Source organism: Syngnathus acus, chromosome 20, assembly GCF_901709675.1.
Source record: "Syngnathus acus chromosome 20, fSynAcu1.2, whole genome shotgun sequence".
NCBI classification, from domain to species: Eukaryota; Metazoa; Chordata; class Actinopteri; order Syngnathiformes; family Syngnathidae; genus Syngnathus; species Syngnathus acus.
Window position 1 is genome coordinate 3,022,355 of NC_051104.1, and position 60,948 is coordinate 3,083,302.

General features: G+C 43.9%; 1 protein-coding gene and 1 long non-coding RNA gene across 3 annotated transcripts; both read left to right on the plus strand.

Moving 5' to 3' along the window:
• The first annotated feature begins 13,433 nt into the window (after window positions 1-13,433).
• Window positions 13,434-24,097, plus strand: LOC119139230. Its single transcript, XR_005101330.1, has 3 exons — window positions 13,434-13,445; window positions 20,196-20,201; window positions 24,006-24,097. It is a non-coding gene; the product is annotated as an uncharacterized LOC119139230 (long non-coding RNA).
• A 9,219-nt stretch (window positions 24,098-33,316) lies between these two features.
• Window positions 33,317-51,628, plus strand: LOC119139310 (cadherin-10-like). 2 transcript variants are annotated; one of them, XM_037279875.1, is made up of 12 exons: window positions 33,317-33,504; window positions 38,774-39,121; window positions 43,742-44,036; window positions 45,715-45,834; window positions 46,089-46,256; window positions 46,488-46,669; window positions 47,464-47,717; window positions 48,088-48,224; window positions 48,307-48,428; window positions 48,816-48,924; window positions 49,017-49,268; window positions 50,448-50,938. In XM_037279875.1, the coding sequence occupies exons 2-12, from the start codon at window positions 38,918-38,920 to the stop codon at window positions 50,936-50,938; spliced, it is 2,334 nt and encodes a 777-aa protein (XP_037135770.1). In that variant the 5' UTR covers window positions 33,317-33,504; window positions 38,774-38,917. The 2 variants fall into 2 exon arrangements, with proteins under 2 accessions (XP_037135770.1, XP_037135769.1); XM_037279874.1 differs by lacking the exon at window positions 33,317-33,504 and having other exon boundaries at window positions 38,918-39,121; window positions 50,448-51,628.
• The last annotated feature ends 9,320 nt before the right edge of the window (window positions 51,629-60,948 follow it).

The window sequence follows — 60,948 nt, forward strand, 5'->3', positions numbered from 1 at the left end:
CTTCAGAAGAAGCTGCAAGAAAAAACATTTCAGATTATTATTATTTTTTAATCAGGAGATGAAAAAAGGAAATGGAAAACTTTACAAGTACTCTTTTCCTCAGGCCAGTTATTTTTAGAGAGAGAGATTTTTTTTGTCAGGGGCAACCGAGCACCGGCGGACAGAGGTTTCCAATTATGCCGCAGTGGAGGATGAAACAGGTGGCGTATTTTATTGCTTTGTGTTAGCCCACCAACGCTAGCCTTAGCCGGGCGACAAGAGACGCTTGCCGGCAAACAGCGGCATGTGGAATTAGCCCTGAAAATGTCCGTTGGCCAATCAAAGAGGGTCTTTGCATCAAAGACACGAAAAAGCACGCAAATAACAACTCATGAATTAGCTCGACGTCCTTTAGAAAATTGCGTTACGGCGGAAACGGCAAAAAGAAGCGTTTCATCTCCAAGGCTTGGCCGGACTTGTGGGATTGGCTTTTTGAATATGAAGGAGACGCAATTTGCTGCGCTGTGCTGGCATCCAAGGCTGACCTGCCCGGGATGAATATTCAAACACTTGATGAAAATTGATTCGAACAGCACTTTACACAACCTTAACAATTCCTCATCAGCCGCAGCAAAAGCACATTCTGCATGACAATTTCTATCAGCCGGGATATGTGTGTGTGTGTGTGTGTGTGTGTGTGTGTCTTTGCACCTAACTTTTTGGGCCAGGGCAGTCTTGACACGTATCTGATTGACGAGATCGGCTCAGCAGATATTTTATGCTCTTGATCAATTACATCATTCATTGAATTGTTTTTTTCTCAATCCCTTCCATTGGGCGTCACTTCTATGCAAATTTAATCATGGGTCTAACGAATCCCAATCCTCAGAACAGCGATTGGGCTAAAATTGTGTGTGTGTCCATATTTGTTAGACTGCCGGCAGTGCTTGCCCCTTGTCCCGTTTGGCCAGTGGCTAATCACAAGAGTCCACCCGCTAATCCTCACTATCGCCTGGCCATCAGGAAGCCGCGGGGAGCTCATTTCCTCCAAGAGCCTGGCAAAGTGGAAACTTCAGCACGGCCGCAATCCAATTGTTGGCCCGGTGGCAGCAAAGCGGATCAGGTGTCGTGGAGGTGGATGCAGGACGGGGGAGAAACGTTAGTATAGCCGTTCCTCTTCATCTCCACCTCCCTTTTCTATCTTCACCTCCTGAATGTTTTTATGGCAAGGACTGAAAGTCACCAAGAAGGTTGGCGATGTTGGACGGCGCTTATGTAAGTGTTCCAGCTGGTGTGGCTATAAAACGGTGATCATGAGTTGGGTTGGAACGGAAACTCAACGGGGAAGGAGGGCTGGACAAGCTTCTCTCATGCGTGCTGAGACGTTGACTCACCAAGCACATACGGGCAAGCTGCCGGATGCTCTGAGAAGGTCTTCAGTGGCCAAACCCTAATCTTGTCTTCCTTGAAACCTTAATTTGAAACCCTAACCGTGTGTCTGTTCATTTAAAACCTTGTCTTTCAAGTGACTCATTTAAGAAAGTCAGTTGTGACATCACAGCCTCCGAAGCGAGCCAGTTGCTATCTGCAGTCGATTTGCAGACGATCACGGCGCAGAATCGTCTCGCGTCGCCAACAAGTGCGCGGCGTTCGGTGCAGACGCCCCGCTGGGCCAGCTGCTGGCACTGCCGTGCGCTGCGGCGACACGTCTCATGCCAGCTTGCGGACCTTTAATGGTGGTCCAGCTTGTATATTTAGAGTCAGGCCGCTCAGGGAGGTGTGGGTAAAGTCTGCGTCTATTCTTTCTACCCAACTGACGAGCACTTTAAATTTTTTTTTTTGGTCACTGTTAAATGAAATTTCATTTGTCAAAAAAAACTCAAAATATTGGTGGGGCTGGAAACTAACCCTAACCCGCCTTCCCTAATGAGATGTCCTGACTTGAGCGGTTCGACGCGTTCAATGATTGAGGGAAGGTGACGCGTCGGGCATGTTGCTCGCGCGGTGCACATCTGCTTGGGCCGAACGCTCGCCATCTTTTATTCATTCGTCTTTTCCATTTTTTATAAGATCTTGGTGGGCAAGCGATCAGCGGCGTCCCCCCTTGGGTCCGCCTGGTGGTTTCAAAGCTTAGCGTCCGCGCGACCTTTGCGGACTGGCTGCCCGTCAGCTGCACTCGCTTGTCTTTTGTCCTCTTCATTTTTCATGAGGCTGCGTCATTTTCTCAAGCCAAATTGTTGCCATGGCCTGATTTTCCTGAAACCTGACTCGAGCTTGAAAGTCTAATTTGAAACCCTTCGTCCCGCTTAAGACCCTAACTTGAAAGGCTAACCTTGTCTGAAACGGCTCCAACTCAACGCTGCGGTTCAACCTGCTGCATGGCTAACCCACAAAATAAAATCAAGTGACGGGAGTCAATAAAAAGCAATTGTTGCCAGCACCAAAGCAAAAAAATTCAGCCGTCTCTCTGGGGAACTCAATGTTCTTGAGTTACGCCCGTCCAGTTGTGATCAGTCAGACTTCCAGTGGAGCTCATTGCTTCTCGTTGCCATGGCGATGATTCCAGGACCTCACTTTGAAAGACTAGGGCCAATCGTTTTGCTTTTCATTTCAAATCGGAATTTCAAACCCGAAGCTTCGATTGAATCGCTAATATGAAGCCCAAAACCACATTGGTGACCCCTCCTGTCATTTTCTTTTTTTTTTTTGTGTTTATTGAGGCGCTGGAATATATTAATGGCATTTTAATTCATTTTGATGGTCGAAAAAAGAAACAAAATCTCTTTGTGTTTGTGTAACGAATGTCTACTGCGTGAAAGTCGTGTAACCTTTGTGTGTTATGTTGATGTTCATTGCGTGACGTGATTGTGTTTGTGTGACTTGCCTTGTCGTTAATGAAAAGAGGCAGCAAAGCTTTTCAAGTGAGCCTTCGCTACTCGCAGCTCACCACGCGCATTTAAGTCCAATCAAACCGTTTTCGGAGCGCATCGGGTGTAATAAGAGCCTCGCCGTGTGCGACTTCTATGAGTCACAAGCGGTGCTTTTCCAGAGTGTCACAAAACAGCTTGAATAATGACGCCGGTTCGGGCTCATGGCTTATTCATACCTGATGGCCCCGGCTAACCACGCACAAACAGGACATAGGGCCATATTCCACGTGAGGTTGTTTGGATGGTGATATATATACATATAACAGGTGTCAAAGTCAAGGCCCAGGGGCCAGATACGACCCGCCACATTCTTTTCTGTGGCCCGAGAAGACAAATTGTGCATCAAATTTGTGTCATTTACTAACATTGCAAATTATCTTCACTTAAAAAAAACATCTCTTTAAAATATTTGAAAATAATTTTTTTTTAAATTATTTTATTATTTTCTGTGGCCCCGGAAGACAAATTTGTGTCATTTACTAACATTGAAAATTATTTTCACTTTAAAAAATCATCTTTTTAAAATATTTTAAACTTATTTTCAATTTTTTTTAAAAATTATTATTTTATTATTTTCTGTGGCCCCGGAAGACAAATTGTGCATCAAATTTGTGTCATTTACTAACATTGCAAATCATCTTCACTTTAAAAAAAATCATCTTTTTAAAATATTTGAAAAGTATCCACTAGTCTGATTTGAAAACTAATTATTTGTCAGTTTTTGAGGCGTTCATACATTTATTTGGGTTGACAGTCATAAGGAAAATGTGACTACAATGCGGCCCGTGACAAAAATGAGCTTGACACCCCGTATGTATATGTGTACTTATGTGTATACATATCTGTATGTATACATATAAGTTTACGCACATGTATATGTATAGTGATATAAAGATACTATATAGACATATATTTCCCATCGTAACTTTTTTCATGTACTGTAAAAGTTCGACAAATTGACGAGAAATGTTGAAGGCCTTTGCAACTCCGAAGAGTACATGAGGATGCCCTTCCTGCATAGCGAGTCGTCCTCATGTCAAGTGCGCAGAGGCTGGATCTAAAGATACGCTGGCTTTGTGTTGGGATTTGAGCCAGGATTGAGCAGTAATGGTTTGCAGTCCCGGAGGATTCCTCTGATGAGGCGCAATTGGACTCATCTGCTCCTTCCATCGATTTGTTTTTCGCCGCGTTTCACTTTTCTCATTTTTAACGACTTGTGAAGACCATAATTCTATCGAACAGCGCCGGGCCGCGTCTCATCCTGGCTTTGTTTTGATCGCAGCCTGAAAGTCGTTTGGGTCTTGCTTGCGGAGAGAACAAGAGAGAAAGCGGCGCTGATGGAATTCAACCCTTTTCAGGCGGCAAAAGCGTCCGTGTGGATCGTTGGACTAATTGATTTTCATGCTGTCCCTCTGTTGATGAACCGTACGGGTCCGTCGCGTTTATTGAAATCGTTTTGTGGATTGTTGCACAAACACAAATGTATTCACTGAGGGGCATTTTCTTGCATTGTGCAATGTCATGAGATCAATCCAGAAAAACAGCAGCATTGTGACATCAAAACGGAACTCAATTATATTTTGGAAACACATCTTGCATTTCAAAACGTACCTAATGAAGGAGACATGTAAGAATGAGCTAAGAGCTCGCTTACTTCTTTGGTTCGATCCACAAGTTTAAAACACCAGAAGGTGACAAGATTTAATATCACAAAAAGTAAAGCTGAAAAAGTAAAGCGGTTGACTTTTTCCGATTCGGATGACTCTCCAAAGGACTCCGACGGTTGAAGTTCATTAAGGCGACATTAAGTCACTGAGGAAAAGAGCAGCACAAGCGGGATTCATTGACATTTTGCGCTGACGATAAATCCTTTAGGAGGGAATCAAATCGGGTCTACATACCAGACCGAATGGACTTCTTCCCCCGCGGAAGAAAGCGTGTGACCATTGATTGCCGTTAACGCTTGGCCACTTATTGTCGGAAGCCGAGCTAGCGCCTCATTTCCATCCCTGTCGCCGCTCTTTGATAAACAGTCTAACAAGGCCAAAGGGACGTTGAGCTGCAGTAACACGAATCTACGGACAACCAAGACGGCAAACCTTCCCTCGAAAACACGGAATATTTTCTTTATCTGGGGGAAAACGGGGACTCAAATGCTAATCGCGCAGATACCCACTTGAAATAAAAATTTTGGGCTTTTGAATTAATAACATCGTTTTTTTTTTTTTTTGCTTTAAGATGACTTTGCCACAAATTTGCATGCGTATCAGATTTGATTTGCATTCCTGTGATCCGGAGAATGTATTATCTGCCCGCGATTCAGCATCTCTTATCTGGAGCGCTCCCAATCAATGGAGAGCGCCGCTGAATATGGATTAAGGATGGATATCTGAGGGAGCTCAACTTACATGAACTGCTTTACCCCGCCAACTCTTTTCTTCATATTTGCCTTTGTTAGAGAGCGCCCGGCCTCACGCAGTCGGCTTTTCTTCTGTAGCAGCCTTTCCTAAACTAGCTACATTTTAAATTTGGAACGTCTCGCCAAACAAAACTGTCAAAAAAAAGTTGAAATAATGTTTTGTTTGCTTCTCAGCAGTGTTTTAGCTGCGTTTCAGAAATATTCCAGTTATGATCCAGCACTGCTTTCAACAGTGTTTCTGAATTTTTTTCAGTTTTTAATTACGGTGAGGATCCCGCATTTTTTGCAAATGTGGGTGGACCTGAACGATTATACAAGCTCCACACAGCTGGGTCGAGATCGAAGCTCCGAACCTTATGTGCTAACTACTATCGATTTATAGACTCTTAATGTTCCCCACAGTTGAGCAAGGAAATGTCAAATCAACAATGAAAAGCACCCTCAAGTTTGCAAAAACACGAGTGGAAAAATACTGGGCCTTTTTAAGCCATTTTCTTGAATTAACTGAGTTATCTGTTTGTTTTCCTCTGAGAAATCATGTACAGTAATCCCTCGTTTATCACGGATAATTCGTTCCAAAACCACTCCGCGATAAATGAAATCTGCGAAGTAGGGTCACCCTCTCATCTGTAAATTTTTTTGGTGTCAATAAATGTATATGAATGTATATTTAAGTGCATATGTTATTATTAGAACATTAAATCATAGTTTATATATAGTAGTTTATTAGAACATTAAATAATATATAATGCAATATATATATATATATATATATATAATTAATTAATAGTATAAATAACATACAGAAAATATTATATAAATATTGAAAATATAAATATTATACGTGTGTGTGTGTTGTGTAACATATAGATGTGACGTTCTGGGACCTCTAGTGGTCACAAGTTACCATAGCAGCGTTATGCACATTTTGTAGATGTATATGTAGATGTAGCTAAAGTATGCATACTGTAAATATGATTTTAGGACTCTTTTATTATTATAACAACTTTTTATAACAAGGTACAATACTGTAAATATGTTTTCAGAAGTCTTTTATTATAACAACTTTTTTTATAACAACTGCAAATATGTTTTTAGAACTCATATTACAACAACTTTTGTTTTGGCTGGAAAAAATCCACGATGCAGTGAAGCCACGATAAACGAACCGCGAAGTACCGAGGGATACCGGCAATTGGTGTATTTCGACCCACAACAACTCGCAACATTAATATTCCACATTGCACGTCGACTTCCAAATGTACCCCGGGCGATAAACGGCTCCGTCACCGTGAGGACAAAATGCCGACTTGATGCAAAAATATGGCGTTTCTCTGACAAAAGGCAGAGGGGATATCTTGCCGCCTGATAAATGATCCACAAGTCAGGAGGATCTCCGACGAGATAGCTTCCATTCTGCGGGCCGGCAAAGGCGGGAGTGTCAGCCTTTTGGCACGCTGAGTGATTTGGACTGCCAGCACAGAGAAGCGATGAGGACCTTGCAGATTTATGATGCTTTTTTGCCACCACGTTAAATATAGACTTTGAAACATGGCGTTCAGAAAGAAGCACTTTGAAAGCCTTATCGGGTGCAAAGGATTCATGGAGGATGCACACCAAAGTCCCTACTTGCTCATTTATTCTTATGGGAACCCACACACACCTCTAAAAACGAAGCGAGATTGCGAAAAATCTTGCACTGCTGCCCAAATACTGCTCAAACACAAATAGAACAGGGCTGCAAATCTAAATATTTGTGAAACTCTTCTAAAACACTGTGGGAAGCACACCTGCTGAAAACGTCATTGTTGACTTAGCTTGTTAGCTTAGGGATGAGTCCCAGTGACTTTCTGCTGAGTCAGCCCGGTCCAAGACGCAATGTCGCCAATTATGCCGAAGCCCGCCAATGTTGGAACGCACTGGATCCCCCTGAGCCTGCAATATTTCTTGGATTCAGATCACACTTTGATACTTGGATCTCTGCAGTGTATTATTTATCAGGTCTGAGGCATGCAAGTGGAGTCTGCACGCATACTGAACCTCAATTCTGTCCAAATCTATTCAATCCTTTTCTCCCTCTACCAACTCGTCATCGACAGACAGGCGAGGAAAAGCTTCCGCAGGAATTGATCATCAAATCCGTCAAAAATTAGGCTTTATTTCACAAACTACTACTAGCATATTAGAACATTTCTTTCCGAGATTGTTTTTCAGGACAAGACTGTCCTGTCGGCGAAACTTTTCTCTCGATTGTTACGGATGTCCTCTTTCGTCCCTGGCCGGATAAGGGGAAACTAATCTATTCCCACGTCCGGTTAACCTGGAGATGAGGAGACGAATGGGCTCGTTGAAGGTGGACTGCAAGAGGTGATTATACCCTCGAATCTCCCTCAAAGGCGGGTCCGCGTGCTTGACTTTGATCTTCAAAGCTGACCTCGCCTCCTGGCCGCTGATTGATGGATGGGCGCACCATTGGCGCCGGCTTATCCGCCAGGCGGGGCGGGCGAGATGAATGAAAATGTCCTTTATCACGCGCGCATCAGCCTTGTGAGCAATTGTCCTCTTGTGGCCAACGCATTTATCCCCACGCCAACGCTATTGATTAAGCCCCGGCTGATTTCGTCAGCAATTATGACCTCATCGCTAATCAATCTCGTCCCTGGAGACATTGCACAAACGCAAGTGTGTGTGAGTTATCAACCAGGCTGAGGGATCATGGGAATGTTTGGAGGTGCGCTAATGGTGTCATCGGGGACAGACGGTATTGGCGTCTCGTGATGTGTCCCGGCTGTGATCGGACAGATTAACACGACAATGATTGAAGGTGGACAAAGACCAGGTCCGCCCTCCTTGATGACTTTTTTATCGGCCCGCCGTGATTTAAATATTTCTCTCAACTCGGCTTTCTGTTGGGATTCATTCTCATCTTGTGGTCCACATTCCCTGTATGGATGACTTCCCTAATTTTTGTAGCAGTTTTACAAATGGAGATTTTGGTTCCTAAATTGTGTGTAGTGAAAGGAAGCTAGCAGTTTGGCCTATGTTGGACCTAACTAGTCCTTGCTCAAGTAGCTTTCATAAACCACATAATCCGGGGAGAATTTATTTGGCCTGCCAATCCATGTAGAAGAAAATCAGAGCAAATGTGGGCTACAAAAATCTTTTCCAACGGGGCCTTAGCTCAGTGCCACTCTCCATGAAAACAAAGGCTTGAAGGCTAGATCCAAAGTCTGTGCAAATCTGGACACCGGCGTGCGGTCGAGTCATGTGGCCTCCAAATTCGGCCTTCAAATATGGACGAAAATGTGACCGAGTATGACGAAAACACCTAAAGTCTCTACTTTTAGTCTTGTAAATCAGGGGTGTCAAACTTATTTTTTTCGCGGGCCGCATTGAAGTCATAGCTTCTTTCGGAGGGCTATTATGACTGTCAACCCAAATAAATGTATGAGCACCTCATTTTATATACAGTAAAAGCTACAAAACAAACTGACAAATAACTCGTTTTCAAATCAGACGAGTTAAAACTGGTCAAATATTTAAAAAAAGAGATATTATTTAAAAGTGAAGACAATTTGCAATTCTAGTAATGACACACAAATTTGATACACAATTTGTCTTCGCGGGCCACATAAAATGATGCGGCGGGCCAAATCTGGCCCCCGGGCCTTGAGTTTGACACCTGTGTTGTAAATAGTTACCTTCAAAATTCAGTTCGTCAAATCTCAATCTGAGACAAGCCTGTGACTAAAAACCCGCTAACTTGTTTTTTCTACGTGAGCAGGTGTGAGATGATCGTTTTTCAAGGTTTTTTTTTGTTCAGGTCGATTGTTGTTCATGGTGATTATTTTTCTCACACCTAATCAGGATCCATTGATTGCACCTGGCTTCATCTACCACACCTGGTGACAATTCCACTGGCTTATATAAGAAGGAGTTTTGCTTCTGCTTCTGCTTCTCACACTCGCTTGCTGGTTTCACAGTGTCAACATTAGCAGTTGCTTTTGTTTTTTTTGTGTAGTTAGTTTTGTTCCTAGGTCCTTCACTGTTGTCCACCTTTTTGTAGCAATACCTAGCATTCATTTCAAATTGGTCTGAGGTCCAATTTTTGTTCCTCTGTAATTTGGCTTTTTGGGGTGAAATTTACCTGACTTTTCAGAAAACACGGCAAGACAATTTCTTCAGTGTTTCCATCAATGATACCATAAACAAATATTGTGTCATAACCATGGCAGAGTGTTCCAACATGAAGGTGACACTCTATTTTTTTCAAAAGGTTTTTTTCTATGTGTACTGTTTGACTACGTCCTTGGGGGACGTGAATTGGCACGGTCGCAAATCCGGGGTAGGGTCCTGCTGTCAGGCTACTTTCAAGTGCCAGGGCTCCTTATGAATATACATTTCAACAAACCTACAAAATAAATAAATAAATCAAGATGCAACCTTCATAACAATGAACTTGTGTATCATCATCACTTTAATAAACACCTTGCGGACGCGCGCCCACTCGCAATGCTTGGCCTTGTTAGCGCAGCTAACACATTATTATTAATACATGCTAATTCATGCTTTGTTTATTTGACTTGGGAACTCTTCTAAGTGCTTTTCGTCACATTAGCCATGAAGTCAGGCGTTCCAAAAATACCAAGAGTCCCTCAATCCCTCAACTAACTTGTACTCAGTGTGTGTGTGTGTGTGTGTGGTAATGAAGTTCAAGCACTCTATTACTGTACCTGAATGGATTTCTCCAAATTTCAGGTTCTTGCACAGTGATCCAAGGCCTTATTCACAAATGCTTTTCTGTTTGCTTCGAGAAAGATCCATTGAGTGGATATGTGGGCTTGTCGTATAAATCGCAAGTCGTTCTTGGTGTCAAGGAATTCTCCCTGTAATCTGAAAAAGCTGAGTTTTCTTTTTCATTTTTTGTCAGTTCACATTAGCTCGGGCAACACGTCAAATGCATGTATTTTTATTTCAGTCGGTAATTTATCACTATTTAATCAGTATTTTGTACTAGTCTTTTTTTTTTTGTCCACAAGTATCAGTACAGTACTTATAAATGTACCGACATTGAGTACTTTAGCTACCTCTGCCCTTGCCCACTCCCACTGGGATTCCCGCCAACAACCCCTGGGGGATAGGAAATCAATACGGCGCTCGGGAATAAGAGTTGGAGCAAAGCGGTTGAAGTTAATGAAGGCGCTGAGATGTCCGGAATGTTTACTCGCTGCGTTTCCCCAAAAGACACTTTGAGGGATTTGTGCGCGATCGCGGGTGTAAATGAGCGCGCTATTTCGACGGGGCAGCTGATGTATCACTGAGCTCAGCCAAAGTGACACACTCACCTCGCCTCGCTCGGCTCTCTCAACACTTTTAATAAATTGGCTCGCTCGCACGGCATGTTATTGATGGATGGTGCCGGGTCGGGATCTTTATCGGAGCGCGTTAACTCGACGGGACGGACGAGCGAATGTGGACGCGAAGCCAACAGTGGTCAGCGAACAGTATTTATGATGGTGAGGGAGGAAGATTCTGTGTTTTGTTGCGTACAAGTCTACGGAACGTATTTCGAAGTATCTTTTTAGGATTTTATTTGGTGCAGTGTTCTGGATCAAATCCTGTTTTGACTACTTGATGAGCTTATTGAGGTGATTTGGCCGTCGGTGGTGTTGTGAAGGTCACTTCCGAGCAGCGGTGGCATTACTAATTGGGCGTAAATCAAATTTAAATATGAGGTGGAACCTTAAGCGTCTGGTTTGATCGGACCTCTGGCGTACGTGGCAGATGATTTTTGTCAGCCGTCATCTGCCGCGTGGCAGATGTCACAGCACGGCCTGTCACGGCGATGCATTGCTTTTTCCGATGGCCGTCGGCTGCGGGCAGTGCAACTTGTCCGAGTGCCTCAAAGGTCTCGCGGCGCTGGTCCTGTTTCCCTTTGGTGGTTTTGCGTTGTCCTTTGTTTGTCTTAGAGCAGGGGTGTCAAACTCGTTTTTTTCGCGGGCCGCATTGTAGTCATAGCTTCTTTCAGAAGGCCATTATGACTGTCAACCCAAATAAATGTGTGAGCACCTCATATTATATACAGTAAAATCGACAAAACAAACTGACAAATAACTCGTTTTCAAATCAGATGAGTAAAAACTGGTCAAATATTTAAAAAAAAAGATATTAAAAGTGAAGACAACATGCAATTCGAGTAATGACACACGAATTTGATGCAAAGTTTGTCTTCGCTGGCCACATAAAATGATGTGGCGGGCCGTATCTGGTCCCCGGGCCTTGAGTTTGACACCTGTGTCTTAGCGGTATGCGCTACTATTGACATCAAAGCACTTGCACTGAAATATTAAATATGATTGCAGCATGGCTTATTGAGCAACGACTGAATTATCAGTCATATCTCGGGTGCGCTTTCATATACACCAAAGTGAAGAAAGCGTTGCTATATCCGAATCGCCGGGGATTTCTCATTTCCATAAAACGAGCATGGAAATAATTCAGGTGAATGATAATTGACGGCACCAAAGGCCTCTGCGCCGCGTCTCGGTGAGTGATGGCGACGGCGGCTCGCTACCCAGTTTCACCTTCAAGACTGACCTTGTGATGTCGATTCGTCGCAGGTAAAAGCTATGAGCCCCTCTCAACGCCCTGCCAAGGCGCAATGTTATGCTTTCACTGACCTTTGCTCATTATGCGAGGCTTGGGAGGCAGCTAGCGTCTCCCGAGAACGCCTGCACACAAAACGTGACGTCAACAATACTTATTGTTAGCGCTAATGATGATGACTTATTGATTTAGTGGAAAAAGCTCATATCAAACCTCGGGCTCTGCTGTCGTCAAGACGAATTAAAAAAAAAAAAAAAGAGAGAGAGAGAGAGAGCATGTTCTCTGAAAAACGGGACAGTCAGAGTGTCATTAATCATTAGACAACAAGAATGCTGATATCCATTTCCAGCCATCAGGAGTCTGTTGCCGATCCCCCAAGATGCTTTGCGATTTTATCCCTTGGATAATGTTCAGTTCAGGAAAGTATTGTTTGGAAATAATTGATGCTTGCAGTAAAAATTATGAAAAGTGTTTATTCCTGTAGAATAAAGGCTAGCAACGCCCTGAGAATATCATCCCAAATAATTGACTTTCCTTTCTAGTTTACCGACCATGACAAAGGAAAGGAAGCGTGACCACGAACCTAATCAAACTCTCATTTGCCAAAATACTCTCAATCATAGAAACGTCCAAACAATCAATACTTTTTCTATCTGTGCAATAATTTGCAAATTATCAACAATCACAAATCGACACTACTAAACTGAAGAGGCGAGAAAAAAAAATGGAGAGAGAGAGATAAGCCCGAGACGTACGCCTCGGTGTCAGGGGAGGATGCGGTGTCGTCGGGGTCGTGGTGCTGCGTGGGTGCAGTGGTGTGCTATTGCTGCAAAGATGCGCTCAATGCTTGAAATTCATTAGATATCAGCGGGGGACAAAGCACTGACAGGTGTTTATGCAAATCGCCCGCCAATAGATTCATCTGGCTAATGGTGGGAAGCTGCGCCTCAGAATGATGCGGGCGAGGACACGTCGGTCCACTTGTGTAGTCGCGAGTACATTGTGCGAGCGTACACAGTGTAATTGTTGAAGGCTAGCTGTTGTTGTGCTACTCTGGAAACATATGGCACATCTTTTAAAATTCAATCATATGCATATTTTCTTCTTGTTTGGACACTTTAATGCATTTTAATGGCAGGTGGCATCCATTTGCATATTGTCACTTGCCTGAAGTGGATGTGGCATTTGTAAGCATTTCAATTAGATGACACCCCCCCCCCCCCCCCCCCTCTCCCCCATATTAAATATTAACGTTATGTAAGATCACTAGCTGGGATTGTGTCATTCATCATTCATATCAGATCAGACTGAAAATAAACAAAAGGTCAATCCAAGACACCATTTGCTATTCACAAAAATCACACTTGAAAAGAAAATGGAGCACGGTGTGTACATGAAGGGATAGAGACGGAACACGTTGAGCGCTAGGTCGGAAACCGGCAAAACGGAGATCATGGTGCTCCGCTGTGTAGGAGGAGTTCATTGAACAAATTGTTTGTTATAAATACTGAGTCTATATTTCTTGCACTTTAGAATCCACTTTAGTGTTTACACGTTACGTTTGGGGTTTGGGATTAGGTCCAGGTGAAGTTGAGGGTTAGGGTTAAGGTTAGGGTTAGGGCTAGGGCCCCCGGACCTTGATTTTGACACCTATGGATTAGGGGGTCACGGTTTAGGATACACAGTAGTGTATGCAATACAGGGTTAGGGGTTAGGGCTAGGGCCCCCAGGCCTTGACTTTGACACCTATGGATTCAGGGGTCACGGTTTAGGATTCACAGTAGTGTATGCAGTACAGGGTTAGGACTAGTGGTTAGAATCAAGGATTAGTTGTGAGTTTAGGAATTGGCAGACGGATTAAGAGGGTTCACAAGGTCTACAGAGAAACTCGTAACTCGGTCCTCGGCTGGGTGAACGATAGAAGGAAGGGCCCTGGACGGCAGGGGGTCACGGTTTAGGATTCACAGTAGTGTATGCAGTACAGGGTTAGGACTCGTGGTTAGAATCAAGGATTAGTTGTGAGTTTAGGAATTGGCAGACGGATTAAAATGAGGGTTCACAAGGTCTACAGAGAAACTCGTAACTTGGTCCTCGGCTGGGTGAACGATAGAAGTAAGGGCCCTGGACGGCAGTCGGTCCCGTGTTGTCTCATCCCTTTGTTGAGTTATTCATCAAAGGATCCTTGCGGATGAATTGAATCGAGAATATGGACATGGTCTACGAAAAATACAACATTAAAAGGTGGCCACACTTAATGAAAAATCAGAGACAAGGTGGCAGAGTTTGAGAAGTTCCTCTGTCACGGTGACATCAATTAACAGCAGGAGCCTGATGAATATTCAAGCGCTTTCATTTCCTGTCACATGGGAGTAAAGTGGCGGCCGTGCACGCCTCTTCCATCTTATTAATGACTCCTTGACTTTGATCTTCCAGCAACTCTATTTGTTGCTTTTTTATTTTTCATTTTCACAAAACAAGTGCAACGGGAAAGTAGTCAGTCAGGGGGGGTTGCAGCCTTGTTGCAACGTACGAGCATCAAACTACTGCGTATCTGTTCTTAATTAGAAATGTCAACGTCAGCTCCAATGAGTCTGCGTTCCCTTGAGGGAATCTTTGCTGGAAGTCATTTGTCAGAGAATAAACCGTTTATTCATCAGCGTTGAACTGAAGGTGGGAGAGACTTCATATTTCACGCTTAAATCGTCTTCCTGTCGCAGAGCCTGCAAGATGAACGCAAAGGAATCACTCAATAAGAATCTCGCCCATTGTTTTGAAAGTTCCGCCCCTGAAGCCAGTTTCGTTTAGTAACGTGACATTTGGTAGGCTTGGCTTCCTGAAAAAAATTATATTACTGGCAGCTCTTGACGGGTTTTAGGAGCAACTTCCATAATGAGCCACATTGTCGCAATGGCAGTTCAAATTGATTCCGTCCATGACGAGTCATATGAAAGCACTTTTCATAACGTGGCTCGGAGTTACCGTATTTTCCGGACTATAAGGCGCACCGGACTATAAGGCGCACCTTCAATGAATGGCCCATTTTAAAACTTTGTCCTTATATAAGGCGCACCGGGCTATAAGGCGCACCATTAATGCATCATGTCAGATTTGTAATCCAAATCAAATCATTCTCCATTTTATCTTTTTTATTTCAACTTCAGACGCAACAAATTACTTTATAATCACAAAATAATGATCCATAGTCTTTTTGATTCATGATTCATAGTCTTCAGCGGGCCACTTCTGATTGATTTCATGACACAATGCTTCGGGCCAGTTTAAATTTAGGAATTTGGTCCCTATATAAGGCGCACCGGACTATAAGGCGCACTGTCGGCTTTTGAGAAAATTTTAGGTTTTTAGGTGCGCCTTATAGTCCGGAAAATACGGTAGTTGAAGACAACCACCTCCCAATGGAAAAACGTCGTCATGACTTGCCTATCATGTGATCTTTGCTTTTTTGACATGAATATTTCTATACAGAGTGGATCGTAATCAGAGGACTTTTAGGAGCTTGATCCCTACTCTGAGCAACGTCCCGCACCCCCCCCCCCCCCCGCGATGTAGCGCTAACGAGCTTCACGCTGCAATCGCGCGTCAGGCGTTGAACCGAGAGCAATGGCGGGAAGGCGGCAGAAAGGCAGCTTGGCATCTGAAGGGTTAAGGCACCAATGGCGAAGTTAAGGAGGAGCACATGGCTGCCAGTTGACTCGAGTCTGACCCGCCATCGATTGGCCGTCGGCCAGTTAGCCAGTCGGGGCGAGGCCATGCGAGAAGAGACGCAAGCACAATGTTCTGAAGAGTGACAATTCCGGAAAGCCTTAACGGATGAGGAACACCTGATTGTTTGGATTTCTTTGATAAGGCTCCATTCCCAAGAGCTTTTCAATTTACATCCGCTTACGTCTACTATCGTTTAAAACGGAAATACTAAAAGACATATAAAAGACTGTTTTGAGCTCATACCTTTAGTAAACAAAACCAATCAAAGACACAGAAGAATTCTGTCACAATGGTAAATAAACCACTGACGCGCCAGTGACGCTGGCCTTCAAAGGTTTCTTTACGTCCGACAGCGTGCGCTCCAGCTCAAAGGAGACACGTCGGCGTGGCGCTGACAACCGATGAAAGCGGCAAAAGCGACATGTTGGATGGCCACGTCGCATAAAAATAATTACGACAATGAATAAATATAGCGGCGCTTGTCACTGACGGGGGGGGGGTCATTGCGTTTGTCAGCAGGAGAAGACATCATTCAACCGTTTCTCTCGTCAACAAAAGGGCTGTCACGTCAAAGTAGAAATCAACACTTCCTATGTCCCATGGGTGACAAAAGTTTACTCCCAGGCGGTCGCCTCACGCTGCTCTTCGTGTGGCTTGAAAGGAGAGACATGAAGGCAAACAGCAGGACTTTCAGACCTTCAAAATAAAGCACAGTCATGTACTTTGTTTTGGCAGATAGTCGAGCTACCACGTCGTTAGCGTAGCGGGTGCTCTCCGCTGGCGAGACGCAAACCCAATATTTGTGTCAAACTTTGGGGAGAAATTCAGTTTGTCAAAAGTGAATTGTTCTCACGTCTTGCGGGATTTGACTGACTCTTGCGCTAGCTAGAACGAGTATAGCCCGGACGGGACAGGTGGCGTCAATTGTTTGGCTAGCTAATATCTGGCGCTAACTAAACAGGAGGTAGACCCACTCCTGTCAAAAACCGTCTCCAATCGCAGCGGGGGTTTCAGCGCTGGGAGGCGTCAACGAGTAAAATGTTGCAACCGACCAACAACGTGGAGAAGATGCCAGTGAAACCATCTGTCCAAACAGCAGCATCGGGAGTTTGGGGATTTCAAGACCGGATTAGGGGTTCACGTGAAATGTAAAGATGGGGTTCGAGTTTGAAATGAGGGTTAGGGTTGTCTTTTTCGAATTAGGATTTCACACCATGGTTTTTGACATAAGAGTAAAGTTTTCATGTCTAATTTGGGTTTCAAGTTTCCATTTCATGGCTTGACATCAGAACACTCGAATTGTATCTCACCTCTGCAATCAATTACGAGCTTGCTGCCGCTAAAAAATCGGAAATCTAACAGCCAGCGAAGAAAGCCCCCGAGCCTCGTGGCTCACAATTAGCATCAGGAACAACAATGGCTGTTATCTGGCGTAATGTTTGCTTCCTGGAGGCCGTCCGCTAATGAAGCCGCGCTCGTGTTTTTCGCCGCCGGTTTCTTACCACAAAGAAGAATCCTGAAGGAAAGCGGGCGCGCTGATGCTAATCATGTTAAGCTTCTGTTAGCCATCTGTTCTCTCATCTTTTCAAGCGGTATTCTCGCAGTTGATGGACCATCTTGGTGCCGTCCGCCAGGCTACGGGCAGAACGGCTGTCTCCCTAACGGTGCCGTAAGGTTTCAATCCTGTTGGAGGGTTTCAAACACAGGTTAAAGTTTTAAATGCCAGGATTTGGTTTTAAGAGTTAAGGTTTCAGAACTGATTTGATCTTTTCAACAGCCTTAAATTTCCTATCAAACAATTCTTCATCTGCATAAGAGATTTTGTAATATTGGATTTGAATCATTCATCTGTTTCACTGGAGTGTTAATTAGTTCTTATGTATTCAGAAGAACAAAAAGGTATCATGATGAAGCACAAGTTCAATAGGTGTGTTTTCTTATCCAAAGTTCAATCACATTTCCATATAGCTCCGTGTCATTTAATTAGCTTATTATGCTTATTAATAACATCACCTTTCAACTCATCATTCTTTATGGACACATTCATCACACTCTATTACTACAAGCCCATGTTGGATTTAGAATACAAAACAGTGAACACAATCATTCAAATGTTCTGTAAATTCAAAGTTGAATGCGCCATGCATTTATATGCACCACTTAGGCGAGATGAAAAGAATATCGAAAGGCAATACAGCAGATGTGGCCGAGCCCACGTGTCGCTCGTTTCCTCTCACACGCCACTCGGGAATGAAAAATCATAGCATCTTCGCGTCGAACCATCGAGTGCACATAATGAGAGTAAATATGTATTTTGCGAAATTCATCACGTTCAAAAAAGAAACTGGACTCTCAAAGATGAAACTGCATTTCAACAACCACCAAAATAATCATTTCCAAATTCAAACATATTTTGTTTCATATGTTTTTTGAAGCTTGATGAAAACACCGATAACCTTAGATTTCTAAAATTACGCTAATATCCATCCTTCCTCAACAAGCCAATAAAGATGAGCCAGAGAATATCGAATTGAATGAAGGCTACTCGCGGCAGGCTAGTAGACTGGATTGATATTGTCAGATTTCCAGCTAACGTTGGGCTAATACGCGGCTCGCAAATGAGACCATACTTAAAACTTTCCGTAAAAAAGTTGTAAACAAATAATGGCTGGCCTTCACCTCATTGCCACTCGAAATAGTCGCGAGACGGCCGAGGTTGAAGGTGGCTTCGGCGCGTGGGCGTCGTCTGACAGCCTTTGACAGCTGCCACTCTTTGTCAGTCTTTGGCGGGTTTCCACGCCGGCGAGCCTCAGCTGCTCAGCCGGCGTTTTTATTTTCACCGGCAAATTGATGGCTTCGCGCCTCACCTGTTCCCTCACCTCTCCTGGTTAGCGCCTTAATGTGATTGGCTGCCTGCAATGATGCACTGTGACGACTTTGTTAGCCGCTCATTCGCGTCAACCGGCGTTTAGTGTTGTTACTGTTTGAGCCTTACAGGGGAGAAATATTTTCACCTTAAATACTGAATTTAAAGCACAAAAGATGAATAAATGAAATGATGTTTGAAAATGCCATAAGTTGACGACTTAAAAAAACAGTGCAAAGGTTCTGTCCTGATGGCCTCTTTGCAGTAGCAAAAATATTGACATTTGAACAAGAACAACTTCTGACATTTCTGTCATTCTTCTCGCAAGCTAACCTTTTCTTGTGTGGTTCCTCACATTAGTGGGTTTCTTAGCCAGCTTGCTAACCTTAAAGCCGCTTTCACGGCGGGCAAACCATGAAAGAAATGCGCTTGCAAATTCCCCAAAAAGCACAGCAGCAATACAAAGTATTCTTTCATTCCACATTTTGTTAGGTCACAGCCTTATTTCAAAATGGGATGTTTCGAAAGTACAATTCCACATAGAGCTTGATGGTGTGATCATTTTGCACCAGACTTCGCACCTAAATAGTCATAGCCTTTATTGTACAAGCTTAAATCTTAAATCAATTACCTCTTAAATCAAAGTACCATTACTAATAAGATATATGTACAATATCGGGCGCTAACAACGTCATCGCCGGGTAGATTTGCCTTCTCCTCTTAGCGGATCCATTCATGTTGGCATGTTTATCCGCCGCCCGTCCGTCAAACTAATCTGCATGCTGACCTTTACTTCTGACGCTTGTCGTGCGAGTCCAGCTCATATCAGATATGAGAACTCGAGCTCTATATTCTCTTTTCCTCTCATATGATATTACAATTCATTGGCAATGTTGCAATGCATTTCCGCAGATATCATCTTTGGTTATTGGGATGTTCCGCCATCGATTATTTGTCAGCTTGTCTAGGGATGCAAAGCTTGAAAGGCAATTTGATTAGCCTTTAGCTCTCTGTGCAGAAACAAGACGTGTCAGGGAGCTAAGAAAACGTCCAACTATTCCGCAATTTAATTCCGCGTTCTGTTGCCTGTAATATGTGCAAATACAATCGATAAAGTTAAAAACCAAAAACAACATTAAGAGTAGCATTTAGCGAAGCTAACGCCAGACCGACATGAAGCTCATACCTATTAGACTTGGGACCACTTTAAATTGAGACGAGATAATCCATTATTCCATTTTCTGACATTTGTTTGGTGGTGTGCCAAGAGATTTTTTTTCTCGCGTAAAATGTGTCGTTCCTGTCATGGGATTCCGCATTGGGAAATTGTTTAGAAATCCAGGAAAGCTGGAATAGTGATTATGATATTGAGTGTGAGCCAATACCCACTTTGGCAATGACAATCCTATTATACGTCCTCGAGTGTGTGTGTGTTTGTGTGTGTTTGTGCATCAGGTACTCTCTGACATTGATTGAGCACATGTCAAAAAGTGCGCCTGACACGTGCTCGTTTTTCGGTCGCTAACCGGCTTCCTTCATTAGTGACGTGACGGCGTCGCCGCTCGCTTTCCTAAATTGCATTTTAAATAAATGTCAACTTGACGTGGAAAAATATAAGTTTGCCGTCAGGTTAGGTTTCCTTCCGTGCGGGTGTGACACATTATTTTATTAGATTTATGTTTTTATAACACCTTCTCCGTCGCCTCGACCGTCCGCCGTGATGTCAAATAAATTTCGACGTGCATCTCGACATTCGTAACCGCGGTTGACATTTCGGGAAAATACAGATTGGTAAAAAAAAAAAAAAAAGGTCAAAGTCGCCCGTCAAAGTGATTGGAGGTGTGCGGATTGTGTCTTAATGAGAAAGCAAAAGCGACGGGGATGCTTCAGCGTTGTGTGAAAAGTCCACTATGTGAAACTTTTTTCCCGTTTTAGGCCAGAGAGTGTCAACGGCCTCTTTCAGGATCTTGATCTTCAGCTGCCATCACTTGCTTCCCCATTTTGGTGGATATTCAGTCCTACCTTGGTTTGGTGTTTTTTGTCACGGTCATATAAAAAAAAAAAAAGTTTCATGTACTCTTTTACTTCTATTCATGGTATTTTCTTGCACCATTCCGGTGAACACCAATTAAGGAAAACGCACGTACGCCTGGACATGCCTGCCCGCGTTGGGATAATTAGGCCGGCAAGACCGGGCTCGTTCGCACGTTGTAGCGCCGGCCGGGAGGAATTGGCGGCGACCTTTTACGGAGGAATAAGAAGCAGGTGTGGGATTGGCAAAAGGGAGAAAGAGGAGAGAGAGAAGGGGGAAAAAAAAAAAAAAAAGCTCCCCACAGGGCAAAATAGCCACGGGCATCAGACGCCCGTGGCAAGATGCTTTTAAGAAGAAATGGTAATACCGCTACTCTAAAAGCCCATCGGCCCCCTGGAAGAATCTCTTACAGTAAATGGAATCGCTGCTGGAGCTTACATTGACATTTGCTATAGCGGGACGCTCGGAAAAAGTCAAAGTACGAGCTGGGTGACGAGTAAAATCATGAAAAAAAAAAGTCGGACAGATGGAGAAGCTGTGTCGGGGACAAACGAAGAACAAAAGTCGAGACGTTCCAGCAGTGAGGTGCCCATACGGATTCCCGCACGTAGATAATGAGATGGTCTAGGAAATTTGGACTTTGACCCCTTGGAACTTAAATGTGCCAGGTGGGAAAAAGGGAAAACTGGGAAACTCTGACAGGAGGTTTAGAATCGGCGCAACACGATGGTAGTCGACTTTTCCTTCGGGATCCGTCGCCGGCCGCCCCCCCTCCCCTCCTTTGTGGTCAGCACTCAACGTGAGGGTCCGAAGGGGCGGGCCCTGCTGCTGTCAGATAAGCGCGGCGGCGGGCAGACAGGCCTCTGGGACTAGCAAGATGGCGGCGGCTGTTATTGTTCGTGTTGTTGTGGCTCCAAACGAGGTTGCAGGCTACTTGATTGCCTTTTTTTTTTTTTTTTCAAAAGAAAAAAAGATTAGGACTTGTTTGCTTGGAAAAAGGGCAATTTATTCTTGGCAGATGGCATTTTTTTACATGGAAATAAAGACTAAGATTAAAAAAAGTATTCAACTCGTCAATCACTTCTTTTTATTGATTAACAAGACAATACAGAGTGTTTTATTTTGCAGTTTTTACTGACTTTTTACCTCCACAAATTGGCTTTATGCTTAATTTTCCACTCTCAAATACTATTCTGGTAACTACAAAAAAACAACTTTAAAGATTGATGTAAAAATACAGCCTTACTGTTGTAAGATTACTACTTTTAACATGTGAAAAAAAAAAAAAACACTCTTAAGAAAATATATTTTTGCAGTCCACTGGTTCTGTCAGATAAGTGTGGCGTGGGGACCCGAGCGAGATGTCGAGTGTTATTGTTATTGCGTGAATGAGTGTCAACTGGATGAGAAACAGGCAGCTTGATTAAACAGCAATAGTCTTCGTTTTTTTAAAAGCTGACTAATTGGCAGTGTGATGTTCTTCACAGGCGACACGGCGACCAGTCTTGCACGGCATTATCGAGTCGCCCAGGCGCACGACGGCAAACATCGTCCGCGTCATCAAAGGCCGAGCGGCCGGAGCGGAGAAGGTCCCCGCGGCCGCCTTATCTCCCGCAGCCACTCGGAGACGGCGGCAGCAGGCTGCAGCCGCTGGCCAAACTCTGATGTGAAGACAAGCCAGCTGCCTGCCAAGGTGGGCAGCACAAGAAAGTCAAGCCACTCAGAAAAGGGGGTCACAAGAGGGAAAAAAACGGGGGGGGGTCGCTCGCTGACTGTGTGGACGAGTGCGTCTTTGGCGAATTAGCACCGCTTGCTCCTTTTGCGTGTCGCCACGGCAACAAGGGTGAAGGCAAGATGCTGCAGAGAAAGGAGGAGGCGGTTGAGAAAAGTGGCACTGATTGACCTCACGCTATTACTCGGGGTGACACTTCATTACATTTCCATCCAATACATGTTTTTCACATCATGTTTTTTTTTTTTTTTAACTATCCTGCGTTGTTAGCTGGGCTTGCTGGACATTTGTTTTCCAGCCTCCTGTTCTGTTGTGACAAAGCTTCTCTGAGCAAGACTGGTTGCTGATTATTTTTATTTAGTGTCTGCTGTGGCTTCCTCCTCACCACCATCATCATCATCATCATCATCCTCCCTACTGCGTGCAGTTATTTTTGCAAACGTATTTGCTCGACTATGCAGCGTGGGAACCCTTGAGAGTCGGCTGATTAAAAGGGGAGATGTGGGGAAAAGTCGACTGAAAGAGAAGAGGAGGTCTGACACGAGAGAAAATGTACTCACACAATCGCTTTCCATCATGCTAACAGCACTAGCTCCAATATGAACGGGGTTCAGCTAATTATGCTTGCCGTTGAGCCAACGCGGGACCTTTTTTTAATTTTAGCCTCATTAATCGACAACATAAATGTCAAAAGTGCCATGTTCTTATCAGACTTTTCTCATCAGCCGTCAATTAGTATTTGCGCGGTATGCTAATGAGCGCGCACATTCTGCAAGCACGCAACGGTGAGGCCTGGTTTAAGCCACCGTTTGACTTGAAACTGAACAAAACGTGCTTGCGAGGCGCTCCCTTTTCCTTTCCTTATTATGCACGGCTAAGAATATCTCGCAGCGTCAAGGCCAAACAAACACAATTTGTAAAATGGTTTGATTCATGTACACAACGTCCTGCTTATGTAAGGTGACCAGAGTTGGGTTTCTGAAAAAGAGGACGCCTTTTTTTTGGGGGGGGGGGGCATTATTTTGGGGGGGGGGTATTTTTTGGGGCTGGTCATTTATGTCATATGTTATGACACAAATGACATGGTGTCTGTATAGCAATTGCATTTATTGGCCCGAATAACACAAAACAACATATATAGTACCGTATTTTCCGGACTATAAGGCGCACCGGACTATAATGAATGGCCCATTTTAAAATTTTGTCCTTATATAAGGCGCACCATTAATGCATCATTTCAGATCCAAATCAAATCATTCTCCATTTTATCTTTTTTATTTCAACTTCAGACTCAACAAGTTACTTTATAATCGCAAAATAATGATCCATAGTCTTTTTGATTCATGATTCATAGTCTTCAGCGGGCCACTTATGATTGATTTCATGACACGATGCTTCGGGCCAGTTTAAATTTAGGAATTTGGTCCATATATAAGGCGCACCGGACTATAAGGCGCACTGTCGGCTTTTGAGAAAATTTTAGGTTTTTAGGTGCGCCTTATAGTCCGGAAAATACGGTACAATAACAAAACCATATGTGTACACTCACATTTTCGAGTTTTATAGTGGTAAAAAAAGACAAAAGAAATGCGGCCATCGATGCAGCATTTGAAGAAAAATAAAAAATGGCTCCTCTTCAGTCCTCCTCTTGCGGGGTGCGTTGGCACCTTTATTTGCCACAGACACATAAGTGCCTGCCTTGCATGTCAAGCACTCAGCTTCATAAGGATCACGACCCTGGCGAAAGCACGGGAATTTTTTTATTCAATTCCTCCGTGAACGTGCATTTTCATTTCGGCATAGCTTGTAAACACTCGGACTCGATTTGAGGAGAAGGGCGTGACTTATTTGTGAATGATACAGAAAAACCTGGAATTGAGTGAAATGGAACGGAATGACAATGTACATGTATTATGTTTGAGGCAGTCCAACAAAATCCCGGACGATTTTGAAATTCCCCCCGGACATTATTTTAGGGCTCAAAAGTAGGACACGTCTGGGAAAAAAAGAACGTCTGGTCACCCTAGCTCATGTCATGATTTATTTGCGCAGAGCATTAGGAAAATCCCAAAACAAATGGTACGAATATAAAAATAAAAATGTTACAATGCGGAAAGATTGATCGAATTGTTTTGTTCCATCGAGCTATCTCACTCGCTTCACTTTTTCCCAGCAGCCATAAAGGTAAAGGAAAAGCTACATTTGTGCCGCAGGAGAAGAAAAATACACTTCTTTTTGTCTTGTTTCTTTTGTAAAGGACAAAAAGTGCATTCTTGCCTTTTTTCATTTATTTTTTATAATAGCACAAAAATACACACGGCAGTTTCTGTTGCATTTTTTCACTCTCTTTGGAGGAGCCGCTGTTAGTTATTAGCAGCAGTCAGGGCCGCGACCCCCACTGAGTGACTCGTTGGCGTTCGCGTGTTCCTCACAATGCCGGAGGTCAATGCAGTCATGGAGGCGGCATCAAGAGGCTAAGCTGGAGAGCAACGCCGACTCCATCCGACTTTGTTAAAACATTAGACAGGTGTAAGCATTTCCAAACACGCCTCGATCATGATGTAAATTTTATTAGGCGACATAAGTGTGATGTCGTGAATCCAAATGTTTATTGATTAGTTTCATACAACAGCGAGATTAAAGTAAAGACGCGGTCGCTGTCAGATTTTGATGATTTTTTTGAATGTCATTATTTCTTGCGCACAGGCGCCGTGTCATCACAAGTCGTTTCCTGACTTCAAAAGGATTTTGACCATATTTGATCGCCGTGTTTTTAACGAGCGCCGCGGGTGGCGGGTAAATCTTTTTCCGTTTTCTAATGACGAGCCTTCTCAGAAGCGCGAGTGTAATCCCGCAAGATGAGCCTGGCGCTGGACTTCTTCATTTTGTAATCCGTCGGAGCAGGTTCATCACGCGTGACCTTGGATGGGCTAATCCGCGGGCGGGCGCGTTGCCACGGCAACCAATTGGGAATAACTGAAAACGTGCTCCTCACCTGTGCGCGGGACGAAACAGGTGTGCGGGAGTCGCATCGAAAGCGGATTACTAATACGACGGCGGCTTGGTCTGGATAAACACAATGTTGATGTCAGCATTTTTATTCAGTTTAATATAGGACAATATATTCATTGCTATTCTCTGAAAATGGGTCAGTCAAAAAATAGATGAGCCGCACAAACAAAACAGAATAAAGGCCATCGAGCAGATCAGACAATGTTCACTGGCCAAATAACTTTTTTGGAGCCAATGTTGAATCTTAAAATCCAATTCTATCCCTTTTTTCCACATGAGCCATGGACAATGCCTTATTTAAAGGAGCGATAAAGTATTTGATTTCATGGAAGCCGACCTTGAAAGTGTTACTTGGACATTTTTGAATGACTTTAGTCACCATTGAAAGTAAAAAGCTTCGACCTTGCGGGGAGAAATAACACTCAGACCCCAGGAAATTGTAAAATCGATGCAAAATTGTTAAGACGCTTCAATTCGGGTGTAGCTTCTTGTGACTTTTGTGTTTCAACTCTTATCTGACATGCCTACCAAATGTCCCGTTGCTAAGGGAAACCTTTGCTCTGTCACACCAAAATCTTCCTGCATCTTTCTGGTCATGGCTTCTTGAGACTTTTGAGGGTTTAGTACCGTATTTTCTGGACTATAAGGCGCACCTAAAAACCTCAATTTGTCTCAAAAGCCGACAGTGCGCCTTATAGTCCGGTGCGCCTTATATATGGACCAAATTCCTAAATTTAAACTGGCCCGAAGCATTGTGTCATGAAATCAATCATAAGTCGCCCGCTGAAGACTATGAATCATGAATCAAAAAGACTATGGATCATTATTTTGCGATTATAAAGTAATTTGTTGCGTCTGAAGTTGAAATAAAAAGGATAAAATGGAGAATGATTTGATTTGGATTAAAAATCTGACATGATGCATTAATGGTGCGCCTTATAGTCCGGTGCGCCTTATAGTCCGGAAAATACGGTAATCAGATACCTGCCGAGCAAATGACATGTTGCAAAGTCCAACTGGCTTCGGGGGCACGATTTGCGATACATTGGACCCAGCATGACCCTAAAATGCCCCCCTTCAAACCAAAATGAGACGACTCAGCCTTGAATATGATCATTTTCTCGGCCTGAATGATAAGAAAAGATAAATGAAATGAAAATGCTCAAAAAGGTGCGACTAAATGGCAGTTGTTTGAATACGCCGAGCTGTATCGACCAATCAGCTGCGTGGTGTTCAATCTTTGGGCTCTGCCGCATCGTACTGCGACGACTAACATTAAAAGAGGGATTCAAACGCAGCGCTAGCAAAGTGAAGGCGTGTTCCCCTTGCCAACTTCAAAGTCACATCATCAAGACGATAAAACGCTCGCATCCAATCTTTGTCATTACGTCCGAGAGCATCCGGCGCGGAAAGTTTCCAATGATCCATTTATAGATTGATTCAACTTGCCAAGGCCTTTGTTATCAAAGTCTAATGGACTCATTAGAACATTAATTGCATAAATTAATGGTGTGGAGATAGTCGTTAAATGGCGAGCCGGAGTTTAAACAAAGAGATTCATTTGGAGTGCGCGTTGAAGACAACAACCGCAGTCTGCCGGAACCTTATTGGCGCAGGCGCTCATTTCCATACAAACAACGTTACACCCTTTGACACGTTTCAATGTTTCATAAATTGACGGTGCCGATGAGCCGGCGTCAAAACAAACGAGTGCCCGCCAACAGGAAATACAAGTGAGCCACTCTTCAAAAAAAATGGAGCGTAACGTTCAAAACCCGAGGGAGCCGGCTCACTGATGACGACCATTAGCTAACCCCGCCCCTCCCCGGCCGAAAAATAACCGAGTCAGCATTTCTGCAGACATAACCGCCATTCTCTGGGATGGATGACTCCCTCGCCTTCTTTGTGCTCATACATTAAAATAGGCGAGCTATTCAACAACAAGGCGGCAAGTCCGATGTCCTGTTTAATAAACATCGCATAAGTGGCTTCAATAGTGTGTATAAAATTACGGTAAGAACATAAGAAATAATTACCGGGAGCTCTAAGCCCTTTCGAAATCACAAGCAAATAAATTGCATCCATGGTCAATTTAGGGTTTAACTCTCCGTAGTATTGCTTTTCGAAACGTGTCGTGGATAAAGCCAACGAGTGAACACACTGCTTGAGCTTATTAGAGCTGTCATTTACTCGTCTCTGTTCCAAGTTAATAGGCTTACACAATAGGGCCCGTTATTGACATAAAATAGGCTGCCGCCAATGAATGGATGCCGACTAACAAATTATTTTAATTTATTCCATTGGCAAAGAAACAGCATTTGCATACGAGCTTCCAGTGACGCCAAATTCAAATGCGTTTATTTGATGACAATATTTCGTTCAAATTGTCGTTCATTGTAATGTCAATATAGTGTCGTTATTTCATTGTTAGGATGGACGGAAACAGCCGCCGGTGCCCTTTCGATGGCTTCATTGACCAAACAGTAACAAAACACGAAGATTGAAAATTTATATAAAGTATTAAAATGCCGATTAGGCGGGCCATAAATGTGCAGCAGATGAATAGTGGCTGAACATTCGATATATAGCAGATGGGAAGGAGATGACAAAGTGTAGCCATCGTGAATAGGCCAATATAAATAAAGTCATCTGGCTTCAGCTCTGATTGACGACGATGATGATGATGGTGATGAAGAAGGTTTATTCCCAGACTCCTCCCCTGCCATCGTGCGGGTCTAAATCTCAACGTGCCTTAGATCACCGCGGGCTTGGCAATAATTGATATGCAAATGAGATGCCATCCATTAGCCTGTGGCGGCCGACGTTTAGATTATTGGAGAAAACACAAGCGCTCTTCGCACCTGCTCTTCCTGGAAAGGTTTCCCCTCAAAGACGTCTGCCTGTGGCCGTAAATCCTGGCTTTTATGGGCCACCTGGAAATGTTTTCGCAGATTCATTCGCACATGGGAAGCAACCTGACGCTGCGCTGTTAGCGCTTACGTTTCATTAGCAAAGAGTCAAAACAAGCTTAAGGTTGCCTCTAGGGGGCGCACGCATGACTTCAACGATGACAGATACAGTTGCCGAATCATTTTGGTCACGTTTCATCAATGTGAGCACTTTAATTTGCCTTCTTTTAGGCAGCAAAGATTTACTGACTCGGGCATCAAATCTTCTTGTCGCTTTTGACGAATCTTCGATCGACTCAGGAGCGGATCAATGCTCAACGATCATCTCTGGTATTGATCCAACAGAAAACTCATCCACTTGTACCTTTCAAAAAGATTCAGAGCTCAATGACGTCATCCATCAACTCTAGCATCATCACCACCAAGGATCTCATTTCATTGATTTGGCAAATACTATCTATCTATCTATCTATCTATCTATCTATCTATCTATCTATCTATCTATCTATCTATCTATCTATCTATCTATCTATCTATCTATCTATCTAATCCAGGGGTGTCAAACTCATTTTTTTTGGCGGGCCGCATGGTGGTCATAGCTTCTTTCTGAGGGCCATTATGACTGTCAACCCAAATAAATGTATGAGCACCACATATTATATACAGTAAAAGCTACAAAACAAACTGACAATTAACTCGTTTTCAAATCAGACGAGTAAAAACTGGTCAAATATTTGGAAAAAAAAAGATATTAAAAGTGAAGACAATTTGCAATTCTAGTAATGACACACAAATATGAAGCACAATTTGTCTTCGCGGGCCACATAAAATGATGTGGCGGGCCGTATCTGGCCCCCGGGCCTTGAGTTTGACACAAGTGATCTAATCAGTCTGAATATCGGCTTTATTATCCAGATGTGATGTGACATGATGACAAACAATGTTTTTTGTTAAAGACATTCGCTTAGAACCTTTCGAGTACTATTCGGACTCAAACGTTGAATATATTTGTATGATGTAGTTTTTCTCTTCTTTTTTGTTAATAGCAGCAAGAGAGAAAAAGAAGAAGAGGGAAAAAAAGTGTCTTGAATTATCTCCTCAGTGGCAACGATTCATTTAAAAAATCAATTTTCCAGCTTAAACACCCTCTTAGTGCGGCGGGGACAGGAAGCGGAGTAGCTATCCATAACGCTGATTAAAAAGCTGCAGAAAGGAGAGCCAGCCATTGTGCGTCTTTATTTCAAGTCGGACGGACGCACAAAAGCCGGCTGCTCGCTCACCGCCACCGCCGCTTTGTCATCTTTCTTTGGCTTTTTCGTTTGGATCCCAGCATCCTCCGCGGTGCGTTTGGCTCCTCTGCTAATTGGGGAAGAATTCACCAAGCATACAGAGTGCGCACGTTTGACTGAAGATCATTTGCGCCGAGACTCGCAAAATGGTGCAATGAATCACGCGTGGCTCATCGAGCACGTCCGCAACGCACGCTGAGGAGCGCATTTGCTGACTTTGACACGTTTACGTCACAGTTGCTCAAATTCAGACGGATGCAAGGAAACAAAAGTCAAATTTTCTCGCAGATTATTTGCAAAGCTGTTTTTGCATCGTAAAAACGTTACACAGTAAAACAAACGGCAACATTTTCATCATATAGTTGAGACTTAACAACTTTGTGATAGAACTCTAGCAATGTTTTTTTTTCTTCTTCTATTTTTTGGGATATAAAAGTCATGAAAGTCAGCTTGTGAACTTTTTCCTTTTCTTCAATAAAAGAAAAGTATGTTTCGTGACGGAAAAAAGAAAGAGCTCGGTCCTGAAGCAGCACACGCGGCTGGTCAATAATTTCTCACCGATTTAATATTTGAGGCTGGGATTATGAGAATTTAATATTTCAGGTGTTCCCCTTCTTACTCATCTTCTTTGTTATGACATGTTGTCAAAACGCACAAACATGGACATACATAGAATATTTGAATGGTTTCAGGAAAAAACAAACAACCGAGAAGAAGCATGTGTACGTGACCTGAATGACACACACATAAAGAAAGACCATTTTTAGCAGGCACGTTATTTATTTATTTTTATATTTTTGGTATTGTGCAACAATTAACATCACGCTATGCATTCTCTCTCATGAGATGTACAGAGACAACAAATATATATTTGGGCATTAAAAGGGAATTGTGAAATTTGATCCAGCCTTGAAGTGTGTGGGTGTACCTAATAATGTGGCAGGAAGCAAGCTTGCTGTGATTATTATTTTTTTTTTCAACCTGCGCAATCAGTGTGTCAAGCCGTTTATCACCATCGCTGTTGATGAAAACACAGGAAAAAAAAATCCTTCCCATCTTTTCCTGGTATTGTGTGTGTGTGTGTGTTTGTGTGTGTGTGAGACAGAAGAATGGAGTTGTTGGGTGTCTGGATGAAGGGTTGTGATCAGTGGAAAGTCTCCAGCTATTACTTGTCTGCCTCTTAGTAATGATTGGTCATGTCTGCTTGCCCGGAGTCCTTCAGGGATAAGAACACCGTGTACTTTGATATATTTTAGGAATACACCGTTTCATTGTTTATTACATGGATGCGGTATTCGTGAGAGATGTCGGTTCCCATTTTCCTCCCCAGCGATTCGTTTTTCGACTTGGATGTTATGACTTGTTTGAGCGTATTGTATTTTGCACTCTTGGACAAAATGCCCCAAAGAAGCATAGAAAAAGGAAGGTGGAATCCATAATCATTTGATTTCATGGCCTGTAACCTCTATAAATTCTGCCATGGCAACGCGCTTTCCATGTAATGCTCTGGGGGGGGGGGGTTGGCACACGACCGCCCATGAATAAAAACCAGCAGAAAGGACGAGACTTGTCAGACTGAAGCTTCAAACACAAACAACAAGGCGGTGTCTTATTTTGTTGACATGTTGCAGAGGATGTTTGGAATATCGTCACTTACATCTCATTCACGGGTCACATCTTCAGAAAAGGGGATGGACGAGTACTGATCACGAGGTATCGGTATCCAGCCGGGACAGGCCATATTTCAAGGTATCGGGTACTCGTGAAGGCCTCTGATACTAGCTGCTGATACTTAAGGAAAAACGCCGGGCAACTGCAGGCTTCAAGAAAATGGCGCATGAAATCAACAAACAGAGAAAAGAGAAACGAATTTCAAATCCAGCAGCTTCGCTAACACTAAAACGATGAAGTATCACAGAAACGACCCGCATTTGCATTCCAACAACTCAGCACACGGGCGCGGCCAAAAACGATGGAAATGATGGAGCTCCATCAAACACTCGGCGTCATCATTAATTCACGCGGTGCGGCGACTTGCTCGGAATCCTGAAGAGAGATCGAGATTCCGCCAATGAACCGTCGCTCTCAAACAAATAAGACCTAAAATCAGTTTTTCTTTTAACGGCTAATAATAATAAACTAACTATAGTCCTACGAGAATCTACGTTAGAAAGCTGGTGGTTTATTTCGTTTTTTACCGCTGTGAAAATCATTGTTTATGTTGACGCCGCCAGCTAGCTAAATACAGCACACGTTAGCTTTCATGACTACTCGCTTCTACATTCTTAACAGTCCGTTAACCTCTCGGTACACCACATGCTGTGTCTGTTGTTTACTTTCCAATCAGGCCTCATTGAAGCCACCGATAGATGATGCAGCGGTGTTTTAGCTCCCAGCTTCATTTCGCAATGTTAATTTCCCCGTAAATGAAGCCACTGAGAAATGAACAAAACCAAGACGTGTTCAATTAACTCCCAGCTGTTGTTCCGACGAATCCTTCGTGACCGGCTGCCGAAGAGATGCTCCCCGTGCTTGTCTTCTGTCAATGCCTCAAATGGCGCCGCCGTGGTGCTGCCGTGGGGCTCGTCGGGGGGCCGCCAGGCGGAAATCAGGGCGCTAATCAGCGGGCGGAGTGACTTTGGAGGTGAAAAGCGGGTGACGCTGATGGGAGCTGACGCGCGGAATTGGGAGAGGATCAAGAGATGGCGGCGCTTAAAGAAGCTGTTTCCCCAGCCTGGAAAACTTTGATTTTATTTAATGGAGTACTCATTAGGACAAAGCAGGGGGGCGTCGGTGGTGGGGTGGAGCATGGGAATGAGCTCCACTGGATGAGGAGGATGGGAAATGACTATGTAAGTGTATTTCCTCAAACACAAAGCGTGTTTGTCTCTGCGTAATTATCGTCCCGCGGGTCTAAATCGCAGGTAAATGAATACTAATTCCACCAAGAGATACACAGATGCACACATGGATGTCGATAAACATGCCGTGCACCCCCATGCAGGCTCATGTACCCCGCCTCCACCCTCCATTTTAAATCGAGAGAATGATGAAGCGCAAATACTCATCCGGTTATCAGATGGCGGCTACCTTGTTGCTTCCCCACTTGTTAATTACTTTGGCCTGTTTGCATTTTTTATTTATCTACTGCAGCTTATAATCACACGGAGGACAGATACTTGCCTCGCTTAATTACGTGGTTTTCCAACCCCCAAACGTCCCAAGGGGTGACTCCCCACCTCACGGACATTCAGGTCACCTTGTCCTGAACTGGACGGGGACGTTTGGGGGTCGACGGGGCGAACCCTACTCCGACCCCTCAGCCTACGCGTTTGCTGAAGTCAAAGCTACACACCTCACCTAGAGACAAACAAAGGTTTTTGGTAGAGGTTCCAAGTGATGCTTGCAAGCCATCAGAGACCAAGGGAACAGTTTCACAGGATGTGATAGAAGATGCTCCAGGCGTGGCAAAAACAGACACAGCTCCTTCTGATGCAGAAGTGCCAAAGAATCCGTCCAGCCTTGCTCCCTGGCATGTAGGGCACCATGCTCCACTTCTTCCTTTCCCTGTGCTTTCTTTATTTCCCTCCCCTTCTCCCCTCCTTTTCTTTATCACCAACTTGTGAATGGCAGCCAATCAGAAGCAGAGTTGCCTCGGCTTCAGCCTCCGTGACATCCAGATCCAAAAGTGATGCGCTGCTATACAGAAAGACAGAAGGTGGGGTGGGGGGAAGAGAAGAAAGTACAGGGGAGGGAAAAAGGGGGAGAGGCCATAGTGAGGGAGGGAAGGAGGGAGGGAGGAACAGCGTACAAGGAACTCACTCTCTCTCTCCCTCTCTATTTCTCGGTGCACACATACATACACGCAAACACTCGCACACACGCTCCCAGCAGCTGAGCCGTTGTCAGTCTTGGAATGTCGTCGCTGCCGGCGGGAGTCGGGTGCTCGGCTGCTAAGCACCGCTGAGGAGCAGGAGAAGCATCGCCTTATCCTGCAGGCTTTGCAAGTAAGACCTATACTTGTTGAGGGGGGTGGGATGGGGGGAGTTGGAATAATTCTCCCTTGCATTGTCGCAGCAACTTCAAAAGAGCTCGGCGAGCAGAAATATGAAGTAACATTGAATTTCTGAACTCGTAGTCTTGGACTCACTGATGATGTGGTGGTACGCTCGCCTGACTTTGCTGCAGGGAGCGCAGGCTCCGTTCCCACTTAGTGATGCTTTGATTGTTTTGTGCCCGGGTACTGGCGACCATTCCGGGGCGCAGTCTGCCTTTCCTCTAGGGTAGGCTCGAGTTTCTTGCGACCCAGAATAGGATAAAAAAAATGGTCTCTGACCGGAGTCACCGATGGTGTCACTCAACTGACTTGAGCTCCGGGTAACTGAAAGCTTGTCTGTTTCGATATGTGCCCCAAGACTGGCAGGCGATCAGTCCGGGTTGTAGTCCAGTCTGCCTTTCGCCTGAAGTCAACTGGGATAGACTCCAGCGGATGAATGGATGAGGTTCTCTCTGACTAACTTTGCATGCAGGACTCGCATCATGGCTCAGTTTGTGAGGTTGTTTCGCGACACAAGATCCTCACTCTTTGCTTCACAATGGTCAAAGTGACTCGCATGAGGTGTGATAAGCTCGTTAACAGCGCTGTAAAGATCTCCCACTCACTCATCTTCCATGAAACCAGGGAGGGGAAATGATTTGACGCATCGTTCCAAAGGAAACAAGTGTGCTCCAGTTCTTTTTTTGTCCTCCCAAATGAGTGGATTTTTTTTTTTTTTGGTGTGTGTCAACAAGGAAGCGTGCTCGGTGTCACAATACCGCTTTGGAAACACGAGCACGGCTCAGTGAGCTCCAACGGAGGCGGAGGTCGGCCAAGCAGCTTTCCTACCTCGCAGTCCGAGGAAGAATCAGGAAGGTCGAGGGCTCCACCAAGTGGAGAAGAAGAGCTGCGTACTGCCTCGTGATGCTTCTGGATTTCTACTTAGGTGGTCTTCACCCAGCCTTTATGTGCACCAACTGCACTAATTACCAAAAATGTACTGTACATTAATTAATGGCGTCTTATAAAAGGACTCATTTTGGTGAAGAAGGCGAGCTGCCCATTAAGCAATTAACATTTTGTGCATTTATTAATGTGCTTATGAAATACATGGCACATTGCTATCTTATATTTTAGGCCAGAGATACAAGAATGAAACGTTGGTAATGTACATGACTGCTTAAGGCGGCATGATTGTATGTGACTTGATTGGCCATGCTGTGCTGCCATGTTCCATTTTCAAAGTGAACCAATGTGAGACACAGACATGACATTTGTCCTCGTAATGTGCATACGCACGGTAGACGACGTGTAAAAGCCAGCGATGGTCTTTGTGACATGATCAAATGTGGAAAGGTCCACTTCATTGTCTTCCACCATTTGTGTTACGTGGTTGTGTTATTTTTAAGGATGACAGTTGGCCAGTGTGAAGAATACGTTTTTATTTTCTCTCGCTTTTGTAGTCTTAAATAACAGGTGCCTTTCAGTTCAGATGTAAGAAGACGTCAATATTTTTTTTTTTTGTCACGAATAAATAAACCGTCTGAATACTGTTTTGTATCAAGGATTTTCCTGCTCTGATTTTTTTTTTTTCCAAATTTGCAAATGAAAGATTTTTGGGGCCTTGGTGGAGGTCTGCTCCATCCTGCCGCTAGCTTGAAACACCTCTCAAGATGCACGTTCATTCCTCACTCAATTAATTACAGCTTTCATGTATCATAATGAACACACGGCATCCAGAATTATTACTTTTTGTTTTTCCTTTATGTGGTGTTCAAAATGTCCGCTCACCGGCTAACACTCTGGACAATTTATTCGCATTCATAAAGCATAAAACGCGCACTTAACTTTCATGGCATAATCAATTAAACAGTGCGCTGGCAGGCTTTCAAAGGTGTCTTTCTCCAAGTAACATGCTAAAGCCGCTCTCTCGGATGCAACGCATCAGTCCATATTTTGGAATATTTAACTCAAAGCCTTCCTGGTAATGATGACGGGGAAGAACACGGTGCTGTTTTTAGGGCTAATTACTGCTTAATGAGGCGGTTCTCTACTATAATAGCGAGTGATGCTGGATTGTTAATCGTTTATTAAGCATCTCCAGAGGAGTTAACGGTGTTATTAATGGATCATATTTCATGTACACGGGAATTGTTTAGGATGGTATAAAAACTGTGCAGTTGGGATACAATCCAAGCTAACATTATCGATTTAGCAGATTTTACAACAGCAGTCAAAAAGCGCTTCACATACAGGAAGACGGTGAAAATAATCACAAATGAATATACAGTAACAGAGGAAAAACAATCTTTGTGTCTATGTGTGCTTGGATTTTTGGATTCAATATTTTTTGGGGGGACAGTTGTCCAATCTAATGATACAACAGACTGGAATTAATTTTTGTACAACCATTATAATCAAAATATTTTTATGTCTGAGGGTGGTAATTAAAACTACGCATTAGCATTTAAAGTACTTTTATTTTCCCAAAAATTGACAGTGTGCCTTATAATCAGGTGCGCCTTATGTATGAATTGAATAAAGTTTGACTCATTTCCTGTGCTGCTTTACCGTAATGCGCCTTGTAGCCTGGTGCGACTTATATAGCTTAGGCTTCTTCCTACTAGCTTAGCTTAACTTTTCTAACAGTGATATATATTGTTTGTTGTTTGTTTTTTATTGTTTTTATTCTTTAAATCATGTTCGAAATAAAGATTCATCCATTCATTCATTCATATATGGAAACGTCCAAAAATAGACCTGTTGATTCAGACTGCGCTTTATAGTCCGAAAACTACGGTAACAGCAAAGTTTGGATGCAGCGTATCGTGTGGAATAATAATTCCTCGTTCACCCAGTAGTTGTGAGTGACATTTTGAAAAGTGCTTAGTGTCTTAAAGTTTGGCGTAGCGCCTGCAACGGAGCGTGTTCAATTACGGGAAGCATACAAATGCTCGGCCCGGAGTCTTTCTCGATCCTCCCGCTCGTGATGAGCAGCTAGTTTACGTCTGATCAAAGAGCTTCTTATTCAGCAAAACAAGAATGTATAATTCTGCAGATTACACAAATGGAGCGGAGCCGAGCGCCTGCCAGGATGCGTCTTAGCACAAGATTAAGGATAACAAGCGCAGGACGCCACTTTAAAAAAGTGCACTGGCTCTCATTTGGTCCCGTCACATCCCAACTTTTTTCTTTTTCTCCCTTTGACTTAATCTAGTCATAAACAACTTTTTAATACTGCTGCTGATTTTAATAGGCTGAATAAGTTAATGCAGCTTGAGTCTATAGGATCTGGCAAGGCTTCCGCACGCATGCACGCTCGCTCATCCTTTAATAGTGTTTGTAAGAATCCCGACGCGTGGTAGGCGCATCCCCATCAAGGATTCATATCCAGAATGCTATTAAAGTCCAAGGACGGGCGGGAATGTTAATTAGAAAATGCAATAACAAGCGTCAGCCCAGATTAATTTATCAGCCGCGTTTTTCTGATCTGGAGAAGGCTTGTGTCCACATCATGGTGAGAATAAAATCGGAAATGGAGGCAGAATCGTCGAGCCACAACCCGAAGAATTTTAATCCATGTAAAAATGTATGTAAGCTACTTCTATATTCTTCCAAAATTCAATCCCAGCAAATGATTCGAGTCCTTCACACAGTTTCACAAACCCTTTCTACCAGTTGACCCGTCTTTGAAGTGACCCAGATAAAATGGTCACCTCAGTCCCGCGGTATCCTGTGTCTCTTCATCGATTGAATGGAGATTCTGCGGTCCTAAAAATGTGTTCTTGGTATTCAAATCAGTTCCAAGTGGTCCATTGACCTTTGAGTTGTCCCCGAAGAGCTTAAGTCACAGACTAGTGAGCTTCCCTCGAGTACTCTGGCCTGGAGATGGGGGGGAGGGACATACTTAATGGGCTCTTTAAGAAAAAGAGATTTATTACAATTACCTTCCTAAAAGACCATCAATTATTCAAATATGGCTAAATTACCTATCAGGTCCAAGTCCTGCTGGGGATTCAGAGAGGAAGAAGAGTGCCAATATTAGGAAATACTTTTCATAAGTCCGACAGGGGTGATTTGTCTTGGACCGCATCGTGGCGTCAAAGGAGCGAAAAAGGAATCGAAGGGATTGACTGAACGTAATGAACGCGAGACCAAATTAGCTCTCAAATTCCACCAGTGAGCGACACGATTAATCTCAGAGTTGCTGACAGAGGAGTTGCGGCTGGGATAGTTTGAGGCCACGAAGCAAACTAAACTCACAGATGGATGAATTAGGCCCGTCACTCGAGTGCTGGCGGGCCCGCTTTGCGTCTTGGGACGCATTAGATGAGCGTGTTTTACTCTGCTAAGTAAATACAAGCATCCCGCCTGATAAATGTGTCTGACGGTACGAGCGAAGTATTGACGGCGTTTTTGGACTGTGTCGTCGTATCCTGCCAGCTACAGCAACACATAATTAACCTCGGTGATGAATTTACACATGACGGGAAATTGCTGCATTAATAAGACATTATGTTCCGTGGAAATGACTTTTTCAGTCACGCTTAATGATATTTGCAATTCAACAACAACAACAGCTCATTAACTGAAGGTATCTACACTCAAAATTGTTGTGAACATATTAGTTCTTGTTAAAATGCATTGCTGTTCTACCACAGTAAATTCTCATTACAATAATAAATTCATCCATCCTTTTTTAAGGGATCCTGCTCAGAATCTATCCCAGGTGAATTTGGGAGGCGGGTTACACCCAGGCAATCACAAGGCAGACTCTTTCAGGTTTATTTCACAAACTCAAGGCCCGGGGGCCAGATACGGCCCGCCATATCATTTTATGTGGCCCACAAATTTTGCATCGACTTTGTGTCATTACTAAAATTACAAATTGTCTTCACTTTAAAAAAAAAGAGATATTGCTTGCAATTTTTATTATCATTCGTTCTGTTTAGTTTTTACTAGTCTCTGATTTTAAAACGAGTTTTTCATCAGTTTGTTTTGTTGCCTTTACTGTATATAGCAGACATCATAATGGCCCTCCGAGGGAAACTATGATTATGATATAGCCCGCAACAAAAATGAGTTTGACACCGTCGCCTTAGAGGAAATGTACAACGCTATTCGAGCGTGAAGTAGTCCGTAACCTTGTCATACATCATGTTCATTATAAACAGCAGGGCCTTATCGCCTATTTTCTTCTACACACATTTGTAATCAAACCGTTTTGCTTTTCCCCTCAGGCGCCTGATTTTTGGGATCACCGTGAGGAATACAATGTTCGTTGTGCTCACGCTACCTTGAAGTCGTCATCGAGTCCCAAGCTCTTCTCCGTAATTGCCACGTCGTCATTTCAGAAGCGTCCCTCGGCCACCGACTCGGATACCATGCTCCTCAGCCAGCTGGTCCCGATGCTGTGCTTCCTATGGCCCGCCATCGCCTTGCCTCTCGCACCTGGGAATATTGGAAATGTGTTTGGAATGCAAGAGAGCGACGGTAGGATTCTGCAGCGCTCCAAGCGGGGATGGATGTGGAATCAATTCTTTCTGATGGAGGAATACACCGGAAATGATAAGCAGTACGTCGGCAAGGTAAGGTGTCCAAGGAGATCGTCTGCAAACTCATTACTGAAGGCCGAGGACTTTGTTTGCCCTGACACAAATGTCTGAAAATATTTGAGCCTTTTTACCTGGTTGCAAGTAAAGGTCTGATGACATCAGGGTATTACGGTATTTCTAATTGCAGATTGTAGAACAAACCTATTCCAATTTCCAAATATGTACGTTAGTGATTGTCAGCTGCTGAGCAGAATGTTGAACGTGTCTAACTCCAGAGGTATTTAAAGACTTTTGTTTGACAGGAGACAGTTAAGTGAAAGCGCAACAACGGAGCAGCTAATCAATCACTCGTGACCTATCGATTTGTTGAAAATAAGACTTGTCTGCTGAGGCCCGTGAAGCTTCTCTGGCCGGAGGAGACTTAGCGGAGGGCAACTCGTATTCGATTTTCAGAGTTTGTTAGCGAGCACGCCGGAGCATCCAACACGGCGAGGTCTCTGGCCAATTGCGGCCGTCTTATGGATCCCGAGATTGATTCCACCCGGCAACTTGGAAATACGAGGAAGACGAACCTCTTGCTAAACTGCATCTCCGCATCCCTCCCTCTTCAAAAAATATGATGAGCTGTGGGACATGTGTGCTCCTGCCAGATCAGAGCGGGAGCTGCCGTCAGGCGGGTCGGGTCTGGCGCAATAAAGACAGGTGTGATGAGGAAAGGAACGCTACACTTATCAACTCCGCCGAGGCAAATGCGGTGACTGTCGACAGCCAATTTTCTCGGAGGAGGCTGCCTTTCATCACACACCTCATCCTCGGCGGTAAACAAGTGTGCCGGGGTGAGCCGCGGGGGGGCTCTGACAACTTCTTTGCTGCAGCTATCGCACTGGAAGCACACGCACAAATGGATTGGCGGGGAGGAGGAAGAAGAAAGCGTATCAATCAGGCGGGCGGATGAAATGCGCCTTGTTGTGTTATGTGATGCGGCGGCAACGTAAATGCCAAGTGTGAAGCGGGTTATCAGTTGATGCGGCGGCTGCCACGCACCTCGCCTTGATGTTCCCCGCCGCCGCATGACAGCACGGGCTTCATTTCTGCTGTCCAATATCCTTCATTATTCCGCTGTCAGAAAAAACATGAGGCTGTAATGAATTGCTGAGGAAGGCCGGGCGCTATACGTAGGACTAATTTCATCTCTTTGCGAAAAGGGACGGACGGAGAAAGCACTTAATGGCGACGTCTTGACGGTCCGACTGGTAAAGATCATTTCTCGGCGTGGGCGATGGGAGGCCTTGTTTGTTTCATGTTCAATCAAAGCCAACGACTCGGCCCCCGCACACACGCTCGCTTAAAAGGTTGATTTCTTGATTGTGGCAATCAAATGCTAAGCAAAGAAAAGGCACCAACAAAGCAACTTATTTTGCGAACGGGATAAAAACAATCTAAGATATGGGGAAAATAGATTCTAGTTCCACGTCTAATAAATTCAAGCTGAAGTCAACAGTACCGTATTTTTTAGAATATATAGCCGACTGGATAATAAGACGGAGTCTCAACTATCTTTGAAAACTTAATGCAAAAAATGATTTTATTTTACTCTACTTTAAGTGAGCTTCAGTTTTCTGTATTTTCCACTCTTTCCTCATTTTCATCTTCTTCTCCAACTTTTTATAGCCCAAGGTCTACAATTGAGAAATGAATTTACAGCCCTCGACTTGTATCTTAACCTTAATTAATTCAATATCGGCGATGTTTCGTCAAGTCAAACGCACCCAAACCTCGCTCATGTTTTTCTATCCGATGAACATGATTTATTTGGTTTTAGTGGTTGCGTTCTGAGTATCCTTAGATTGCAAATTGATAAAAAGGTGATGGCAGTGCTGATGGAAGTCGAAACAAATAAGAGACAACAGAAAATTTGTGGCGGAGCGTGGGACGAGGTGCTCGTGCCAAATAAATTGAAAAAGAAAACAAAACCTGACCTCTTCTGACCCAAAACACATCTCACACAGTCATCTCACAACCTTGAATTTTGAGCAACAATAAATATGAAGCATCACGGCATTTGTTACTCCCCACTATTGGCTGGTGTGAGGCCATCCAATCCCATTTGAAGTGACTTTCACGAGGCGGCTAATAAGTGCCGCGGTTGAGCGTGCGCAGCTGCGGCAGCCCACTTCTAAAGGCTTGCAATGCTGAGCAATACATCTGCAAACTTGACGCCAGCGGGGCCAGCAAAATCCCATTAAGGCGCTGGCACCTTCCATTGTGCCCTGCCTCATAAAACCCTTGCCTTCATAAGAATTATTACTATTTCATTTTAGCTGTGTTCATATTTTTTGCCAGCCTTGGGATGCGGCGGCGGCGGCGGCCTCGCTCGCCACTTGAAAGAAATATAATATAAAGAAAGCAGCCCACAGCTACGGCGGCGGGGTCCACGTCGAACCTGCAAAAAAGGCACGAGTACGGGGCGCTCTGTTTTAACGTTAAAGACGGAACGAGAGCGAGCAGGCGAGCGGGAGAGTAATTATTCCGTCTCCATTCTGTGTCGCTATCTCCTCGCTGCAGCAGCGAGCGACACGGAGCGGAGGACTGACAAGAATTGCCAATGATTTCCTTGCTTTGCAGACAATTGCTCAGTGTTTGTGCGAGGCAATTTCACTCATCAAGGCTCTCCTCTGTGCTTGTGTTGTAGGGCCATGAAAAGGCGTTTTTTTTTTTTTTTTCGGTTTTAAGCAAAGCCACCAAATGTAGCGCCGTCGTCATTTGATTTCGCCCAAGCCCCGTGAAGACGTTTCGTGTAAGCACTTGTAAGAGGATGCAATGTGTTTGGTGCACTCCAAGATTTCTTGCCTTCTGCTGCCCGTTTGAGATGTGCAACTGAGACTGGCTAATGGAGTATTAACACAATTATTCCGAGAGGTCTCGTCACCCTCCTTGTTTGAACTTATTAGACTTATGGCCGTGCAAAAGTGAAATGATTTTAAGAGTCTTTTATTAGAGACTCATGATTGCGTCATCAAACTTTGCAGGACAAGAACTAAAAAAATTTTTTTTGCAATTTATTATCGTCTAGCTGTCTTCATATTTGGTATCAATTGGCTGGCAACCGGTTCAGGGTGTCCCCCGCCTACTGCCCGATGACGGCTGGGATAGGCTCCAGCACGCCCGCGACCCCCGTGGGGACTAAGCGGTTCGGAAAATGGATGGATGGATGGATGGGAAAAATTCTTTAAAAGTCACCCGGAAATGACCAAATGAAAATTCCCGTCTTTTCAGCCATAGCCTCTTGTTTTTTTGTTTGCCTACCAAAATCCATTCTGGTAAAGATAGAGCAGCCATTAGTCTGGCGGCATAGCTTCCCATTATGGAAATAAGGCCATGACAGCTGATGGAAACTGCTACCAGCTTTCCGTCAACACTAACGCTAAAAATGTTGTCCCGGGAGTTGATTGTTGCGCGGCATCCTGCAGGTCGTAACGAGGCACGGGCGGTTCATGGCAAGCGCGCTCGTGGAAGCCCATTTAGATGCAAACAAATTCCTGCAAACAGCTCACCGGCATAAAGCTGTCACTCACAGGCCCTACTTTCGCATCTCCAAGGCCTCGTAAATTCCACGTCCTTCCGCGCTCGAAAATAAGGCGAGGGGAGGTTCCCGCTGGCAGCCACAATATTTTAGTCTCAGAATCTTTTTTTTTTTTACAAATGCATTCACCCAACTGGAGTTGTTTGACATCAGTCAAACAAATAATTAGCTTCCTCGCAGCGTTGCCATATTAATATTAACAAGTCGCAAGGCAACGTAGGACGTGTCATTAAACGCGCTAGGCGAGCTCTCTAAAAATAGCCGCTAGTGAATCAAGCATCGGTCAGCCACTTGTACAAGGTGACGGATAGGTCGGAGGTGACTCATTTCAACCGCCACCCTTTCTGCCTTGAGTTGTTCCTCAACCACGCAATTCCGAAGATAAATCCAATGGCGTGATTGGTGAAATATATCAAGGGACATTTTAGCGTGTCTCGCCTGTTTTGTGGGGAAGAAAAATGGAAAGCTCTGATGGCTTCTGTCATGAGAGTAAAAGTAGATGCGGTTAAAACAAGATCTACATCAATTGTTAATACCTTCGGAAGAGATTGACGTCAAGAGCCTTGCAAGTAAAGGTTCACAATACTGTACAAGAGTGTTGGTAACTTGCTGCATCACACATAAAATGGAGAGAATCTTTTATTTCCCGGTGATGGATGCAGAAAAGGTTCTTCAAATGTTCCATAGCCTGACTTTGGTCATAAACAAGCAAGTCTTCCATGTCCTTGAGTAAGATGAGGCTAATATGCCAGATGTGAGATGCTTTTTACTCAAAAAGAAGAAAGGAGAAGCGGAGCACAAAAAGCTCTTCTGTGGGATTTTACGGGACCTAATGCGTGCGTAAAGTGCCGCCGCCGTCGCCCCCAAATTGGCGCCGCATCGACAGGGTCGTCCAATAAAAAAAAGCGGAACGGCTTGAATGGTCGAGTGAGTGCCAAATATACTTCAAAACACTTTTGAGTGCAACTTGTTTTCTACAACCTGACCATTGACACACAAAAAAAACAGGCCAAGGATTCGATCTATACTTATGTCAACCTCAAAAAATCTTCTCTGTGTTTGATTCCCAGCTCCACTCCAACATGGACAAAGACGACGGCACCGTCAAGTACGTCCTGACGGGAGACGGCGCCGGAACGTTGTTTGTGATCGACGAAAAGTCCGGCGACATCCACGCCACCAAGAAACTGGACCGCGAGGAGAAGTCCATGTACACGCTCCACGCCAAAGTACTGGATCGCATCACCAACCAAGAAATGGAGCCCGACACCGAGTTTAACATCAAGATCCACGACATCAATGACAACGCGCCGAAATTTGAGCGTAACATCTATTTTGCCAGCGTCCCGGAGATGTCGGATGTCGGTGAGTAGAGATTTGTGAGGAGCTTCTACTGCTGTCTCTATGCTAAAAAATATTTATTGTGTGTCTTCAATAGCTTCAAAGTTTCAGAAAAACAAATCAATCTTTGAGAGGCAGTTCATTCGTTTGTGTTGATCCATTAAATTGCGCCGATAAACAGAACACAAAGCGTCCGTCATTTGATGTTATATTCACGTTATTTGTGTTTGGCCCGCCTCATTAAGTATTCACAACAAGCCTTGTCATTTTCCATTGTTTTAACTGCCGTTCCACGCGTTTTATGTTCTGATTGTCATTTTTTCCAATTAAGCCTTTGCTTGCTCGCACTTTGCTTTTCATTTCATTGCGAGTATAAATAAACCAAATGGCCTGAATGTAAAGTGGCACGCCTATAAAGCATAATCTAACTGCAGATGAAAAAAAACATTCCCAATTATGAATACAATTGAGCAATCGGGGGGGTCAATCAAAAGCCAATTATCTCTGCGGCAAATAACAAAGAGCCTTGTTTGGGGGGATTCATGATGCCGGCTAAAGATGGGTCAGGGTCGCCGTTAGTCATCGGGCAGACTAATAAACAGTTTGGATTGAACACCGCGCTTCATCAAGTCAGCCGGCCATGAGAGGCGGCAGCCATCAGTTCTGGCACTAAGTGGGACAGATGTTCAAGGCTTCATTAGTATGCGGCCAGACTCGGCGACCCGATCGCTGCACGGCGGCGGTGGTGGCGGAGGTCTCCGGAATGCCAAGGACGGCATTAGCCATGCGGCCTTGTGGAGGATATGGAGCTGCAAAAGGACTCTCTCTCTCGCTCTCTCTCTCTCTATTTGTATTTTTTTTTCTTCTCTGTCCGCAATACACAGCCTTCATTATTGCTCCGACCGTGACATTTCACCGTAAGCCCAATAAAATGGCGTTATCATTAAACCGCAATGTTATGCATAGCCGACATTTAGCGGCCTGTTAACGAGGTTATTTGAGGGCAAAATATTGGGAAGGTAAAGTCTGTCTGCCTGACTTTAGTGGTACATTTTTTTTTGTTTTAGGTATTTCACTTTTAACCCATCAAGAAACAAACACATATACTATATACATCGGGGGTGTCAAATTTATTTTTGTCGCGGGCCACATCATAGTTTGCTTCTAAGGGCCATTAAAATGTTCAACTCAAATAAATGTATGAACATATTGGATATATAGTATAGGCTACACAACAAAGTGATGAGTTTGAGTTTTCAAAACAGAGACTAATCAAAACTGTTCAAATATTTAAAAATTAAATATAGAAATCAAATATTCAAAAATAAAATTTTTTTGAAAACATTTATGGTAATAAAAATTGCTAACAATATCTTTATTTTTTAAAAATGAAAACAATTTTAAATTTCGGAACAGATATATGAATTCAATGCACAATTTGTCTTCACGCGCCACCTAAATTGTTGTGGTGGGCCGTATCTGGCCCCTGGGCCTTGACTTTGACACCTGTGATATACATGAACAAGTATTCACGGGGATTTCGGGTCTTTCATCTTTCATTTCAACAATAAACTTGATCGACTTACTAAGACGGGTTAGTGGACTGCCTGTACAAAATGAGTATTCCGAGGCCTCCGATCGATGGCTATCAAAAAGGATTCCAGTTCAGACTCACCTTTTTTCTGCTCCTGTTTTTTTCCAGGTACTTCAGTAGCCACCATAACGGCGACGGATGCTGACGACCAAACGTACGGCAACAGTGCCAAGCTGGTCTACAGCATTCTGCAGGGACAGCCTTACTTTTCCGTGGATTCCGAGAACGGTGCGTAGAGCTACAATTAGCCAGTGAGCCCCCTGCTCATATGGAGTCTATGAAAAGGTCTCGTTAAGTGTGACTGAACATTAAACGGCATCTCGCCCAACGAGGATTTCTTTCTGCCATTCTTAAGCACAGCTAAAGACACGTTTCACGGCACTAACTCTCCAAATCCGGCTCTTAAAACGCTAAGCTAATTAGGGGGAATATGACTTAAAGCGGGCAAGAGGATGTGGTTTATTTTTTCTTCTTCTTCTCAGGCACCATTAAGACAGCACTTCCCAGCATGGACCGGGAGGTCAAGGAGAATTACCAGGTGGTGATCCAGGCTAAGGACATGGCCGGACAGATGGGGGGTCTCTCGGGGACCACCACGGTCAGCATTACCCTCTCCGACGTCAATGACAGTCCGCCCCGCTTTGCCAACCGTAAGCATCTTTGTCTTTTACGACTCCAATTTGGATTAAAAGTTTGTTTGAATCCGTAAGCAATGTTTTGGCAAAACCGTATTTTTGTGGGTGCGGCTCTGAGGATCGTGTCGATGAACCATCTGGCAAAAGAATGATGTTTTTCAAAATTTTACAAAATCACCTTTAGGGTCTTTTCATGGTTGTCAAAGTCAAAGGTTAAGGATACTCTCACGTGATGTCACATTTCAGATTCCTTCCGCATCAGCGCCTTGGAATCCACAGAGATCGGCGGTGCCATCGGCCGCATCAAAGCCGAAGATCCCGATTTAGGCCGCAACGCCGAGATGGAGTACAGCGTGGTGGAAGGCGACGACAACTTTAACATTATCACGGACAAAGCCACCCAAGAAGGCATCATCATTGTCAAAAGGGTGATTGTGCCACCAGATCAATTTGTTGTCAAACATACACATAACTGTAAACACAGTTGTGTGTACCTAATAATATGATGCGGTGACTAAACATGAATCATAGCAGCCCTTCTGCGCTAAATCGTTGCAATGAAAAGTTTGACAACCGTGGTTTTATGCCATTTGATAGCCGCTATGATGTGCGCTGAGCACGCTTTCCTTCTGCAAGCAAAGTCTGGCACGACACGTCGAGCGGCACACAGGAGATTAATGTGCCTGAGACGCTTTAAACCCCACAAGAAGATCTGCTTAATTCACATTTTTGCCCCGAATGAATCCTGAACCACTGCCTGACTTTTAAAAATCTGCTATCGTTATCGGGCTTTCTCGCTATAATATTACCTTGTCGCTTTTTAAGTTCCTGAAAGTGAGCGTATTGCCCGTTCCACGGATGTTTTATCAGCTTCCACGTCTCATAGTGAGTAACTTCCGACGCACAATCGTAGCGTTTTGGATTAGAGAGTGCCGCCCGATAAGGTTCATTCACATGAGAAAGGATAAATGACGGAATTTGCTTTTGGGAAGTGACGTACGGAACCAGCTACATCCTGGGCCTCTGAAATGAATAATAGAAAAGGAGTCTTTTGTCAGTGAGTCTTTTGTCAGAAACTCATCGTTTTCTCGCAAGATCTCCCCCATCAGCATTCCTCACTCTGACTTGTAACTTCCAATCGAGAGCGCTACGGAGATAAAGGCTAAAGTGCCTATTACAGTCTGCCGGCGAGATTCCTGACGCTGATCCCTCTCATCCGCAGGCGCTCGATTACGAAAGCAAGCGAGACTACGAGTTTAAGGTTGAGGTGAGGAACACGTACCTGGATGCCAGGTACATCCAGGGTCTGAAGTTCAAGGACTTCGCCACCGTCAAGGTGACGGTAGAGGACGTGGACGAACCCCCCGTTTTCACCCGCAATCCTTACGTCATTGAGGTTCACGAGGACACGGCCGCCGGCAGCTTTGTGGGCGTGGTGTCAGCCCGGGACCCCGACGCTGATAACAAGATGGTCAAGTATGTGATTTACTCTAAAACTAAGCTAACATGTAAAGGACAAGTTTCTTTCCTTTACAGTGGTACCTTAAGAGTCTAATTAGTGGTACTGATTTACCCGGGTCGGCAAGTCGTCAGTAAACAACCGAAAAAGAACGGATGACAATACATTAAAAAAGCATCAGAAATGTAAAGCCAAATGTTACCCTGTGGCTGTTTCCTGTTTGGCAACATTACACAAAACCATTGGCAGTAGATTATGCTCAGAGGCTTGCGGCATACAATGACAAAACGTTTGTCCCCGGATAGTCTTGAATTCGAAAGATCTTGCATGTATCACTGCTAGAAGGTTTGGTGACACTGATGAGTTTTTTTGGTTGACTTGGCGCAGATACTCCATCGATCGTCACACGGATCTCGAGAGGCTCTTCAACATCGATTCGTCCAATGGCACTATTACAACCCGGAAAGCTTTGGATAGAGAAATATCCAAATGGCACAACATCTCCGTGATGGCTTTGGAAATGAGTACATCTTTGAGCTTTTACGTGTTGGTTATTTTTTTTGTATGACTAAAAAAAACCCTAACAATCTTCAACCCTTGTGGTAGACAACCCACGTCAGATTGCCCGTGTACCGGTATTCATCAAAGTGCTGGACGTAAACGACAACGCCCCGGAGTTCGCCATGTCCTACGACACGTTTGTCTGCGAGAATGTCAAAGCAGGACAGGTAAGTACGGAAACTAATATCAAACTATATGTTGACAGAAAGTAATGATTGATCATCTCGTTTGAAATTGCAGTGAAAGCACAAGTCGCATGTCTAAAGGGAAAAAGTAAAGTTGAGAGAACTAATCTCAACTGTCATTGGGCAAAGTTCCAAACGAGTTGGCAGCAAAACTAGCCACTCGCTGACATTGAGAGGGCGGCTGTTAGCACGTTAGCGCTGCGCAGTCACACATCCATGTCGCCATCCAACGATTGTTGTTCACAGCCGAGCCAAACGAGAGGCAGCTAATTCTTTAATGAGCTCATTTGCCGATCATTCTTCTCCCGGTCATCTATCAATCATTTTAATTTACCAGACTTGCTAACACTTTGGTTTCTTTTCAAACAGTTGATTCAGACCATCAGTGCTGTCGATACAGACGAGCCCCTGGTCGGACACAAGTTTGTCTTCAGTATAAAGGCGGACAATCCGAACTTTACCATAAGTGACCAAGATGGTTAGAAACCTTTGTCAATTCTATCCAGCTGCCACTTTTGACGACGTAGTTATCAAAAGATTGATAATCATTCAGTTCTCTTCATCCTGCAGATAACACCGCCAATATCCTGACCCGACGCGGAGGCTTCAGCCGGCGCGAGATGAGCGTCTATTTTCTGCCAGTGGTAATCTCGGACAACGATTACCCCATCCAGAGCAGCACCAGCACGTTGATCGTGCGTGTTTGCGCCTGCGATAGCCGTGGCAACATGCAGTCCTGCAATCCTGAGGTGCTGCCCTTCTCTGACGGGCTCACCACCGGCGCCCTAGTGGCTATATTACTCTGCGTCATTATTCTACTCAGTAAGTTGGAACAATCAAAAGAATCTTTTCCCAATCAGCCTATAGCCACATGCTACTGTGTCAATCTAGTTTGCCAAAGAACTCATCGGCGAACCATCACGACATCGATCTGCTCGCCATCTGACAGCTTTCTCGCTTAACATAATATCACACTGGCCTCGGCTCGGCTCCACTCGTTGGACATGAGCACGGCGTGTATTCTCCTCATTATGTCCCCTCTGTCACGTCCGTCAGAAATGATCACAAGGCGCCACTCAAACAGCCACCTTGCACCCCTCGTCCGACCCTATGCGCACCGCCTTGTAATTAACACTCAGGCGGGGGGCGAGTGGACAACCACGCCGCCCGCAGTGAGGACGGAAAAGGTGAAGGACACGTGCTCGTTGGAAATTCAGAGATTGTTTTCCACTCTCGCTCGGTAAGCGCTGACTCCGTGGCTGCTGCCAAAAGAATGAAAGGAGATTTGAGAGGTTGTCCGCCGGCCAGCATTAAAAGTATCCTCCGAGCAAAGTGCATCTTATACAGTCGACGCGCCATTCAGGGGAAAAGAAAGAAAAGGCTTTCTCACTGCATCTTTGATAATAGGAGACGTATGCCTGGGGCGATGGTGAGGATTCATCAATAGCAGTAAATGTGTTTTCCACTCTACATTGACGCTCGCAAATGCCTGATACATATTAGCATGCTAGCACTTACCTCTTTGTTGCTTTATTTTTATCTGAACCTGTATGCATGCCTTGCAGGCTACTTTCATGATGGAGAGAGCTTCATTGGTGTACTGCACAGGTCTCAAACTCAAGGCCCGGGGGCCAGATACGGCCGCCACATCATTTTATGTGGCCCGCAAAGACAAATTGTGCATCAAATTCGTGTGTCATTACTAGAATTGCAAATTGTCTTCACTTTTAATATCTTTTTTTTTCATATTTAACCAGTTTTTACTCGTCTGATTTGAAAACAAGTTATTTGTCAGTTTGTTTTGTAGCTTTTACTGTATATAATATGAGGTGCTCATACATTTATTTGGGTTGACAGTCATAATGGCCCTCCGAAAGAAGTTATGACTACAATGCGGCCCGTGAAAAAAATGAGTTTGACCCCCCTGGTGTACTGCCTCCGTCTTGCGGTATCTCGAGGCAATATAATAACAGCCTTTCTTTTCCCGTGGTTTCTGTGCAGTGATCGTGGTTCTCTTTGCCGCCCTGAAGAGGCAAAGGAAGAAAGAGCCTCTGATTATCTCCAAAGATGACGTCCGGGACAACGTGGTCAGCTACAACGACGAAGGCGGCGGCGAGGAAGACACGCAGGCTTTCGACATAGGGACGCTACGCAACCCCGAGGTGATGGATGCTAACAAGTTACGCAGAGACATCATCCCCGAAATGCTGTTTTCCTTTCGGAGGACATCGCCCATAAAAGATAACACAAACGTCAGAGACTTCATCAACGGGAGGCTTCAAGAGAACGATTCCGACCCGACCGCGCCCCCTTATGACTCGCTGGCCACGTACGCTTACGAAGGCAGCGGCTCGCTAGCGGAATCGCTCAGTTCGCTGGAGTCCACCGCCACCGAGGGGGACCAGGATTATGATTACCTCAGCAGCTGGGGACCGCAGTTCAAGAAGCTGGCAGAAATGTACATCGGAAGAAGTCCGGGACGGGAGACCTAGAGGGAGCCTGACCCCGTTTTTCCAGTTGTTTGTTTGCAAGCTAGCCGGGCACGCTCCTTGTCCCGCTAGCCTGCGAACTAGCAAGTGTACCGTCAGCCTACCTATGTATCAAGCTAATTATCTATTCATGTCCGATGCGCTAGCTAGTGCGCTAGTCCGCAATTTGTCTGTTTGACTCGCACACGTGCACGTACTTGCACACACGTGCGTTGAAGGCCACTGGGAATTCAAACTTGACCGTGACGGTCCAGTTTTCCAAGTTTTACTGTTTCTGGTTAAAAATAAGTAATGATGCCTTTTGACTTTTAGGACTTTTTTGTGAACATGGCGTGGAAATGTGATTTGTAACCGAGCAGAGCGATAGCAGTATTGTATACTCTCAATGTTTAATGGCACTGGATTGTGTTTGGGAGCCCAGTCACTCCATGGAAAAAATTGTACATGTACAAAGTGTTTTGAAACATTCTATATAATCTTTGCTATTATTTGTCTGACGAGCAATGTCCGTGTGAACGGTTGGTGCAGTTTATTTGTCGAACTGGAGTCATTTCATTCTGTAGGCGTAACATGTAACCAGAAAGTGTAAGTTGTAGGAAAACACTGGATTCATGCTACTTGAATGCCGAGTCATATTGTTTTATATTTATATTTTTCTACTTATTTTTAATAATAAAATGAAGAAAAAGTTGCTTTCTAGGTTTCTGGGGGCTGTTTCTTATCCGTACGAAGTAAAATATTGACTGTGGGAAGCAAGATTGATCCAAGTGCCATTAATAAGGTCCAACAAATGTTCCAACTAATTGGACCTCAGCGGCCAACGACGAGCTTTAAAAAGAGACGGGGAAAAAGCGGCCGCCTCTCTTTGGGATTTCTATCTGGACGCACCATGTGAGTGCATGATTAAGCAGAACATGTCGCGTTTGATGTTAGAAAGGCATTTGCATGTCACATGGAATAAAACATGACACATGACCCCCAATGGCGAAGCAGCTGAGAGATGTCGGTGCAGCAGCGCTGGCCCGCATTAGCTATAACTTTGCTTGATGAGATCAAGAGTCTTCTTTAACCATCCAAAACCTTCCATCAGGCATTTACATTTGCTCGTGCAAGAGGCCTCAGAGGTTCAGCTTCAACCTAGCAAACATTTCCATCGTTTTTGCGTTATAGCTGAGCAGCCGCTTGAAAATGCAAAATGTTTTTATGCCCCCTGCAGACTCACCGGAAACAAGCTTCGGCTTGGTTATTTGGTACTCGTTTCACGGTACTAAAATATGCAAAGCAAAATGTCACTATGCGGCCCACCTGTCGTGTTTGTTCCTGTCTTGTACCCTGTTTTTGAAAAGACCAAGACAACATTTCCCCAGAAGCTTTCATTTGACGTCAAAGTGTAACCATCACGAGGTCTGGAAGAAGAAGATCCAATAATTCAGCAGATCTTTGGACTCCCGGGTCCACAGGCATCTGCTCCGTCAGAGCGTCCTGACACCTTTCTACCGCAAGCGGCGTCAAGGTTTTTGGGAGATGGGTGTCGGCAGACGGCGTTTGCTTTCACACCTGCACATGCATGACTCCAGCCCCATCGGCCATGTGTTCACACTTTGCTTTCGGCCATTTCCCGCTGGCTCCCCATTATTCGTACAAGCGGAAGAAGCCAAACATGGATGTGTGTGTTGTTTAGTTTCTAGCTGTGCGTTGTCTTGAAAAGGCTTACAGTTAGCAGATAGACCATCTTGGACTCCGCTTGAGCAACTGTTGCTGTGAGGGACCGTGGACAGAAGCCGTGACTGCGAGGCTTAGCGGCATCCTTCGGTGTTGAGGTGGAAATGATCTCTACTGCGCCTCCGATACTATGAATCCAAAGAACAAGTAGCAAGACTAGAAGCAAATTATTATTTTTTTAATAAATTATTTACATCATTAAATTATATATTTATAGATATTTATATAACTTTTTATATTGTTAGATATTTTTTATATATTTATTATTATTATTATTTCATTGTAATCTATTGTGTGAATTGCCATGGATGAGCAAATTAAAATTAGCAGAGATGTCGCGGGGATTATAATGTTTCAAACAATGCCACATAAAGGTGCGCAACTCTCTCTGTCTCTCTCTCTCTCTCTCTCTCTCTCTCTCTCTCTCTCTCTCTCTCTCTCTCTCTCTCTCTCTCTCTCTCTCTCTCTCTCACTCTCTCTCTATACATATTTATATATATAGTATATATATATCACTCCTGATTATAAGGTGCGACTTATAATCAGGAGCGATATATATATATACTATATATATAAATATGTATAGAGAGAGAGAGAGAGAGAGAGAGAGAGAGAGAGACAGAGAGAGAGAGTTGAGTATATATATATATATATATATATATATATATATATACACACACGCACACACACGCACACGCACGCACGCACACAACGAGTGTCAGCAGGCATTCCAAGAGACGACCAAAATGAAATTTCCGAGTCACTCAAAATGACATAAGCATAGCTAGCTATCTGTTAAACTATCACGAGTGAGTTTTTGCTCATCAGATAGTGACGGTGGGCTTTGGATGGCTTTGTGCCCCGATACTTTTGACCACATGCTATATTTGCATGCATGTTCTTGAAAGCACAGGTGGAGAGCGCGGCCCCCCGTCGGGAAGCAGAACGGCGCGCGAGGGAGTAAATCTGAACGGTCCAGATGGCCTTGCAGGGTGTGACTTCAAACCGCAACCTGTCCGTGGCCCGGGTCAGCGTCCTGAAATCTCCTCGTGCCAGGATGATCACCAACTTCTATTTTACTAGCCTCCATGTTTCTTGGCACCTGGTTCGAGGCTTTCGGGCAATTTCAGTGAACACAGACAGCCGAATCCCTTCAGGCGAGTCGAATGACTCGGCAAGCACAAAGGGACCGCAGCGAAGGTGTAGCACGTCGCTTCGTTCCTTATAATTTCCAGCAAGCGCAATTGTGAATTGGCATCTTAACGAGCAAACAAATTATCGGCCCTTCTGAACTGTGTCCTGTGGGGAAATGTAAGCGCCGAGATGAAATGGGCAACAACAACAACAAAAACATATTGGATGCATATTGCTGCTCCCTTTGCCCGCGCTTGGCTATTAGTTTGTCAGATTGAATCAAATCCAGGTAACGTACACCAGCGTGCTTCTCCGTTTCTGTCAATTAAGCTGTAATGGACAATAAAAAATGACATAGAAAATGTCCTCAATACCAGCTCCGTTCTCCACTGACAATCTGGCTCCATCTCCTGGAAGATGAAAACCACCACAGGTCCGCTCTGGATTCCCTGGCAGGTAATGCTCATTTCAAACTGTAGCCTTGGCGGTAAGGATTGAAACCTAAAAACCGAACACTGGCAAACTGAAGCCAAGACAAATGCTTGAAAGCCCAATCCTGGCTTGAAACCCTAATTGCAAACCAAATCCTGGTTTGAAACCCTCATTTGAAAAACCTAAGCAAGGCTTGAAACACCAAAATGAACAATAAACAACCCTCGCGAGGAGAAGCGGTTCAGATTAGGACTAGGGTTAGGGTAATATATAATATAATAATATTATTATTATTATGATATTGCATATTTCATCTTTCTCAAGGGATGTACTCAAGTTCTCGCAAAAAATAATTTGATTTGTGTTTGTTTGTAATAAACATATAGCTAAAAAGATCGTAATTCTTAACCGGACCCTTTGCAAGGCTTGGAACTGTAATCCTCACCCTTAATTTGACGCCCTGATACAGTTCCAAGGATTTGTCACAGTGTTACCAGTTTGACATTGGCCAGCAGAGGGAAGCAAAACTCTTTGGAAAGTTTTTGTAGCTTCACTCTTTGTAGCTGTTCACGAGATGCTCATTTGGCTTTGTCTTCATCAGTCATATCATGATGGTGTTCAATGTCTTCCATTATGCAGCTTTGACTTTAAAGATGAGGAATTAGAAAGTCATCCTCTGCGAGACACGCACAAGACTGTTTTTTTCCTTTGGCAGATTTAAAACTCATATGTCTGGAGATGAGCTCATCTCTTTGGGAAGGTTAAAAGAACAGAAAATACATTTGGAAAAGTAACGGGCCCACGCGGCGAGCCCAAATAACTTGCGGCCAATCGGCTCGCTCCAGCTGCTCACCTTGTCCTGGTGTGGCTCGTTGCCTCGTCAGTTTGCTTGTATATTTAGTTTCCGTCGTTTGGTTGTCATTTCATGTCATACCAAGCTTGTGCTCACTCATTTGTTTGTCATTGGGACTTTTTTTAAGGATTATATCAATTTGCTATTTAGATTTAATTTGGTATTTAGATTTTTCCAAGTACTTTGATTGCTTTTTTGTTTAATGAGTTGCTGTGGTCTTACATCCATCAATGAAAATACTATGGGGAAAAAAAAACACTCACAGGTTACTTAGAGAAGTCATACAATGAAGATCATCAAAAAAAATTGCCTCGTGTCATCGTAGTGTTGCTTGTGGCAACTACAGGCAATTGTAAGATCTCAGATCAGATCTACTTCTGCCCAAACTCAAAAGACGATCAGTCTTCGGTGTTGACACGTGTCCTCTGGTTGAGAAGCTTTTCGGGTATCTTCCAGAGGTCAGAAGCAAGGCTCGTCTCCCGTGATCTATCCGGCGCCTCGGTTAAGCGCCATTCCACTAAGCGTGTCCAAATAGGGTCATTCTGTGTTTAATTAGGCGCGGGACATTCGACACAATGTCAATGAGGCGCCATTCAGTTGACGGGCACTCAAAGAGGTGCCAGATAAGCTGTTGTGCACGCCGTACCCAAGGCTGCGGCGGCCATTGAATTGCAACGGCGTCTCGGTAAATCACAGTCGATCGGTCGCTGACGGAGAAGAGTAACTCGTGTAATTATGCGGATATCTCCAAGCCCGGATGAGGACGCCTGCCGGGTCGCACAAAGCACCCCGCTTGTCATCTGCCGAGAGGCCAGGGAGTGCAAAATGATGAGGGATGAAAGAGAGAGGATAAAAGGGGTGATCGGGCGCCGCGCGGTGAGCCAAAAAAATCTATCTACATCCCAGCGGCTGGTTGCAACCTGGACATCTGGCTCAACGACTCTCCTGAGGCACCACGCGAACGACCCACAATGGATTCGGGTTCTTCCGTTGTGACGCTCACGATGGACCTCGAGTCATTAAAGGCTTCATTTGAAACCCTAACGCATAGGTGTCAAACTCAAGGCCCGGGGGCCAGATACGGCCCGCCACATCATTTTATGTGGCCCGCGAAGACAAATTGTGCATCAAATTCGTGTGTCATTACTAGAATTGCAAATTGTCTTCACTTTTAATATCTTTTTTTTAAATATTTGACCAGTTTTTACTTGTCTGATTTAAAAAACGAGTTATTTGTCAGTTTGTTTTGTAGCTTTTACTGTATATGAGGTGCTCATACATTTATTTGGGGTGACAGTCATAATGGCCCTCCGAAAGTAACTATGACTAGAATGCGGCCCGCGAAAAAAATTAGTTTGACACCCCTGCCCTAAAGCATTATTTGGATTATTAAGAATTATTATCAAAATCCTTGCTTTCAATTGTCGTTGGAAAGTGTAACTTTCGCCTTGAGCACAACCTGTGAAACCTGAATTTAAAATCCTGACCATGATTTAGCCTCAGATTACGATCCAGATTGAATTGAAATGGTCTCCAGGTCAACAATGGTGGCAAGAATCAGATTTCATAAAGAATATTCAAGTGTGTTTACGTGCTTTCGGTGTCGCTTGACCGCCAAAGCTTGAGGACGTACACGTGCCGGTGTGCCGACGGGTAGCGGCACGACTGGCCCTCGTCAATCCGCTTCACATCTTTCACATTCATAAACGTCCTCCTGCCACCGCCATGCATTATGCATGGTACCAAAGACAGGCCATTGAATCCAGATGACGCCCGGCCACCTTTAAAGGAGACGGATTACTTTTTGTCGAAAAATAAGTCGACTGGAGTTGCGCTTGGCCGTTTGCCACGCAGCATGCTGCTCGTCTGTGTTTTCATTTTGACAGGTTTGTCTCACTCTTGGGAACTTTCATTACACAGCTAAAAATGTTTGAATAAAGAAAGCTGCAAATGACCAGCAAAGAGCCCGAGATAAATTAAATGGTCTCGACCAATCACACGGCTCCTACCTTTACCTCCTTTGGCTAAACAGAAGCCGTTTGGCACCTTTGTCCTTTGTTTAACTTTAAAGCTTCATGAATGTTTAATGGAAGGTGTGGTAAGCACAGCCGGGGGTGGTTCCAGCCAAGAGATATAACCTTCAAGTGTCGCATCTGAAGATCCGTCAATAGAACATCTGGATCAGCAATTTGGACAACCGGCACCGCCTCCCCCGCCCCCTCCTGTCTGTCCGTCCTCAGTTTAAAGAAGACTATCAGCGGCGGCGGGACACGATAAGAGCGTGTCGATACGAGATTTATTGAGGCGCCGCCGTTTGCTCTACATCATGTCGCACTTATCTGGGGAAAGCGTTTTGGGAGGAGGGCGGATATTGTAGGTATGACCTTGGTGGGGTTTTTAGGATGCGGTGAATTATCTCCCGCCGGGATCTGCGGCCTCACCTTTTGTATTCACCGAGATGAAACGTCCGCAAGCCGCGTCAAGACAGAGCGCTAATGCAAATAGACTCGTGGCATCGCACGCCTGATTTAAAACATCTCGTATTTTAACCGTTTAAACCCCGGCTCGAAGTTTTAACGCAAACACTCGCTGCCGTCGAGCTCGATAAATGGCTTTTTGCGTGACGTTTTAATAACCGCCTAAAACGATAAATCGGAGGTGGAGATAGTTTGTTTCTCGGCCCCGTTCGAAGCTGCTCGCAACACTCCCTCGTGAATGATTAAGCACAAGAGTCAATATATCACACATTGGGGCAAATTGCTCGGTGCAAAAAGAGGACAGACGTGAAGAAACACGCTTCGGTGGTAAGGCGTGAGGAGAGATGCCTCTGGACACCCCCAAAATAAAAACCAACACAAACATTCCAGAGCCTCTTGGCACTGTGCAATAAAACCAATAAGATCTGCAAGCTCGAGCTGTGTGGATTCCTTGCAAGCCCCGTAAGAACATGAAAGAAAACTGTCAGAGCTGTTTCATTAAGACGGGTGCACGATTTGTTTGGGTGCGCCGTGTCTCGTCATTATAAATGACTTCCCACGCGCTTGCTGGAAGCTCTGTCACCACGCTCCACTTTAAAAGCCTTTGCAGTGGACATTTACAAGGGCGATGGAATTAAAATGTCTCGGTGAAGCAGCATGTGGCTCGTTACGCTGCATAAATTCCACTGGGAATAAGAAACAATTTTAAACTGAGGAAAATAATACTTAAAATAAAATTATCTGCTAACAGAACAAGAAAGTTTTACTTGACAAGAATTTGAAAAATAAGAAAAGAATCATAGGCCATATCTACAGCAGTCTTGAAATTTGTATTTTTCAACTGATATGTAATAATTAAAATTTTAAAATAAGCATTTCGACATATAAAAACAACACTTCCGTTTTTTTGTGATTGGACAGTCATCTTAAAATGTTAAAAGTGTTTGTTTTTAACCTCATAGTACTTGAAACTAATACTCATTGACAAGACTACAAGATCAAATAAGATAATCAATAAGTATCTCGAAACAGAATGATTTTGCCTGACAATTTTATTTCAAGTAAAAATAACTTAACAAAGCAAAATAAGCAAATTAACTTAAAAATAAAAATAACAACACAGCAAAATAAGCAAATTAACTTAAAAATAAATATAACAGCACGGCAAAATAAGCACATTTAGGTTTTAAGAAATAATTGAGTATTTAATATATTTAATAATTTAAAATAATTTAGATAATTTAAAACTATTTAAAATTATTTAAATAATAAAATTAAATAATTTTAAATTTGGATTCAATATAATAATTTATTTTAAGAAATGATATCTAATTTAAGATTTCACATTTTACAATGTAGTGTCAAGGATATTTTTGAAAAGAAGAAATTGTCAACGATGGTCTGTTTGTGAGCCGGTGGGGTTTCTATATTCAGTATACAAGGAGTGTTTTGTCATATATTTTATTGTATTACTCTGGACAACCTCTCTCTTCAAGACAGTGTCAATCAAGAGGGAGTTTTTTATCTTTCTCTTGTCTCAGATCTCATTTGATTGCGTACCATATCTCATTCCGATTCAGGCGACTCACATCAGAAACAATTTTCTGACAGATATCACTTGCGATAGCTGTCTTCTGTGTCCATGCAGGGGAACGGCCATCTTTCATTTGTCCATCACAGCAGCTACTCGGCTTTTTGCTCGTTAAGTGTGATCAGATAGAAGGATCGGTAACTTTTCTTGGCAAAAAGTACGTTTTGTTTCGCTGATTGCGGCTCTGCTCTCCTCGAGGTCCTGGAGCACTCTTGCAAATTGGACAATCAGCGCTACGATTTTACAGCATTAAGAACTCAGATGAAAGGAAGGACACTTGAGTTATCATCGGGATAATGGGGCTGCCGCTTTGCACTTTGCAGCCAATGAAATGGGAATGTGTTAATTAGGCCAGCCATTAATTAGGCCAGCCCATCAAGGAGAAAAGGCTTTGTCTTCAGTGACACTAGATTGGATTGGTGGCCTCCGGAAATAAAAGCTCTTGCTTTTGTTGCTTTCTTGAGGGGGGTCTGTTCGTGCGATCGCGACTAATGTTCAGCGAAATAAAATAAGGACATTTCCATCTAGATTGTATTTTTTTTTTTGATAGCTTCTTTTGTTAGCTTTCAGAATGTCGTAGTTGCCACCGTGCCAAAACAGTATCATTGCAAAAAGTTTCCTTTGCATCAAACATTTTCCAAACACTTAGATGACTAGTAAAAGCCCGTTATTGTTTTAGCAACACAGTTATATAAAAACCAACAGAAATCAATCTGTCTAAATTCCCCATCAGCTGCCAAGAAAGAACTACAAATGTACGAGAGTGAAGAGCATTCCTTAAATTAAAACGTCACATAAAACACGTTAATGCTTCCGTGCTAACGACCTATCAAGCACTTTTTTTTTTCAGATGGCGATAATGAAACGTGACAGACGGAATAATTACAGGCCTGGAACGCATGTGCACAGATGCCGGGTGGGTGGAGGGGGCGAGTCACGGGAGGATTCTGTGTTTATTTGATGGGAGGCCTTCAAGGTCCACTAAAGGCTCGCCCCTCCCTTTATGCTTTTGCTTTACGAGGCAGCGGGCAGACGCTTTATGGTCGGCACGTCAATGAGCGCGGAGACTACGTGAAGATTGTTTGTGTGCACAATCCAGACGAGCTCTTTGTCTTCTTGCAAACTTTCCAGTCAGACCCTCAGTGGCAGTGGGAGTGGAGTCGTTACAACGTGTGTCTCCAAGCATTAGACTGTATCTTTGATCGCATTAGAGCTCAATTCCAGAACGCAAAAACGTGCTTGGCAAGACCGCATTTCCCCCCTGCAATTGCATTTATATAAATATGTGTGTGTGATCACCCCCCCACCTTTTTTCTTTTCAAGATGCGCTTGGGGATGCAATTATACATTAATAAATACCATAATTTCTATCTTGTGTGGTTCAGGATGGAAACACATTAAAATGAGCTCATTAAGATGCTTAGAAAGGCAACATCTTGTTCTACCTCATTAAAAAAAATCCAAAATATTCAAATATTCATCTTAAGTTGCAGTGCTGGGTGCAGGAGGGCTCCCTCATCACAAATAAGACGCTACTCTGAAAACATCCATGTTGCACAAGTCAAGAACTGAAGATTTCTTTTTTCCAAAGACCAAATTCCAGCAAATCATTCAAAATGGAAGAATTTAGAGTTTGGTAAAATATGCTTTGAGTTTTCTACATAATGGGTTAGTGTTGGGTTAGGTAAGGCTGGCCTGAGACCAAAAACTGGGTTAGAGTGCCTGACCCGTCAAAGCAATTCGTCGTGATATCATCAAGTAAGTTGTGTCCCACCACGTTTGTCTCCAGAAAGGGATGGCAAAC

What these genes read in the sequence shown, in the direction of transcription:
- LOC119139310 (XM_037279875.1), top strand. Translation starts at nt 38,918, where the DNA reads ATGCTCCTCAGCCAGCTGGTCCCGATGCTGTGCTTCCTATGGCCCGCC. An exon ending in ATAAGCAGTACGTCGGCAAG is followed by an intron (nt 39,122 to 43,741) that starts GTAAGGTGTCCA and finishes TTTGATTCCCAG; the next exon opens with CTCCACTCCAACATGGACAA. An exon ending in CGTGATGGCTTTGGAAATGA is followed by an intron (nt 48,225 to 48,306) that starts GTACATCTTTGA and finishes CCCTTGTGGTAG; the next exon opens with ACAACCCACGTCAGATTGCC.